The 72,089-nt window shown below is 34.6% G+C and overlaps 3 protein-coding genes across 3 annotated transcripts; 1 reads left to right on the top strand and 2 right to left on the bottom strand.

Moving 5' to 3' along the window:
- Window positions 1–27,429: 27,429 nt before the first annotated feature.
- Window positions 27,430–28,347, bottom strand: LOC127101787 (B3 domain-containing protein At2g24670). Its single transcript, XM_051039230.1, has one exon. It carries the CDS (start codon window positions 28,345–28,347, stop codon window positions 27,430–27,432), a length of 918 nt encoding a protein of 305 aa, XP_050895187.1.
- A 2,120-nt stretch (window positions 28,348–30,467) lies between these two features.
- LOC127105814 (DENN domain and WD repeat-containing protein SCD1) lies at window positions 30,468–31,808 on the top strand. Its single transcript, XM_051043018.1, has 3 exons — window positions 30,468–30,649; window positions 30,780–30,821; window positions 31,175–31,808. The coding sequence occupies exons 1-3, from the start codon at window positions 30,499–30,501 to the stop codon at window positions 31,408–31,410; spliced, it is 429 nt and encodes a 142-aa protein (XP_050898975.1). The 5' UTR covers window positions 30,468–30,498; the 3' UTR covers window positions 31,411–31,808.
- An 8,766-nt stretch (window positions 31,809–40,574) lies between these two features.
- Window positions 40,575–51,119, bottom strand: LOC127105815 (protein CASP). The gene is made up of 19 exons (XM_051043019.1): window positions 50,821–51,119; window positions 49,691–49,801; window positions 49,265–49,443; window positions 48,408–48,557; window positions 48,215–48,303; window positions 47,958–48,067; window positions 47,684–47,778; window positions 46,211–46,266; window positions 45,019–45,184; window positions 43,861–43,953; window positions 43,635–43,763; window positions 43,244–43,363; window positions 43,028–43,114; window positions 42,562–42,672; window positions 42,292–42,435; window positions 42,075–42,176; window positions 41,232–41,311; window positions 40,872–40,964; window positions 40,575–40,788 (listed from the first exon to the last, which is right to left on the bottom strand). Exons 1-19 carry the CDS (start codon window positions 50,894–50,896, stop codon window positions 40,722–40,724), a joined length of 2,058 nt encoding a protein of 685 aa, XP_050898976.1. The 5' UTR covers window positions 50,897–51,119; the 3' UTR covers window positions 40,575–40,721.
- Window positions 51,120–72,089: the final 20,970 nt, after the last annotated feature.

The raw sequence follows: 72,089 nt of genomic DNA on the forward strand, positions 1-72,089 counted from the left end.
ATCTCAAAAAAAATCTGAAATGAGACTCTTCATATTGATGAAGCAGTATCTCAAACAGTAAAGATGAGATTCTCTGTATCGAGTCGAAGCAGCATCTTATATGATAGAATTAAGATGTTCCCACAAGGGAAAGATACCTTAATTGAATCTAAGACTCTCCGAGGATACTTAGAGCAGTATCTCTAAAAAAATCTGAAATGAGACTCTTCATATTTGAAGCAGTATCTCAAACAGAGAGATGAGATTCTTCAGATAAATGAAGCAGTATCTCGAATATTCGTCTGTTGGAGGAATTTTAAGAAAAAGACCCCTTTTGAGGGAGATTTACTGGAAATGCTCTGCAGGGGAAAAAGTTCATAAGAGACTTTTAGGGTAACCTCTGCTTGGGGAGCAATGATAGCAAAGAAAATGCTGGGAATGTCATTATTAATCATAAAGTTGAAAGAAAATGGCTTACTGGAAAATGATTCCACGAGCACATGCAGGGTAATAACTTCATTTGGAAATGAGAAATGTCCAAGATACACATGAATGACCTTGGATCCTGATATTTTATATTTGATTTTTGTATGACGTTCCACTTTAGGTGGGAATTCCATGCATGGGATGGTGCATGAGATGTATGCAAGTATGCAATTTGCTGGGGATATTGGATGTGCATGTAGGAATGCGAATGATTTTTTTTTGTTGAAATTCCCATTTTGTGGGAGTGTTGTGCTGAGTATGCTGATGATTGATATGACTGTGTTTTTTTTTTAATTTTCTGTTTGGTAAGAAAACCATGTATGGATGATTCGTGTGTGCATGTGGGAATACAACTAGGTAATTGGATGTTTTTGTAGGGTTTTATTCTTGACTGCCAATGAGGTTGGAATTTAAATGGGAACTGCCAGATGGGAACTGGGTTTTGAAATAAATTTCCAGACGGGAACTGGGCTTTTGAAAAAGGTTGCCAGGCGGGAACTGGGTTTAAGATAAATTGTCAGACAGGAACTGGACTCTGAAATAAATTTCCAGGTGAGAACTGGACTTTGTAATAAATTTCCAGACGGAAACTGGGCTTTGAAATAAATTGCCAGACAGGACTGGGCTTTGAAATAAATTGCCAGACGGGAACTGGGCTTTTGAAAAGGGTTGCCAGACGGGAACTGGGCTTTAAAAAATTGCCAGATGGGAACTGGACTCTGAAATAAATTTCCAGGTGGGAACTGGGCTTTTGAAAAAGGTTGCCAGGCGGGAACTGGGCTTTAAAATAAATTGTCAGACAGGAACTGGACTCTGAAATAAATTTCCAGGCGAGAACTAGACTTTGTAATAAATTGTCAGACGGGAACTGGGCTTTGAAATAAATTGCCAGACAGGAACTGGTCTTTGAAATAATTGTCAAACGAGAATTGGACTTTGAAAAGGTTTGCCAGACGGGAACTGGGCTTTGAAATAAATTGCCAAACAAGAATTGGACTTTGAATTGCCAAGCGATGTTAGGCTTTGGTGTCAGATATTGTGTTTCAAGGCTTTTTATGTCAGGTTCATGTTATGAGGGTTATGCCTGATAAATGATATGATATGCACGACTTTATGCTAGAGCAAAGCGACATGACTGATGCATGATAATGATTTATGTAATGATTGAAAGGTTTCTAAAATGCACCTGCGTGGGTATTGGAAGAGAAGGTTTTTTTTTTGCATAAAGGCTTTTGTCTGTCAAAGGGTTATTTTATGGGTTGATAGCATAATTCCCCGACACTCATCTTGAACTCTGCAGTTGATGACGCACAAAAAAGGTTTTGCTTGAACTGCTTGAAAACATGGAGAGGACTCGCTCCCGTATGGCTCATCTTGCCCCAATTTGTTGGGTCTTTGCGGATGTTTACCTCAAAAGGATTTTGAAAGCAATTGTACCATAATTTGGAGATGGATTGCCCCAGAATTTGATCCATGAAAGATTTATCCTTGGTTAACTGACTCTTGGAGTGGTTGACTTTTCTGTGCTCTTGAGGTAGCTTGCCCCGGTATGAGCGTTGAAGCGACTTAACTCACCCTAACTGAACATTGAAGGGGTCTGCCCCTGGCCAACAGAACCTCTAGGTGATTTGCCCTTAGTTAATAGAGTCCTGAGATGATTTACTCTGGATCAAATGATTCTTGAAATGACTTGCACATTTATTAACAGATGTTGGAGACTGTTTAAGATTGACTAATTCTTGGAGTAATTTTCCTATGATCAACTTGATGTTTTGGGTGGCACGCACCTGATTCATGGGTTATGAGGTACTCTTGATTCTGATAAATGGTCAAGCTTCTCTGATTGCTCTTTGTTGAAATTTCCCTGACGTCAAGTACTGACTTGCAGTTAAAATTGTTTGTTCGGAAATGGTAATTTTAATGCGATACTCATGCAAGTTTTTGAAAAAGAATTATTTATTGGAATGATGTGATAGTGTGTGACGAGTGGACCATGAGTCCAAATGTAATGTTGATTTAGCAATTTAAAGTGTGAAAGACACAGCGAGAATAATGACATTGATGTTGAATATTAGTAAATCTTCAGGAGTCGGTTTACACAACTTTGCTGTAATATGCTTTCGGAAATAACCCTACCTCAATTAGGTCTTTTGAGGGTTGTAACGTGGCTTGGTTCATGGTTATTGAAACAAAAGGATATAAGGCTTGAAGATTTCTTTTAACCCACCCATTCTTCACGATGATCTCCAATCCTACGTTCAATTAATTTGACACACACTTTACTCTTACGAGATTTCCACAGTGTAAGATCTTTTTGAAATGACAGACACTTTATTTTGCTCTTCATGGATATTGGTGACCCTTTGATTCTTGATATGGTGGTCACTAAATCTTGTTTTTATTTTGTTGAGGGTTTTCGTGACCTCCTTTGATTTTTGATTTTGATCCCTAACTTTTGCATGGACCGCTTTTTGAAGCTTTAGTCCATCGGGATTGCCCTGGTTTTTGCCTAAGTCTCCTTTTGGGGTATCGACTTAGCGGGCTTTTCTTTGATTTTATTTTTTAGAATTGTGACTGCCAAGTCATTGGTCATTTGAAGAATAATCCAACATAACCTTTAGATTTTGCAAGGTTCCTTCGACACTTCAGGATGTGTGCGAAGAATATCATGTGGTTGATCCTCAGACAAGATATTTCGTCTTGTAATCCAAATATGTAGTTAGATTAACTGAACACTACCCTGCCCCAGGTTTAATGTAAGGTTTTTTAGATCCGAAAAAAATTCCTACTTCTAGGCTCGAAGTGGTTGACTAGGGATTAACTCCTTATCTCTCCAATGTTTGGGGATTTGAAACAATGCTTATACGTCATCAGTAGGATTTTATCCGAAAGCATACAGTCAGCAATTATGGGTATTTTGTTTTCGTCATCCTCCCTCAAATCTTTGCTAAAACAAAATTTATGATAAAGAAAAGTGAATGGGAGAAACACTGATCTATTTTTTTTGTTTTTGATATAAGAGAAGAAAAAAGAATGAGAGAATGCGAGATAATTAATTCAAAACATGCATAATTACTTCATCAATATTACCATTAAAACCAACAATGTTTAAACACAAGCAGCTTTTAACAACAAAGAAACTACAAATGCAAAAATAGAAACAAATCAGTCCATTGATTGCCAGTGTTGAGGATGTCTTCCTGCCTGAACAGTAGAGTACAGTAGAATTATCAACTGGGGTTTGCACAAGCTGAGGTTGGGTAAGACCATTTACTGTAGCTAGCATAACATTCTCAACAACTGCAGTCTGCTGAATGTTGTCTTCCTTCTTTGCTAAAACTATCATAGCTTCCACAAGTTGGTCTAGTTGGTTTTTCATCGAGTCAACATCTCCTCTTACTGCAATGTGACTTTGCTCCAATGGATCCATAATCTTTCAAGAGCTACTTCAAGTCTGATATGAGTATCGGGAAATCAACTGCAGGTTATGGACGAAGGACGAATGAGTTTTTTTTGTATTTATTTTTTTGGTGAAAATGATATGAAATGTATGATGATGAATGCAAATGCAATGATATGTGTATGAGTGTAGTGACATGTTCAGGATCACAGGTTCAAAGTGTTTTCAGATAGATCAGAATAACGGATAAATGACAGGTATCTCTGATTAATGGAACCCCATGGGTAGGCTCTACAGTTGGTAGGTTCCTAGAGTCATAGATATTTCTTGAGAACGTCACTGCCGTGACGAAGACTCGTCGGACAAAAATATCCTTAAGAAGATCTCGTCTAGGTGAGGTCTTCGTATTGTCCCAACAAGGAAGGCTCCATGGGGATTCTATTACACGACTCTCGAGTCCAGGGTTCTAACAAGGTTCTCAGAGTCATAGATCGAGGTTGGAAACATTACTGTAAGATAATAATACGTCCAAGGGATCTCATCTGATTGGGGCTTTCGTACTAACCCAATAAGTCTGGGACTTTTCAGGTCGATACTACATAACCGCCGGATATAGTGGGTTAAAAGGTCCCTAGAGTCATTGATCCAACTTAAGAATACTATCGTCGTGACGAAAACTCGTCGGGCAATAATATCTCAAGAGAATCTCCTCTAGGCGGGGTCTTCGTATCTTCCCACAAGGAAGACTCCTTGCGGGAGCCCACTACGCAACCACCAACTTAATCTAATGGTTTTTCTCAGACTCGGGTGGAGAGCCTATCTCACAAAGTATCACCGACCAGAGAACCCCAAATAAAACATATTCAATAAATCACAATACAGTAATCATGATAGCATAATAATAACAGAATAAATAACAAACAGATAAAATTAACACACAATACAACAACTGAACTAAGTTAGGCTTCACTCTCTTTTGCTTGGAGCTAGTCCCCAGTGGAGTCGCCATCTGTCGCATCTCGAAAAATACGATTCCTCGCGATAGTCGCGGAAAAAATTACGTTCGAACAGAGTCGCCACCGAACTTTATTTGTCCCAATGAAGGGATAGGAAAATATCGATAAAACCTTTAGGAAATGGAATAATGGTTGTCACAACCATATTCGGGTTCGGGAGTGGATTACGTAAGGGAAGGTATTAGCACCCCTTACGTCCGTTGTACTCAACGGGAACCTTTTAGTTCTAATTTGTGTTTCGGGTGTTAATTTATGTTTGTTTGTTTTCTTTAAGTTGTAAAATTATTAAAAGAATAGAAATGGATGAGAACCTCGGAAGAGAGAAAGGGGAGGTTTTTTATTAGTGTGCTCGCGAAGATACAACAATCTCCTGCCTACGTATCCTTAAATAAGGAAATCAGAGCATTCGTAGTTCGGGGAACTACGGTTGGTTGGTGTTTTTTAATGAACAACTATTTAGATCGCATCCTAAAGGCTAAACGTTGGCTTGTCTACTCTCTCGGCGGAGGCTTAAGCATTAGTTTCTTGTGCGCATCAGAAAAGATTAAATAGTGTTCTTTCTGAAAAGGGTTTTTGGTCACACGGGGGCGACAAGTTGGATTAATATGTTGGATATTTTGTTTGACTGGTTTCGATCGCACGAGGGCGAGAAAGGATAAACTTGGTAGGTTAAGATATTTTTGGTTGGATGACGATTACTCGGATAGTCGAGTAAGACAACTCGTATCCTAATAGTCGGGAAAGGGAATAGAAGACTCTAGACCACTTTCTTTTTCATCCTTAATTATAGGAAAGATTTGATAATAGTTAAGGTGCTTTGGACGGATGACGAATACTCGGATAATCGAGTAAGACAACTCGTATCCTAATAATCGGGAAAGAGAATAGAAGACTCTAGACCGCTTTCTATTTCATTTGAATATTTATGAAAATAAGGTTGTATATGGTTGATGTTTTTAGAATAAACGACAAATGCTCAAACGGCTAAGTAAGACAACTCATATCCAAGCATTTGAGAAGAGGAATTGAAAACTCAAGACCATCTCCCTTTTCGTATAGTTTATTATGAAATGATTTGATTAATTTATTAATTGTAAAAAATGACAATTGTTCGACTGACCGAGTAAGAGAACTCGTATTCGTCCAATTGAGGAGTGAAGTTGAAAACTCAAAGTCGACTCCCTTTTCATTTAGCTTATTTTGAAAGTGTTTTGATTTAATCGGGGTTTGGAAGTTTGTAGAGGAACGACAATTATTTGACTAACCAAGTAAGAGAACTTGTATTCAAATAGTCGAGGAGAAAAATTGAAGACTCAAAGTTATCTCCCTTTTGGTTTCTTGTTATAAAAGGTTTTGATTTGTTTGTGCTTAAATGGATTAGAAATGACGACCATTTGACTAACCGAGTGAAAGAATTCGTAAACAATCGAGGAGAGGAGTTGAAAACTCAAAACCATCTCCTTTTTCGTATGGTTTGAAAATGATTAGGAATTTGCTATAGTGATTAATCCTTAATTAACAAAAATAATTAATTAAAATTTAACTAAACCACTTAATCAATTATAATTATAATTAACTAACAAAATTATTCTATCAAATTGAATACCCAAAATAGTTAAAATTGATTATTAAAATTATTTTATCAAATTGAATATCCAAAATAGTTAAAATTAATTGTAAAAAATTAAATAACTTATTAACCTATATACACAGTTAGAAAGCTTAAATATAATTGAAATCAATTAGCATAATAAAAACTAGAGGAATTCAGTACTCCTCTTTAGTCACTCCGTAGGCATACCTTCCACAATTTTATAACAAGAGCCAGTTTATAAAGGCGGCACATGGCATGAAAATAGAGAAAGGCAAAAGAAATGGCAATTTAATATATACATGAGAATCACAATATACCTACACATTTAAGAACATTACCAAACTTGGTGCAGGTAAAATGTTTTTTTTTTAGCAGCAAATCTACATGTATATACATTTTTTAAGAGGTAAAATAAAATATGTTCCTAAATTTAATCTATGCACTTGCGAATAGCTGAGACCGATCATGCAAAAGGGTTACGGCATGTGAGCAGATTGACATTGTCCTGGTGTAATTCAATGAAATCACTAGATAAAAACTACCTCAATTGAATTCTAAAGACAATCTACTGAAAAATAAAAATTAGAGAACCAACTAAATAAGATTCCAAATACAGGCAATGTTGAAATAGTAAGACCAGAAAACTAATTATGTGAAATTCCTCCATAATCCTACATTGTCTTTATGATATTCACGCATCAGTACCAATTATTCGGATCGGAAAAATGAAAACTAAACTGAAACGGAAACGGTGAGGCACAAACAGAAAGGATCGGTTCATAACATAGATACATATTTCCAATGTTAGAAAAACTTGAATGTTACAAACGCAGTAACTCATCATACTGCAAGCTAATGACAAACCAAAGCAAACCAAAACATAACTGCAACTGAATCATGATATTCGGGTTTAAACTAATTCGCACGCCGGATAACCGAAATGAATACCTAGTAATTACCACAATATTTCCAGTGTTATCAATCTCAATTACCAAGCAATATTGAAAATTGAAGACACAATTGAGAGGATGGACAGTAAAATATTTATGCAAACTTAAATCAAAATGTTAATGAGATTACGGGGTTGACCCAAAACCGAAACGCAAAGGCATAGTGTGAGAATCTGTTAAAATTATTTACGGTATTTACACCCAAGAAGGATGCTACCGCACAAGATAAATCGAGATAAACACCGAAATTCACTCCTCAAGATCTAAAGCACAAGACAACATAAAACAAACTGACAAATGCAGTAAAACACACGAGTTGCCGGTATATGCTCAAGACCAACACTATATTAAGCATAACTCCATAGTCCTAAACGAATCAAAATGACATAGTTCTTTCAACCTTTCATTGTTACTGTCAACTACCAAGCAGTGTAATCAAAATAGAAATTCAAACATAATCTACAACCAAAACGTTATCGATTATTGCCTCCTCGATGATGTTGTTTGGGTTATTGTTGTTGCTAGCTCTTACTGCTGTGCTACGAGTTACCGCTTTCGATTCTTTGAAGCTTCTTCGCGTTTGACTCAACAAACTTCATCTTAGTCCAATAGCAAATCCGGCGTGCTCCTGTTATCACAGCGTAGGGTCGAATGAAGGCATTTGGGTAGATCTTGGGGAAAAGGATGAAACGGCGTTTTCGTTTGGGGTTGTTGAAGGTGGAACAACGAGGGTTTGGAGAGTTGTGAGCTGCTTGACGGAGGCGACGCGGAAGGGGTTCCAGCGGTTGAAGGGGTTTTGTGGCGGCGGATTTAGGGTTTGGTGGTGGTTTAAGGTGATTGAAGGTGGTCGTGTTGACGAGGGTTTTGAGCGGTGGGAGCGAAGGTTGATGAGAGACGATTTACAGTGGTTTTTTTTTATGAGGATTTCTTGAGAGAGGGAGAGTGGAGAGTTCTGAATGAGAAATGTGAGTGGGTCCTCCTTTTTTAGAGGGAGTGGCGTGAGATTTTTTTAGATTTGAGAGAGAAGGTAACTGAGTGATTGAGAGAGACATGTAGGTAGCTGAGTGATTGAGAGAGACGTGTTGGTAGCTGAGTGATTGAGAAAGACGTGTGGGGTGGGTTATGCAAGCTGTCAATTTGAAAAAGAAGAGAATCCTATGCTATCTTATTTTAACATTATTATTCTAAAAACCATCATTGTTATTCATTTTTAACTAATAAATAGGATTATTACAAATAAAAACTTTAATTATTTAATTTGATATTTTGAATAAAGAAATAAAATGATCTGATTAAAAATAGAAATTGGATATAAATTTACTCGAAAAGTTAAATTGGAAACACTAAAATGATCAACACACAATATACTTATTGAAAAAATACAACGTTTCTTCGAATTCTGAAATAAATTTGCACCGGTTAAAAGGCTCAGGCGGGTTAAAACGCACCTGAAACAACTGCTGAAAAATACAACGAACATACCAGGTTAAACTACACGAACTGTAGATTAATAATACTGGTGTCTTGTAATTTTAATTTTGAAACTTTTTATCCACTGACTTTGTCCGTACTTGAGAAATGATTTAACCAATTTGTCGGTATTTTCAATAAATTTATCCTGACTGATATTTTAGGTATTATTTATGATGAAATGCTGTTATGTTGTACAACTGATGCAAATTGAAATAAAAATCGAATTTATGAAATTTTTAAAATGCCCGGACAAAATTGGGGTATGACAGGGCATTGACATGATTGGAAAGATTGAGCCGACTGCTTCCAATGGGCATCGCTTCATCCTTGTTGCCATCGACTATTTCACCAAGTGGGTCGAGGCAGCGTCGTTCGCGAATGTCACCAGACATGTGGTTGCCCGTTTCATCAAGAAAGAAATCATTTGTCGCTATGGGATTCCCGAAAGAATCATTACTGATAATGGTTCTAATCTCAACAACAAAATGATGAAGGAGTTGTGTCAGAACTTCAACATTCAGCATCACAATTCTTCCCCTTACCGCCCTAAGATGAACGGCGTTGTTGAGGCGGTAAATAAGAACATAAAGAAGATTGTGCAGAAGATGTTCGTCACGTACAGAGATTGGCATGAGATGCTACCTTTCGCCTTGCATGGGTACCGCACTTCAGTACGTACATCGACCGGGGCAACCCCTTACTCCCTTGTGTATGGTATGGAAGCAGTCCTACCTGTTGAAGTGGAGATTCCTTCCCTAAGAGTCTTGTTGGATGTCAAGCTAGACGAAGCTGAATGGATTAGGACAAGGTTCAATGAGTTGAGTCTTATCGAAGAGAAGCGAATGACAGCCATTTGTCATGGGCAGTTGTATCAGAGTCGGATGAAGAGAGCCTTTGATCAGAAAGTGCGTCCTCGTTGTTTCCAAGTCGGAGATTTAGTGTTGAAAAGGATCCTTCCTCCTCAGACAGATCACAGGGGCAAGTGGACTCCTAACTATGATGGACCGTATATTGTCACCAAGGTTTTTGATGGTGGGGCCTTAATGCTTGCAACTATGGATGGTGAAAACTTCACTTCCCCTGTGAACTCAGACGCAGTTAAAAAATACTTCGCATAAAATAGACCCGCTGGACAGTAAAAAGAATAGTCCAGGCAAAAAAAATGGGCATCCCGACGAACCAAGAAAATGAAAAGGTTCGGGAAAAAATTAGGGATTAAAGATGAAAAGATCGTACACCCGGTAAGTTGAAAACCTGAAAAGGCAACTTAGGCAAAAATGGGTATCCCGGTGGATTGAAAACCCGAAAAGGGCGATCCAGGCAAAAGTTAGGGATTAAGCGAATGACTGCGTTCTGAGTAGTTCTGAATCTCATCTCGTGCCAATGACTGGAAATTTTTGAAGGATAGGAAACAATCCAATCACTCTTTCAGAAAGCTGATCATCTGGAGGATCTTGAAGACGGGCAAGTCATAGCAGAATTGGAACCCAATAGAAATCCATTTCACATTGCCATTAGATTAATTTCTGTTTTTATCTATTGTGCGATTACCTCTTTCCAGGGATTGCTTCTTAATGTAAATGCCTATTCAGAGGCCATTCAATCAATAAAATCATGTCATTCAGTATATCTCTGTTTTCATTTTCATTTTACTGTTTTGTTTGCAAAAATGACGTCCGAATTTTTGATAAACATTGCATCATGACACATAAGGGCTTTACAGGTACATGCTTAATAAACATTTAAGATTGCTGTAAATTTTAAGTGCTTTGGATCGTCTATTCAGAACAGATACCCTCGGGGCATTTCCTTAAAATTCCCTGCAGATGATCGTGAATATCTTCCTCAGTGAAGTCACCAACAGACAAATTCGGTGTCTTATCCCTGCAGAGCTGATCAGAGCGTTGGATTCCTCAATCCCCAATAGGTTCTCACCACTGTACTTCCCCAAGCGTTTGTTTCAGGACATACACTCCCCAGTAGAGTTGATAGTACCAGACTACATATCCCCAGCGGAGTTGACAGTGCCAGACTGTATCTTCCCAGCAGAAGTGGCTGCTCCTTAGAGTTCGATGTCAGATCGATAATCCCAATGCCAGATCCATGGTTTCTTTCCTTGAAGCAGAACCTCGGTACCGTATCAGTGTTTGCTCCCCCTGCTGAGTCATCTCTCGCAAATCGTGGTTGCCAGAACCATTGTAGCTTTCCTCAGCAGCAGGCTTCCAATGTCATTCTTTCCCCGATCAGAGTCTCGGTATGGCCAGAACACCGCATGGCTAGTCATCTCCCCACAGAGTTCTTTGCGGTGTGTATCTCCAGCAGCCTGGCCAGAGCCCAGAGGATGGTAATCATTTCCCCAGCAGATCCCCTTGCCTCGGCTTGGCATTCTACCCAGCATTTCGCATCCCTGCATGTAGAATCATATTGCATTGCATCCTTCCAAATCGCGTAGCATTTCCATTTTCATGGAGCATTACGCCATTGAAAAATTCAAACATACGCATGTAAGCATAAAACATTCTCGGTATCCCAAGTGATAAGCTAGAAGTTGTTTCCAGTACTCAGACTGAAGATTGTTCATGACTTACCTTTGTTATCCCCAGCAAGTGTCATTGGCCCATGCGCCGCCTCTATTATCATTCCCTATTTCTGCCAATGTTGACAGGCATGAAGTTTTCCGATGTTCAGATCGAAGAAGTTTCCGACGTTTAGGTCGATGCAACTTGTGGCATTCAGGCCAGTTTTCCGGTATCCAGACCGAAGTGGCATTCAGGCCAGTTTTCCGGTATCCAGACCGAAGTGGCATTCAGGCCAGTTTTCCGGTATCCAGACCGAAGTGGCATTCAGGCCAATTTTCCGATATTCAGATCGAAGTGGCATTTAGGCCAATTTTCCGATATTCAGATCGAAGTGGCATTCAGGCCAAGTCTTTCCGATGTTCAGATCGAAGAAGTTTCCGACGTTCAGGTCGATGCGACTTGTGGCATTCAGGCCAATTTTCCGATGTTCAGATCGAAGAAGTTTCCGACGTTCAGGTCGATGCGACTTGTGGCATTCAGGCCAATTTTCCGATGTTCAGATCGAAGAAGTTTCCGACGTTCAGGTCGATGCGACTTGTGGCATTCAGGTCAAGTTTCCGATGTTCAGATCGAAATCCTTTCCAGTATTCAGACTGATGAGCGACATTCAGGCCATGGTTATTTCTGTGTTACCATTTATTTTGGTATCCAGTTTAACATTCTTTTTCGATATTCAAACTAACTTCCACCGTACCAGACGGATTCTTCTTTCAAGACCACCTCTTTGCCGATTCTGACAGACATTGTTACTTCACTTCACTTCAGTGCAAATTTTTGGGCTTTTATTGTATTCAATCCCTTGATACCTCGAAAGCACGAAAGTAGCTGCCATCTTCTTTCCGGGTCTCCAGTTGATTGAATAGGGGCAGCTGTAATACCCCAAAATCTACCCTTCATTTTTCCTGGAAAAAAAAAACGAAAAAAAAAAAAAATTAATTAATTAATTAAATAAATAAATAAAATAAATAAAAAATATAACAAATTATTTTGACTTGGGTCTCCCTCATTTGAGCCCACTACCCACGAAAATCAGTCTATAAATACTGAAGTTTCAGTAGAGGAAAAGACACTTGGAGTTACACTGGGAGATTCACTGGAAAAAGATAGTGAGAGAAAGAAGACAGAACAAAGGGGGATTTTGAGGAGAAACAAAACACTCTGAGGTTTCCTTGGAACAAAACCCTGAGGAAAAAGATAGTGAGAGAAGACCTGACAGAGAACTCAGAGCAGCCTCCAAACCCTGAAGGGAACTCAACTTGTAAACCTCACGGGTGCAACTCAATTTCAATCAAGCTCTCCAATCAGGTTTGCCCTATATCCATCATCTTTATGCCTTTAATTTGAATGCTCTAAATGTATGAGGTATTATGGGTGAATTTGATACCTTTTTTGTGAGCCTTTTGTGAATTTTGATGGAATTATTCATGTGGTTACATTTTGATTTAGGGGCAACTCTGGGTTACCCTATTTTGTTTCTCTAACCTGTCTTTGCGTTGCCATGACATTGTTTTCTCTTGATTTCATCCTGTTGCTCTAACCCTTTGTCGAGTTTTGTGAGGGCTCACATGGCTTTTGCAGAGACACTCGCGTGGTTTCCCACTTTATTTGTGGGATACCCCCCTGGAGTTTTATTCTGATTATTTCGTGTTGACTGATTTCCTTTGACGGTCCAGCTGGAGAGATTTCAGGGTTTCTTGCTCCTTTAACTGTTATACCTTCGGATCTTTATCCGTGTGGTAATTTTTTCCTTTTCTCGCATTTTACTGCTTTCCTAGCTGGAAGACCTCGATAGGAGGCGACGTTTGAGCCCCTTTGTGGCATTTTACTTTGAGATACATGTTTTGTGTTTTGTATTCATATCCCTGCAGGTAGCGCGGTTCCTTCGTCAAGGACTGCCCTTTTTCCCTCGAGCATCCCAAACCCTAAAACCCAAAGCAACACGCTAACTCCTTCTACTACAGGCGAGTAAGTCTCCAAAGGTCGAGCACCCGGTAGATTGCGTAGTGACGTCGTTCGTCCAAAACCCAATCCATAACCCCGTAGTTAGCCGAACTACGGCTTGCTCTGATTCTCATTCCAGATGAGATACGTAGGCATAAGACGCGATGTCTTAGCGAGCACACATCCCCCCAACCCATAGGTCAGCCGAGCTACGAAGACTCTGATTCTCATATTCAGATGAGATACGTATGCAGTGGATGCAACATCCGCGCGAGTCATTTTCATTTAACCATTTTTTGTTTTTTTTTTGGCAAACAGCACAAGATAAACCCACACCCTTTAGACAAGAACTACAAAAGTGGATCCCGTAGAGTACTACGGATGCGTAGGGGTGCTAATACCTTCCCTTCGCATAACCGACTCCCGAACCCAAGATTTGGTTACGAGACCCCGTCTTGTCCTTTCCTTTTTCAGGTTTACTTCGAGCGTTTCCTTTCCCTCCTTTGGGATAAATAACGCACGGTGGCGACTCTTCTGTCATTTTCTTTCGCCGGTTGTTTTTTTTTCGCACACTGTATTTTTCAGGTTGCGACAACATGCCGAGGTGAAAGAACGATTGATCAGTCCTATCAAGATATGTCAGGTTTCAAGAAATGCCTGCACCTAAAACAAAAAGAGAGGTTCGTGGCCTCCTGGGCAGATTGAACTGCATTTCAAGGTTCATATCTAATCTTACAGCCACATACGAGCCATTGTTCAAAATGCTGAGAAAAGAGCAAGAGGTCAGTTGGAATGATGATTGTCAGAAAGCCTTTGAAAGAATAAAAGAGTATTTGCAGGAGCCCCGATTCTAATGCCTCCAGTAGAGGGAAGACCGTTGATCATGTGCTTAACAGTGTTAGAAAGGTCAATGGGTTGTGTGCTCGGTCAGTATGACGAGTCAGGTCGAAAAGAGCATGCAATATACTACCTTAGCAAAAAGTTTACCGACTGTGAACAAAGATACTCACTGCTCGAGAAAACTTGCTGCGCTTGGGCATGGGCTGCTCGCCGACTAAGACAGTATATGTTGACTCACACGACTCTATTGATATCAAAGATGGATCAAGTCAAGTATATTTTTGAAAAGCCAGCACTTACCAGAAGGGTTGCTAGGTGGCAAATGATGCTGACAGAGTATGACATCTAATACACTTCACAAAAAGCCATCAAAGGAAGTGTCTTGTCAGACTATCTTGTCGAGCAACCGATTGATGATTACCAACCTATGAGGTTCGACTTTCCTGATGAGGACATCATGCTTCTCAAATCGAAAGATTGCGAGGAACCACTCCCGGAGGAAGGGCCTGACCCTGAATCCAAATGGATTATGATGTTTGATGGGGCGGTCAACGTCAATGGTCGCGGAGTTGGTGCAGTATTGATCACGCCGGTGGGGGTTCATATGCCATTTTGTGCCAGAATAACTTTTTCCTGCACCAACAATGAAGCCGGACGAAGCAGAATGGGTCCGTTCTCGATACAATCAGCTGAGCCTAGTTGAGGAAAAGAGACTAGCAGCTATATGCCATGACCAACTATATCGGAGACAGATGAAGAGAGCATTTGATCAGAAAGTGCGCCCTCGGGAGTATCAAGTCGGTGAATTGGTACTCAAAAGAATTCTTCCTCCCAACACAGATCACAGGGGCAAATGGACACCGAACTACGAGGGTCCGTACGTGGTTAAAAGAGTTTTCTCTGGCAGAGCTCTGATGCTAACAACCATGGAATGGCGAAGACTTCCCGTCCCATGTTAACTCAGACGCAGTTAAAAAATACTTCGCATAAATTGACCCGCTGGACAAGTAAAAGAATGGTCCAGGAAAAAAAAGGGCATCCCGACGAACCAAAAAAAAGGAATGAAGAGGTTCAGGCAAAAATTAGGGATATAAAAATAAAAATGTACACCCGGCGAGTCGAAAACCCGAAAGGGCGACTCAGGCAAAAAAGGGTATCCCGGTGGATTGAAAACCCAAAAGGGCGGTCCACGCAAAAGTTAGGGAATAAGCGAATGTCGATTCCCAGCTCGAGGACGATTAGCAAGTTCATATCCCCAGCAAAGATCGATTCCTACGACATTTTCCCAGGAAGTGCTTTCCTCACAGACTCTCCTCGCAGAGCCTCGCCAAGCAAAGTTTCCATAGTTGATACTCCCCCAGCAAGGTCAACTTTTCAAAAGGCCGATTTATTTTCGGTGGCTCCCCGGTCCCGGCAGACGGATCGTTCCCCACAGAGCATTCAAGGATTGATACAGTGATCCGCTCCCTACCAGAGTTGCTTCCCCAAGCAGATTTCTTTTTTTCTTTTGCACCATGAATAACATTTGCATTTGCATTTTGCATGCATATCATATCAAACATACACATAAGCTGATAAACAGGTTCTTCAAAGCAGACCGAAGAATTGTTGTAAAACCAAAGTCATGAGATCCAGCCAGAGGATCAAGTGTGTGTGATCCAGCCTGAGGGTCATTTCGAAGATTCAGCCTGAGAATCGTGTTCCAGTGATCCAGCCTGAGGGTCATTTTTGAAAATTCAGCCTGAGAATCGTGTTCCAGTGATCCAGCCTAAGGGTCTTTTTTGAAGATTCAGCCTGAGAATCGTTTTCCCAAGAGTCAGTCCAAGGTTCGTTTTGAAGATTCAGCCAGAGAATCGACTACGAGCATTATTTCCCCAGTAAGCCGGCTAGAGGAATAGATTGACAGCTCAACAGAAAATCAGCTTACAAGAGGATCCAGCCCGCGGATCGCAATTTAAAAACAAAGTCTAATCGAAGATTCGTTACAACATGTTCTAGCCTGAAGAATATGTACGAAGCCCAAAAGTGGGATATTCTCGAAGCTGCATATCTAACATGAAGATTGTAGATTCCGAAAGAGGGTTAACCAGCGCATGCCTCAGATGCAAGATCCTGATGATGGGAATTTATCATCAAATCAATCCAAATCTAGCCAGAAGATCGAAGTCAGATCTAGCCCGAAGACCGGAAATAGATTCAGCCAGAGAATCCAAACAATTCAGATCTAGCCAGAAGATCGAAGTAGATTCAGCCAGAGAATCAAAGAAAATAGATTCAGCCAGAGAATCGGAACAAAGGAGATCTAGCTAGAAGATCGAAGAAGATCTAGCTAGAAGATCGAAGTCAGGTCTAGCCCGAAGACCGGAAATAGATTCAGCCAGAGAATCGAAACAATTCAGATCTAGCCAGAAGATCGAAGTAGATTCAGCCAGAGAATCATAGAAAATAGATTCAGCCAGAGAATCGAAACAAAGGAGATCTAGCCAGAAGATCGAAGAAGATCTAGCCAGAAGATCGAAGAAGATCTAGCCAGAAGATTGAAACAGTATCCAGCCCGAGGATCAAAATTAACATCCAACCAGAGGACTAAATTGAGTATAGATTCAGCCAGAGGATCGAAACTCCAGATTAAGTCAGAAGACTGATTCAAATTCAGCCAGAGGATCGGAAGAGAAATAAACAGCGCGGTGTATTTCAGCATTTTTGTGGTGTTCTCGGAGCGCAAATTTTTGGTCTGTCTTTGGTATTCAATCACAGCTCACCCTGTTTGTCTGATAAGCTGTTCGCTTTCATCCTGCTCGGGTTAGCTGATGACTGAATAGGGGCAGCTGTAACACCCCAAAATTTGTCCTCCTTATTCACGCATTCATTTTTAGGTCATTTAACGTTAGATGCATTGCATTTCATCATGTCAATCGGGATTAGCTCCAAGAAGCTTGAACATCATCCAGGACACTTTTTTTTTAATTTATTAAAAAAAACGAAAAAAAAAACGAAAAAACGAAAAAGAAAAAGAAAAAGAAAAAACGAAATAATAATAATAATAATAATAATAATAATAATAATAATAAATTAATTAAATAAATAAATAAATAAAAATCTTGGACTTGGACCTCTCTCATTTGATCCCACAAAGCCATGAAAATCAGGTTATAAAAGAGGGAGAACAAACAGAAAAAGGAAGAGAAGCAAAACACTCTGAGGTTTCCTTGGAACAAAACCTGAAGGGAAACCTACGAACTAATCTGCAGCAACCTCCAGGAAACTCTGAAAGGTTCATTCTTACTCACACACTTTCAACTCAAGCAAACCCTAACATTGATTTGCAAATCCAGTCGTGCCATTTGATTTCAACCGATCTCTCCAATCAGGTTTGCCCTATATCCATCATATCTATGCTTTCAATTTGAATTTTCTGAATGTATGAGGTATTATGGGTAAATTTGATACCCTTTCGACGCATGTGTTTGACAAGAGGTTTAGGCCTCCTACCCTTGGTTGCTTTTTGTGAGCTTTTTTGTGAATTTTAATGGAATTATTCATGTGGTTACATTTTGATTTGGGGGCAACTCTTGGTTACCCTATTTTGTTTCTCTAACCTGTTTGTTGAGTTTTGTTTTGTGAGGGCTCATATGACTCTTGCAGAGAGGGTTTTGTGGTTTTTCCACTTTATTTGTGGGACACCACCTGGAGGTTTATTCCGATTGCCTGTACTGACTCACTTTCTCTGATGGTGTTAGCTTGGAAGGATCTCTGGTTTCCTTATTCCTCTATTTTTTCCTGCATTTTGTTGCTTTCTTAGCTGGAAGACCTCGATAGGAGGCAATGTTTTGTGTGTTTACTTTATGCAGGTTCCTTCGTCAAAGACTGCCCTTTTGCCCTTGAGCATCCCTAAAACCCAAAGCAACACGTTAACTCCTTCTACTACAGGCGAGTAAGTCTCCAAAGGTCGAGCATCCGGTAGATTGCGCAGTAACGTCGTTCGTCCAAAACCCAATCCATAACCCCGTAGTTAGCCGAACTACGGCTTGCTCTGATTCTCATTCCAAATGAGATACGTAGGCATAAGACACGATGTCTTAGCGAACACAATTACCCTTAACCCCTAGGTAACCGAGCTACGAAGACTCTGATTCTCATATTCAGATGAGATACGTATGCAGTGGATGCGACATCCGTGCGAGTCATTTTCTTTTGACCCCCTTTTTTTAGTAAATAACACATTAGATAAACCCACACCCTTTAGACAAGAACTACAAAAGTGGATCCCGTAGAGTACTACGGATGCGTAGGGGTGCTAATACCTTCCCCTCGCATAATCGACTCCCGAACCCAAGATTTGGTTGCGAGACCCTGTCTTGTCCTTTCCCTTTTCCAGGTTTACTTCGAGCGTTTCCTTTCCCTCCTTTGGGATAAATAACACACGGTGGCGACTCTCCTGTCTTTCTTCGCCGGTTGTTTTTTTTTGCATTCCATTTTTCAGGTTGCGACACATATGCACACAAAAAGGGCTCCCTATGAGTGCCTAGGACACTTTGGGCGCTAACACCTTCCCTCTGTGTAACCAACCCCCTTACCTGTGATCTCTGATTTTTATTAGTTTTTATTTGAAAACTTCTTACCTTGTGGGTTTTGTTCGTACTTTTTCCCTTTTCCCTTGGAAACAATAAAAGCGCGATGGCGACTCTTATTAATTGATCTCTAGCTTGTCAATAGCTTGATGATCATGAATTTCCCGCTACACTGACCATGACACATGGCAGTCAAACTCTTCTCTTCAATCAAATTCAATTGATCATATCTTCTCTGACACCATTCAGCTTCAATCAACTTGGCTTCCATTAACACACGCATTTATGGGATCTCAACCTCAACGGGGAGCATAACTTCCATGTCATAAACAAGAGAGAAAGGGGTTTCCCCTGTCGAAGTATGAACGAATGTATGGTACCCATGCAAGGAAAATGGGAGCATCGCATACCAATCTTTGTACGCCACAACCATCTTCTGGATAATATTCTTATTTGCAGCTTCAACATCCCCATTCATCTTGGGTCTGTAGGGAGAAGAATTATATTTTTCTATTTTGAAGTCTTTGTAGAGCTCTTCCATCATATTGTTATTCCAGTTCAATCCATTATCAGTAATGATCTTACTTGGCACATCATACCGGTATATGATCTGATTCTTGATAAACCTCATAGCAACTTGCCTGCAGTCATTCGCTTATTCCCTAACTTTTGCGTGGACCTCCCTTTTGGGTTTTCAATCCATCGGGATACCCTTTTTTGCCTGAGCCGCCCTTTCGGGTTTTCGACTCGCCGGGTGTACATTTTTATTTTTATATCCCTAATTTTTGCCCGAACCTCTTCATTCCTTTTTTTTTGGTTCGTAGGGATGCCCTTTTTTTGCCTTGACCATTATTTTACTTGTCCAACGGGTCAATTTATGCGAAGTATTTTTTAACTGCGTCTGAGTTGACAGGGGACGGGAAGTCTTCGCCATTCCATGGTTGTTAGCATCAGAGCTCTGCCAGAGAAAACTCTTTTAACCACGTACGGACCCTCGTAGTTCGATGTCCATTTGCCCCTGTGATCTGTGTTGGGAGGAAGAATTCTTTTGAGTACCAATTCACCGACTTGATACTCCCGAGGGTGCACTTTCTGATCAAATGCTCTCTTCATCTGTCTCCGATATAGTTGGCCATGGCATATAGCTGCTAGTCTCTTTTCCTCAACTAGGCTCAGCTGATTGTATCGAGAATGGACCCATTCTGCTTCGTCCGGCTTCATTGTTGGTGCAGGGAAAAGTTATTCTGGCACAAAATGGCATATGAACCCCCTCCGACGTGATCAATACTGCACCAACTCCGCGACCATTGACGTTGACCGCCCCATCAAACATCATAATCCATTTGGATTCAGGGTCAGGCCCCTCCTCCGGGAGTGGTTCCTCGCAATCTTTCGATTTGAGAAACATGATGTCCTCATCAGAAAAGTCGAACCTCATAGGTTGGTAATCATCAATCGGTTGCTCGGCAAGATAGTCTGACAAGACACTTCCTTTGATGGCTTTTTGTGAAGTGTATTAGATGTCATACTCTGTCAGCATCATTTGCCACCTAGCAACCCTTCCGGTAAGTGCTGGCTTTTCAAAAATATACTTGACTTGATCCATCTTTGATATCAATAGAGTCGTGTGAGTCAACATATACTGTCTTAGTCGGCGAGCAGCCCATGCCCAAGCGCAGCAAGTTTTCTTGAGCAGTGAGTATCTTTGTTCACAGTCGGTAAACGTTTTGCTAAGGTAGTATATTGCATGCTCTTTTCGACCTGACTCGTCATGCTGACCGAGCACACAACCCATTGACCTTTCTAACACAGTTAAGTACATGATCAACGGTCTTCCCTCTACTAGAGGCATTAGAATCGGGGCTCCTGCAAATACTCTTTTATTCTTTCAAAGGCTTTCTGACAATCATCATTCCAACTGACCTCTTGCTCTTTTCTCAGCATTTTGAACAATGGCTCGCATGTGGCTGTAAGATTAGATATGAACCTTGAAATGTAGTTCAATCTGCCCAGGAGGCCACGAACCTCTCTTTCTGTTTTAGGTGCAGGCATTTCTTGAAACCTGGCATATCTTGATAGGACTGATCAATCGTTCTTTCACCTCGGCCTGTTAGATGAATTGTTCCTTCTATCTTTTCTAATGACATAGGGGTTTTTATGAAAAATTCTTCCCTTTATAATTTGAAATAATAGAAACAATATTAAGTGATGTAATGACATGTGTTAATTTTCCTTTTAAGTTTTCAATTTCAATTTTCAAAATTAGACAAGTATCAGAGTTTGCTATATCTACCTTTTCTTCTAAAGTATTAGAAACACACAATTTCTCATTTAGTAGAGATGCATGTTCCGATTTCAAGGACTCTAGTAAGTTTTAATATTTAAAAAGTATCTCTTAAGTTTTGAAATTATTTATTTTGAAGATAGATTTGTTAAATGAGCCTATAGAATCAACACATATTTCTCTAAATACTTTAGACAATTAATCATATGAAGGTTTAAAATGTGAGCCCAAATCACTTTTCTCTAAGACCATTTCCTTTTGTGCATTATTAAGCACATATGAGCTATTTCATTATCATATGAACTTGATTTAAAAGTAAAAGAGTCTTTGTATTATTATTCCTAAGAGATATAAGATCTACGACCTTTGGCACTATTTCTCTTTGTCTTGTAGAACTCTAAATTATTTTTGAACTTGTTTAGGCCTGGACAATCAATAAGATAATAACTAGATTTACCACACTCATAATAGTCACATGTCTCTACTCCTTCTATTTTTTTCTCCATATTATTAGGTAGGTGAGACTTTCCAAAGTTTATAAAATTTCTATCTAAATTCTTGAGATGGTTTTTCTTTATGTACCTATTGTAGCATTTGGCGAACAAACCTGTTTCTTCTTCTTTAGAAGAATATTCAACGGTTCTATCATCATATTCCTCTAATGCCTTGAAAGATATACTTATTTTATCTTCTCTAACTTTATCTTTCTATTACACATTAACTTCGCTTTCTTTGTGTCTCTTTATCTCATGCTCGTGCTCAGTATGTTTTCCAAGCAATGCTGATACATCTAATGCCTTCAAATTATGTGACTCTTTTATGGTTGTTACTTTTGATTATCATTTCCTGCACATTGATATTAATACTTTTTTTAGCACAATCTTGATTATATATAGTCTAACTTAAATTCTCTAACTTGTTGATTAAATTAATAAAGCACATCTACATGGATTCTATGGTTTCACCGGGTTCCATTTGAAATGACTTGTATTCTTTTATCAACACATTAATCTTATATTACTTCACATCTTCAATTCCCTCATAAATTATATGAAGTGAATATCTACATTGATTGAGTTGTCCTACAATGCAAAATCGAGTAATACACATTAACTTTTAAAATGGAAATGAGTATGTTCCTCGATTTCAAATATTAGGAGGCTTTTTTAGTCTCTTCATCATTTGAATCCTTTGGGGGTTTTATATTAGAAACATCATAAACATCCATTTTAGGGATAAAATGGTCGTCTTCAACGTCTACACAAACATCTTATCAACCGACATCAAGTATACATACATGTTATCTTTCCAATATGCATCATTTCCGCCTATAAAGATAGGAGCTATAATGTACTCTCCTTTCACATTGTCCTTACCCATATTCTAAACTTTTGATGTTGCAAGACCTTATCAAAATACCAACTCTAAGCCAATTGATGGGAATAATATGGGTGTATAATAGTCTAGAAGGGGGTTTGAATAGATCTTTCCTCCAAAAACTAGTTAAAAAGTTTTCTTTCAAAACTCAGAGTTTTATGAAAAAATATGCAGCATAATTTGTACGCTAGTTGCGATTTATGATTGAAACGATTACACGATTGACATTATAATTAGAAAATAAAATGTAGATGAATAATAATGAATAGACTAAACAACCAATGTGTAAATTGTGCTAATTTAAATCCACACGAAATGTGTAACTTAAATTTATCTAATTTACGAAGAAATTTACTATTAAAGTTTTAAAATTATAATCAACTAGAAGATTGTTTAGAGAGTTATTCTAACACATACCTTAATTTACACATGAATCGCTATAAAACATTAAAACCTAGAAACATGCCATTTCTAGAAAAATGATAAATACTACACATACAAATTTATGTAAAAAATTAGAAGAGATGGGAAAAAAAGGAGATTGTGCACCAAGTTTATACTAGGTCATCGCATTCGTCCTCGTTAGTGCCAAATATAGTCTCCAATGGTAAATCATTGAATTTTTTAAATTTTCCACTATTTTGAAAATTGTTTACAACATCTTTTTAATAGAATTATATGATTCAAGATAATACTAAAAACTAAAATAAACTTTAATCTAAATCCTCTTTCTTTCGATGTATACAACAATGAGACTGATTTTCTCAAGATTTTCACTCAACCTTTACATTCACCTTTTAGATTCAAGAATCTTTCTCTAAGCCTCAAATTTGCAATGACCTTTACTTAACCATGTCGAAAGTCTCTTGTCTAAGCCTTGATATGTTTAATGGAACTAGAAACTCCAACTTCTTGTGTAAAAACCTTCACTCAGTTCTATCGAAGCTTTCTTGGAGAAAAGAAAACCTTTATTTTTTCTAGGCTGGATTGTAAATGCTTGCTACACAACAACAACAAATTGATTTTCCAATGTGAAATATAAAAAATCCATAAAATATTAGATCCTAACGACCATCCTCTCAACAGATCTCACACTCATAGTGTTGAGAAATTAAACACACAAACATGGTGAGTGCTAGAGGTTGAATATGAAACGAAATTCAGATGAGGTGTAAGAGTTGTGTTATATAAGATATTGAAATTTTTGTTTTTTTATGTGTTGGAGATGAGACACTAAAATAAGTGTAAATACCTTTATGATTCGAGTCACGAGCAAAGAGTATGATTTGAGTTAAATTAAAGAATGATTTGAGTCAAGAACTTAAAAAACCAGATTTTGCACATTTGATTGGAGTCAAGAAATTATATGATTCAAATCACAGAATCAAAAGCACAATCCAAAAATTGAATTTTATCATGATTTGAATCAAGCCTATCTTATATTTTAATCAAAACCTTCATGATCCGAGTCAAGAAAATTTGTGATTCAAATCACTCTAATAGAGGCAAAACTTGTTTTTATAATTCATTTATTGATTCGAGTTATGACATTCCTTGATTCAAATCATTCTTACAAAATAGAAATTTTTAGAAATTTCAAATGTTCACGTTTTTTAATTATGCAGTCATGAGTTTTTTATTCAAGTTTTTTTCTAATCAACTTGAACCATATTGCATCGCCTTTAGGCGAAGGGTTTGATTTATGCATGATAAGACACTTTAATAAAAAAAACTCTCAAACCTATAATGCACAAATATCTATTTGAGAGAAGACTCAATTACTAAGAATATAAAATACCAAATGACAAACTACAAACCATAATCATATCAAACTCTAGGAGATCATATCAATTTCAATAACATTCTTCCTTGTGACTCTATAAAGTAGCATACATATGATCTCTCTTAAAAGAATCTTCTTCAATGTCAAATATCACACCACAAAAAAGCATAAATTATAGCGGTTATAAATAACTGCCGTTATTTACATATATTTTGGAATTTTTTAGGTGTGAGGTAATCCTACTAACATTATCGTTCCACTTTTGACTCTTCCTTTTTTTATTTATTTATTTTTCATAATATTTTAACTTTCCCTAATTTTCGACCTATCACTAACCATGTCCTCATCGTATTCAACTCTCCCTTTTTCCTTTCTCCTAATCTTACTGGCTGATTTATGGCAGAATTTGTTAAGTTTTTAAATGGAATGATTCCTCGATGCTTATCTTCCTTTTCAGCTCATGTGTGTCAATGGAAGGATACTTGGATGCTTATAATCCAAATTGCTTTGTCTCGCCTACTGGAATATTCATCAATTGAGTTGAGGTGAGGATCTATTTGTACTATATTCTTGGATAGTCATATTAAAGTTAACATCACACCTGCCATTGAAAACTTGTGTGTACTGGATTGTTTAACTTGATTTTTTGAAATTTGTCTTTTATAATCAGTACCTAACATAATGAAAATGGTACTTCATCTTTAAAGAGTAATTTATTTATTATCCATCTAATATCATCAACATATGAAAATGGTGTATGCAGAAGGACTCTCAATATTTTTGAAAATTCTTGATGGAAAATAAATTCTCAACCTTGAGTGTAAGCTGAGTTTTCGAATAATTTTGTCACTTCACCAAGCCACATCTATATCGTATAATTTTGACAAATTCCATCACAATATAGATGATTCAATATTTCTTCCTTTCCACGTTCTTTCGAATTAACACAATAAACACGGGGAAAATAAAAAAATCCATTACTGTTAGGAAAACTTCTTTCATCGAATTCTAGAAATTCAGCCACTACATTTATATACTCCACACTTAATCTATTATATTTTATCCAACTACGATCGATAACCACTTTTTGAAAATAAACACAAAATCCAATAAATATAATTTATTTTATGTTCATTGGTGAATATCCATAACTACGATCTATAAGTACATGTAATACAACCATAAAAAAATAGTCAAAACATACTAGCACAAACTATACCCTAATTAAGTTGCATTTAGCGATAATACTATAGTTAATTTTTAAGCTAACATTAGAAGTTATTGGACCAGTGACTTCAAACACAAGGGGGGGGGGGGGTTGAAAATGATGGTCAAACAAACAACCTTTGGTAATAGCTAATAGATTGGAGAACAACATTTGGTACTACCTGAAAATATGTTATCTTAAAGTGTCCTGATCTGAAGTGAGCACCCCATCAATTTTAAGAGAATAAATGAGCTTGGTTGTGTGATTTATTTTGGCCATGCTAAGGAAGAACTTGATGTTTCTATCACCCTTCTAATTTCAATTCAATTTAGCCTGATCATGCCAAAACATATTCTCAAGATGCAAAGTTTCTTTAAACTTTGTAAGGGAAGCTTTTTCATAAGCACTAAGCACATCAGAAAACCCTCATCCCGAATCTTTTGCTGAATTTGCTAAACTTCTATGATCATCAGTAACCTTTAGGTGCGCATTCCCAAAAGAGTTTCTGTTCCAAGTCCTAAGAATAACATAAGCTTCCTATGCTTTTCAACAAACACAAACATGGTACATAAAAAAATATTCACATTCTAGCAGTTCTTGATGACCTCAGTATAAAGAAGGTGTGTGTACTACATTTGTAAAAATTTGAATTGCAATGAGAAGGAGACAATTATAATTCTAAATTAAAGCGTCAGGGGATAATGATGAGAGATAACTTTAGCATAATCACTAAAGGTTAGGTAATGCATTTGTTCTATTATTCAGAGATACCAACTTCTGGACAAGTCTCACTAACCAGGTCTGAGGGAACAAGTCAAAACTCATCCAAGATTCTGATATCAAAAGAAAGCAGACTAATTACTAAGGATAATGCTTTTAAGGACCAATTTTATTAGGATGTTGGCAAGATCCCTTGAGTTCAAAAAAAAAGACAAATCATTTCAAATGTTAATGTGTTAGGACTACATGTGCATAATACATAATATATGATTAATAATTTTTTGAAAAAATAAAATTAATTGAAAAAAAATGTTAAAATTAAATTAAGCAATAATTAGTTATACTAAAAGTAATTAATAATTAAATGAAATGTTTTCTAACAATAATAAAGTAAAATATTTAGCATATATAATTAAAAGAAGATATGTTGTTAATTGAGGTATTTTATTAAATAAACAGAACCAATTTTAAAATTACAAAAAAATAATTTATAAATTTCATAATGATTTTCAAATTTAATTAAAACTATAATAAATTAAAAAAATTAAAAATATTAAAAATATTTTATTGAATATAAAAACCCACGTGTGGTTGTTTAAGATGTTTTTATGCTACATATAAAAATTGGTTTGTTAATTTTAAACGGTCAATGTTCAAGTAGCACGTCTGCACAATAATAAAAATTTAATATTTGACAAAAAATTAAATTATTAAAACAAAGCATGTTAAAATAAATTAGACAATATTTAAGTATTAAAAAATTACATTTTAATATAAAATTAAATTAAATATTTATTGGATAAGATAAAAGTAATATGTAATTCTTGTTGAGATTTTAATGCATAATAAAACCGGATGAAATTTGTAATATTTATTGTATAAAAATAAGATTAAAGTTATATATGTATATTTAGGGAATGTTTAATATTATTTTTCATTATACAATTATGACTGTTTTTTAAACCCCTACTTTTCTTCTTTTGACAGAAAAGTTTGAAGTGTTGTTCCAAAATTAAAAAGAAATAAATTAATTTATATTTAAATTATAAACAAAAATATAGACCTATCATAACAGAATTATTATTAATGATCTTAAAAGAATAAAATTTTCAAAAGAAATTTAATCTAACTATAATGGTTTAAAGTTCCTATATCATATTTCAAGAATTTGATATTACAAAAAATAAAAAATAATAGAAACAAGTATCAAAAGTCCTAAACAAAGATCTTCACTCAAACTCTTTCTGGTTGGAGTTCACAATTCTCGTCCTTTGATTTCTTCGATCTTTCATTTTGAGATCAATTGAATTCTTCGACTTTTCTCCACTTTTTTCAATTTCTTGCATCTTAGTGTCGAGTAAAAAGTACAACTTATCGTTGACCCTAAATGACCAAATATCAAGTTTTTGATTCTCTTTAAAATTATTCTCCAATAATATAGGTGACCAATCCTGAACAAGATTGTAAACACTAGTAGTGCTCATATTCCACTTCTTCAAAGATAATGGGAATTCGTTAAAATAAGGATCTAACACAATCACTTTTAAACCGACCGGCTTTCCTTCTTGATCCCTTGTTTCTAAGATTGTCTTTTCTATTTCTGTGAGAAAATCAGATCTAATTTGTGTAATTGGCATTGAAAGACGATTGTTGTTATAGCTGAGATCAGACATAAACAATGTTTTACACATCATATATTTAATATCATTACCATTCAACACTGTGATCATGTTATTAACATGATTAGGCAATTCTGGTGGTGGTGATAGGGGAGTTTTTTCCTTACGAATGATTGGTTTCCTCCTAATTGCGGACTTTGATTTCACTATTCTTTCTCCATCAGAGATATCTTCATTGTCTGGACGATACCTTTGTTTGCTATTAACTTGTACTTTTTTCACTTTCCTTTGTTGACATGAGGTTTGATTGATTTTCTCTATTTGTGTTAACTCATCTTTGGTATAAAATTGTGGAGAAATTTGAGATAACACACAATGCAAAGTAAAATGAGGCAATGGATCGAATTTCTTTTCTAAAGAATTCAGTTTTTGCATATATGCATTGATCTTCTCAATAGCCAAAGCTTTCTTTTCCATCATGCATTGAGCTTCCGTATTTTGCAATGCTTTGTTCTTCTCCATAGACATTGATTTCTTTTCTTTTCTTTCTCAAATAACGTGTTGCTGTATCGGTGAAGTCTTGTGGTTTCAAGTGTTTATCAAGTGTGTATTTATAGTGTTCATGGAGATTTAAAATTTAAAATTAAATAATGGTAGAATCTTATCATATATTTAAATTTCCTTCTATATAGGCTAAAGATATAGATTTGATACTATATCTCGGGTAGTTAGTTACAATGAATATATTTTATTTGTTATCATATATTTTGTTATATTTTGTTTGTTACCATATTTTGTTTGTTACCATATATTTTGTTTGTTACCACAAATTCAATTAAGCTGACTTTCAATTTTAAAAACACAAGTAGAGATAACAAAAAATACGGATTGTTTATTTACTTCAATTTTATTTACATAATTTCCATATATATCTCAGTTCTCCTTTATTATAGGTTAGCTTTTCAACAACAACAAAAAGTTAAAAATTAAAATCTAGATCAATCAATGACATTAAATTTATTTTGCATATATTAAAAAATTTGATACAAAAGAATCCATTCAATATCAATTTAAATTTTTTGGGGAATATTAATCTATATCATTTTATATACAAATTATATTAAGTTAATAATTTTTTATTATGATAAAAAATAATTAATCATTCTTATATTTACATTATAATATGAAGAGAGAGAGAGAGAGAGAGAGAGAGAGAGAGAGAGAGAGAGAGAGAGAGAGAGAGAGAGAGAGAGAGAGAGAGAGAGAGAGAGAGAGAGAGAGAGAGAGAGAGAGATAGAGAGAGAGAGAGAGAGAGAGAGAGAGAGAGAGAGAGAGAGAGAGCGAGAGAGAGAGAGAGAGAGAGAGAGAGAGAGAGAGAGAGAGAGAGAGACTAAAAATAAAAACAATAATTATTACTCGTAATTAAAACAATAAATACTAATAATAAAACAATACTCCCTCCGTTTCTTTTTAAGTGTCGTTTTAGCATAAAGCTCTCCAACCAAGATAAATGAATTGTTATAATTTTTTTCCCATTGTACCCTCATTTTAATCCACCATATACTTTCTTTTTCTAAATAAAATTCATTAATATAAGTACTCATTAAATTATTTACTTCAAATAACTAATTCCATAATTTTCTCCACATAACTCTCTCTCTTCCGTTGCATTTTTCAACTACTCCTAAATTTTTGGAATTAATATAAAGTTGAGTTATTTAAATAGTAAGGGTATAATTGACAAATTGTAACATTAAAACATCAAAACGACACTTAAATAGGAACAAAAAAAATCTTCTAAAACGACACTTAAAAAGAAACGGAGGGAGTATATCTCAACATTTCTGATACACTACTGCTAGCTTCGTCCATTCAAATTGGCAGATGTCTTATTGAAGTCATAGAAAAGTCCTCGAAGAGGGAGTTTCAGAAATAATGTATGTCGACATCCAATTAGGTTACAACTTACAACAATGCAAGTAGGTTACTTATGGGCTGACCTTGTGTTGTATTCTATTGTGTGAGATCCTTGTATTTATGCCTTTTGGCGTGTGTATCAGGATTAAAGATTCCCCCCACTTATAAACACACGTTCAAGTCATATATTGTACGATGTGATACTCTTAACACACCACCTCACGCCCAAGACTGGAGATTTGGAACGTGGAAATAAATGGTGGGTGGCCCGATGATGGAAACCCGACAAGTGGTGGTCCAACAAATCTTAAACCAAACTCTAATGTCATGTTAAGGATTGTGGTTGAGCCTAACTCAATCCTACAAAATCGGCTTGTAGGATGATGAATGTCCCCATTCATAAATACATGTTCAGGCCATGTTATGTCTGATATGAGACTCTTAACAAATAATAAGGGCAGCTTAATCAAAACATCAAGCTTTTGACATTAGTAAACCCAAAATACTATACCCAAAAGAATTACGGTATCGGTGTCGGTGTGTCTCTGTCGTGCTGTGTCCCGGTGTCCGTGCTTCATAGATTATGAATGTAGATATTCTAGAGTGGTTGTTAGTATTCCTAGACGTAACAACTTCCTAGGTTAGTGCTTAGTTCAGTGTATTATAAATAAATACAAGTAGTGTGATCTAATAATTTACAAAATTCTATATTTACAAATGTAAACAAATATCTAATTCTATATAAAATGCAGGTCATTAAGAATGGTTGGTGACACTGTTATTACTGGTAGTGATGACTGGACAGCAAGAATATGGTCTGTTTCACGAGGAACATGTGATGCTGTCCTAGCATGCCATGCAGGGCCAGTATTATGTGTTGAATATTCTTCGTTAGATAGAGGAATAATAACGGGTTAGTATAACCAATTTTTGGCTGTGGTGTCATTTGATCATCCTTATTTTGTCAGCTTTTGAAGAGAGTTGTTCAAAGAGAATTTCTTTGTTGTGTTTTAACTTGCTGAAGGGTTAAATTTCCATTGCAGGGTCAACCGATGGCCTGATGCGGTTTTGGGAAAATGATGATGGTATGGCAGCCTCATTAATGTTACAAGTTATTTTGATTCCTGGCATTTAACTTGTTTTCCTTTTTGTTGACCAAGAAACACCAATATGTTCAAGAGTATCATTTATTGTAGCTTAACCTGCGGTTATTCATATGACTACACCTATCATTGTAAAATACTATCACAGTACTTCTAGTCCACTTGTACAGTGGCTTTTGATCTTGCAAATTCAAAGAAGCATTTTTATAAGAAATACATAGGCTGTGTGTCACATGCAATAATGTTCCAGAGATCATGTTATGTCCACAGTTCTGCTGTGCAATGTCAAAAGGAATTTAGATCACTTAGTAACATTGTACTCTTTGAATTTGCAGGAGGTATACGGTGTGCAAAAAATGTAACAATTCACAACGCTGCCATATTATCTATCAATGCTGGGGAGCACTGGTTAGGTATTGGAGCGGCTGATAATTCTCTTTCTCTCTTTCATCGGCCCCAAGAGAGACTTGGTAGTTTTTCTGGCCCCGGGTCAAAGATGGCTGGTTGGCAGCTGTACAGAACACCACAAAAAACAGTTGCTATGGTATGCCATTTTTTGGTTGTCATATAGTTTCAAATTTCTAAGACTATGGGATGCAACCATCAATATTTGAGTCTGAATGATAAATATATGAATGTTCATGTTTGTAATTGTAGCATTGTTGTTTTAGTGAAAAGCAAGGCACGCATTGAAGGGTGTTATCTTCACTGTTTTTGTTTATTTACCGGTCAAGTACAGACAAATCTAAAGCTTGGAACCCAAGTTTGGCTGTGATAATCTCTGCAGCATATACGTCTTTATACTGTGGTTAGAGGTTCCTGTATCCTGAATGTACATAACTGTGATGAAGAACAATTTTTGTTAGTGTGGATAAGTTTAGTTAATTGTGCAGAACTAATCCCAATTGATTTTGCAATAAACCTTATGGTTACTTTGTTCAAATCAAGATTCTTGTTATGCTTGTTAAATTTGGAAATTATTAAACAAACCACTAATTAAACACGGCAAAGGTTTTTGACAAAATTGATTAATATCCGCCACTCTGCTTTTGTTAATATTGTTTGTTTTGCGTGCCCGTGGATTCAATTTTTATTCTTAGTACTAATCAGTTCGAATTAGTGGGTGATAATGAGGAATCGCTAACCCTAGATGAGAGTATGTGATAGAAAAATAAACATGTGCTAATTTTCGACATTGTTCATGTTACGCAAAATTGTTCAAGTTAGCAAGTTTTTTTAATTCTTTTAAAATAAAAAAAGCAAAACAAACTTGATTCAGTAAGACTGAAGTAGGCTACTCTCCTTCAAAATGTCAAATCTTGTGTTCTCTATCAAAGTCAATGGCTGCAGACGTGCGATTCTTCGAAAATCACCTGATATGGGTGATGATCATAATCATCCGAGCATTCAATAATACATTTTTTTTTTGAAATTCTAGAATTTTTGGAATTTAACTGATATTTTTATTTTTTCCGTTTTTGCAGTGAAATACAAGAGAAATGATGCCTCTATTACAAACATAGCCACAGATAGAGCGACAATCCAAGCTAGGGCTGCTGAGGTTGAGTCTTTCTAATTACGGGTTGGACGAGTAGTTCACACCATAAATAATTGGTTGAGCAAGGACAGTTTCGCGCACTCCGTACCATCCGACGTCGAGCGGTGAGATTAGACGAGCTCACCTTTGTATGTCTTGGCTTTGGGATAGGTATGACGAGCTTCTTGAGACACAAATGTATGAGGCTGCCACTAGGGTGTACATGTTATATCCAGTAGCATGCACTCTCTTTGCGAATAAGTCTCATGTTTATATTCATGTTATGTACATGTGACTGTTCAGTAGCCTTGACGATATCAGTTGGACTTGGGGTTGCGTTGTGTTGACCATCCTATATACATCACTTGGAGTTGCGACTGTCTTTGAGACCAGACAACTTGCTGGTTATTTAACAAGTATACTTGAAATTATTATTTGTAGTTTAGTTCTTATTTAATTGTTACGAATAACATTTCTTAATTATTATTTGTTGTGTTTGTGTTCTTTTATCAGTGCTGGATATACGAGTATTTTTCCATCATCTGTGATAGGAGGGTGCAACATTCCCCTGCCCCACATGCGAGGAAATGGAAGACCATGCATGCATATCCCAATGGTCTTGTGGAGTATATGAGAAGGCTTGATGTGCTGACTGTAGATGATGCCATATGGACACCATACACAGGTCACATAGTCCACCGTGAGTTTGATGACTCTTCTTTATATTCTGGTTTTATGCGATGGGAGACCTTAGTCGCTAGACACTTGTCTGAGAGGTGTTTACGATAATATGTTATGTCTAAGACATCCCACGACCAGTTCTGGATATTCCATCTACGAGCATTGACAAGTGATTTCAGAGTAACATCATTAGCTCTGGTCGTGCCATTAGAGATCGCGCAGTGAGAGCTCAGCACGACTTGCAATGTGAGGATGGTTACTTGCAGTGGTACCCCACTGTATCACACCCTCACATCATCCCACATGTCGAGCATACAGATAATATTGGGCCTTCCGATGTCGGGGTACTTGTCGATGACGTGTTGTCACCGCCACCACCTCTAGCTGATGCCGATGATCAGCATTGCAGATGATTGCAATTATTATGGATAGCCTCATGGGTTTAATAAACCAGATGGTGAGGTTTTTACTAGATTATCTCGGACAACACACATAGGTCGTGGGGGCCTATTTAGATATTATTATTATTATTATGCATTATTTGTATATTATGTGTAACATTACTCAGGCATCTGCACAACACTTTATTAGATAATATTTTGGATCTTCCATTGATGCATGATGAACATAATTTAACATTTGGCAAAGGATTATATAACTTAGACAAACGAATACATCACTTAAGAAAACAATAATAATTAAGAAAACCTAAACACTACCGGAAGATTTTGGACGTTTTAACATTTTAATTATGTCAGATCTTGAAATCTTCGCATCTAAACGTTAAATATATAAATAGATCATTCATAAAAAATTATTCTGCTATCCCATTATTTCATTTTTTAGATCGGCCGTTCTGCTCCAGTATCTGAGATTAATCTAATATATCTTATAATAAAATCTTTTTAGTTTAAAAAAAAATAAGTTAGTCTTTTTCTCTATTTAATTTGTGATATTTTTTAGATAATAAATTAACCTCAAATATTTTATTATTATTAATAATATTTGTTTTTGAACATTTAACTTCGACTTGACCAGTTTTAAAGAAAAATAAGAAAATTAATAAGTATTAGTCATTTGTATTTTTTTTAGTAGTGAGAAATTATATATAAATGTTCAGCATTGATCAATTTTCTATCTATATAATATAAAGAAATTACGAGATTTTTGAAAACCCAAATTTACAATTATTTTTTATAACTTGTCATACCAACTATTAATGGAGTTATTATGTTAGCTGAACTACTAATGTAAAATTGTCAATGAACTAATTAAAATTTGAAGAATATATTTTATCAATTAATTAAAAATATTTTTTACAGAAATTTGTGAATAAGTTTTTGTTGTTGTTAGTTTTAGTGAATATAAAAAAAGTCATATAAATTTCAATTGATTGGCAGAAATTGATTTTTTTAGTTTTGTATCTGAGGCATAACCCCTTTTATTCATCAAACTTGTTTTCATAATTGTTCTTATGAATAAATTTTAGGAAATTTTTAATGTCCGTATATTACTTAAGTATCACGTAAAAATATTAAAATAATCTCAAATTTTGGAGATGCATATTTGGACGTACTTAACTCTGAGTGAACGTTAAAATATTTTAGAAATACATCTTTAAACGTATTTCAGAGATGCATTTTCAAAAGATATTAGAGCTTAAATCACGTCAGAACCATTCTCCTTCATCATTTCTACAAAAACTCAAAACCTTCTCAAACTCTCAAAAATTTCATCACTAAGTCCAAAATCAAACAACCAAACTCAAAGATTCTCAATCAACATCAGAAACATCATCCAACACTGAAGCAAAGTGAAAAATGACAAGTTTTTGATGTTTTGATTAGTTTTTTTGAATTTTTGTGTAAACGAGTAGAAAATGATGATTTAGGTATTAAATGAGTAGGAACTGGAGGAGTGCTGGTTTATACATGCTCTAAAACACATTTGTTTGTTGAGAATCACGATTAAACCGTTTATTTTGAGGTTTACATTTCTACATTGCTACAATTGATGAACTGAAGAGTTGTAGAAAATTTCGGAGATGTATCTCCAAAATTTTCCAACGTTAAAGTTTCTCAATAACCGGAGATGCATCTCAGTAAATTAGCAGTCTATTTTATTTTTTACTTTTCTTGTTTGTAGTGTTGCTTGATTGCATTAATTGTCTAATTTACTTAACTTACATGCATTATGGTTGATAGACACGATAGACTGAGGCACAGGAGAATTGCACATCATGCATTAGTGCGGCAGGAGAAGAGTCAGGTTTCATAGGCTCCTGTTCACTCTGGTCATGCATAGACATTTATTTATGGGGCTCATGCTTCTCCATCTTCTTCTTCCCGTAGGAGACGGGTTTCACATACTGACGCATCACTCCCTCCATCCTCCTGCAGACGCCATGTTTCACCTATTTCGTGCGTCAAAGATACCCGAGTCATTGGTGGTACTGGAGGCACCAATGCCACCTCCGACAGATGATGCTTCTGAACCAGTGCCATATCCTCCTGCTGAGATTGTTGAGCCAGATCCATTTGGAGGAGGACTTATAGAGTTGTCACTACTATCCTATGTACCTAGACCATACTGCCAGACATATTTAGGATGGAAAGGTAGCATTAGTTGGATTCATTCTTTTTAATATACGTTTATTAATATATTACAAGTTTCTGTCATTGATTTTTATTTTCTGCAGGACCGTGATCCACTGAAGTTTATTAAGCACAGACAAAAGATTATTGCCTTGCCTCAGGTGAATGAGGAGTGATTTCAAGAAGTTTTGTCCTTATCTAGGATGAAGTACTTGTGCATGATTGGTTATATTACGGTCAACCATGGGATGCTTTATGCATTCTTGGAGAGACGACACTCCGATACCTCTTCATTTCATCTCCCGCTGGGTGAGATATCCATCACACTCGACAATGTGTCATGTTTGCTGCATCTTCTGATTAGGTGGAAACTTCTAGATCATGAAATTATTAACAAAGACGAGGCACTCGAGATAACGGTAGACTATTTGGGAGTTGACCTAGCGGATGTTGTGGCGGGGATGGATAGAACCATAGGGACTCATGCTAGGTTTGAATCCTGAAAAAGGTATATACAAATGAGCTTGAGAGAGTAGAGCAGGCTAGAGGTGCTGACGAGCAGGTGGGGCTCCACAAAGCGTATGTTGTGAGAGTATACCTGTTATATTTAGTTGGCACTGCGATTTTTATGGACAAGAGTGTCACTTATATAGATTTCATCTACCTATGGTACTTCGAGCATTTCGAGTGGTCCATTAGTACACATGGGGGGCCACTTGTTTGGTTCACTTGTACTCGAAGTTATCAGAGGGTTGTAGGTGGAAGACGAAGCAGGTCACAAGCAGCATCACGCTACTAACGGTAATATTTATTGGTCTTTTAATGTATTTATGTCCTTTTCATTTCATCTTTACAAAACCATTACTGATGATTCGTGTGTTTCAAACTTTTCAGGCTTGGATCCTCCATCACTTCTCACGCATCTCCTGTTGGGCGAGTGTACCCACTTACACTGAGGATATGTTGCGTGCTATTGCATTTTCTCCGCTCAGAGGGAACCAGACGATAGAGTCGTTCAAAGTGTATCTTGACCGCTTGGCCGAGGACATGCATTTCAATAGCTATATCAATCACCGTGAGACGCAACCATTTGACAAGATAGTACTATACTCTGAATGGTTGGCTTGTGGATCACATTTCTCTCCTCCTCATCTGCCCGAGCGCGTGATGTGGCAGTTAGGCTACACTCAGACCATTTCCAGACACCTTGTTGCCTCTTCTTCTCATGCTTTGACACGTAGACAGATGGATGCCATGTTTGATGATTATGAGAATCATCTGGTATCAAAGGAGGCATGAAGTACCATAGCTGAGAGCGACTGGAGCTACGTTGACGGGTACATCAAGTGGTTCTTCAGGGTGTCACATCCGTATATGGTGCAGGCTGCTCCAGAAGATCCATCGAGGTCATCTCATCAGGAGATACTAGAGGAGGAGCAAACACAATTAGATCATGTTGAGGATGTCTTGCCTAGATATCGTCACATTATGGAGATTGTGCATGCATGTATTGACAGAGGTATCTTTCCTGATGGATCTGATGTGAGGTATGTCCTAAATGCCATCATGATAGAGGCACATAAGGTATTGATTTATCGAAGATAGCGCTAGAGGACGGGGGGATTGATGGTCGAGGAGGCCGAGGAGCCAAAGGAGACAAAGATGTAGTCTGACATACGCAGTAGTGGAGTATGTCGACTTTATCGTGTATTTCGACTTTATTTATATGACATTTTTGGACCATCTAAATTTATATACGTCATTTTTTGCATATCGACTTTATGTGTTATACCCCGAAAAATGAGAACACGGCGTTTGTGAAGCGCAATCGCACGCTCGTGGAATGGACTGAACAGAGTCGCCTGCTAACTTTATTTATTTCTAAAGAGGGAAACAGAAAATATAGATAAAATCCTTAAAAGAACGACAATGATTATGGTCGTCGCAACCGAATTAGGGTTCGGAAGTCGATCATGCAAAGGGAAGATATTAGAACCTCTCACGTCCGTTGTACTCAACGGGAAATGTTTGCTTAGAAATGTTAGGCTTCTAGAGTTATTGTGAAAGGAAAAATAATACGATAAAAAAGTTTATTTTTTATTAGGGTGTCTAACGAGACTTTGAATCTCGATTCTACGTATCTCCGGGTGCGATGAAGAACTCAAGACTATGTAGTTCTTAGTAGAAAATGTTTTTTTGTTGGTCAATTTTAACGAAAACTATTGTGTCAATCGAGGAAAAAATTCCTACCCAAAATAAGTGGAGAGGAAACGTTTGCATCACAGTCGAATGCATTTTGAATGATGGCGAGAACTTGGATGTGTGACATATCCATCTCGAATCCTAACCTCTGGAGCTCGTAGTATCCATCATGTTCCTTTTCCATCTTATTGTAAAAGGGTTTGATATTTTTAAATATTTTGAGATTTGATTAAAAAAAGGTTCGAAGAAGTTGTCTTGAAAATTTTTGAAAGATGATGAGAACTTAGATGGATGGGATATTCATCTCGAATCCTAGCCTCTCAAACTCGTGGTAGCCACCATATTCATTTTTCAATTTTATTGAAAAGTATTTAATAAGAATGAAATGATTTTGAATTTTGAAACAAAACAATGCATTCTTTTCATTCTTCAGAGAAAGTTATAATAGATTACAATGAACTGAAAAGGGAATGATAAAAACTGAAACTACAAACATAACATCCAGCAATCCAAAAACATATCGCATTAACAAGATGCAAAAACTAAACCGAGAATATTACCAATCGGGTCTTGCTACTGCCACAAAATCAGTGAGTGAAACATGCTATTGTTGAAAACGAAGTTCACCGCGGAGGAGGTAGAGCTCAGTTTGTGTGACTGTTGCCTAGTCACAATCAATCCACCAATTTTCTGCGTGTAATATGTCCCAACCCTCTAAGTCGGAATGTCCAAATTATAACTCAAAAGTTTGATAAATCCAGTATCAATGCTTCATCAAAAGGAGCAGAGAAGTCAACGAACCGGTTAATACCCTTCCTATCACCAAGGTCCTGCAACAAAGTCGTTCCAATAGCAAGAGCAACGTCTTCGTCGTGTGGTGGTCATCGACGTGTACCTCGCCGGTAGCCCATTAACCTCCTTAGTGACCCTTTTTACCTCTCCAACTCGGAGTGAAAATGCAAAGTTAAAGTTGAAATGTTGTTGTGGAAGCAATGTGTTTCGTTTATGGTTGTGCTTGGGCTGAAAGATGTTGTGGAGATGGAAGAGGTAAACGGTGATGGGTGGAGACCTCGGCAGAGAGTGTTGTGGTTTGAAGTTTTGTTTCAAAAGTGGAAGAAATCACGCTGAAAGAAAACAAAAGAATGTTACTGAGTTCTTCGTGCGTGAGGGAGTGGTTTGGATTGGTGGTGATGTTAACGTTGTGGCGGAGGTGGAATAAGGAAAATGGGCGGAGGCGAGTGGGTGAGGAAAGGACGAAGAGGGCGGCGTGGCTTGAAGATGATGGTGGTGGCAGGAAAGAAAAGTGGAGAGAAGAAAATGAACGGAAGACAAATGAAAAAAAAAAGAATCCAATGAGAAAAAAAATGAAAAAAGGCACGTCTCAATCACTCAACGTTCGTATGTGTGCTTCTTAATCGGTTTCCCCCTCTCTTCTTATCAACAAATATATATATATATATATATATATATATATATATATATATATATATATATATATTATATATATATATATATATATATATATATATATATATATATATATATATATATATATATATATATATATATATATATATATATATATTATCATTTAAGGTCACATTACTTTTTTAAGTTCTACACTGCCCTTAATGAATGTCATTAATGTAAAATGATTAAAAATAATTGAAACTAAATAAAATCAAATTATCCTAAATAAATAAAAAATAAATCAAAACTAAAACGTAGAAAAATCTAATTAAATATTACAAATATTTTGATGAAGAAATGAAAATAAAAGGATTTAAAATGAATAAAATTACGTGTGCATAAATGTTTGAAAAAATAAACTGAATGCTTCAAAATGTTCGTCGTGAAATAAATTTTTGAAAAACAAATAAGTTTTGATCAAACTTTGAGATAAAAAATACTCGGTTGAAAAGGTTCTGTCTGATCAAAATGCGACTGCAAAAGAAGTCGAAAAATAAAACGAACACACCACATTAAACTACACGAACGGTAGGTTAATAAAATTGACGTCCTGAAGCTCAATTTCGAAATTTTTTGCCCGCTAATTTTACATATATTTGAGAAATAATTCAACCAAACTGTCTGTAGATCCAAAAATTTATTCTGATTGACATTTTAGACATTATACAATATAAAATGAATGTATGATAGGCAGAGATACCAAAGTTATGATGAATGTGCCGATTCGATGATTCAGGATCAAAATTAAGGTGTAACAATATGGTTTAAATCTTATCAAATGACATTTATAAACAAAACATAACATAACATGCATTGTTCTACTATGTTACGGAAATACATCTCCGTAACCGACGATACATCTCTGGTACAATATATGTGTCAAATACCTTTTAGAATTTATGCATGATATGACTTTTAAAATATTGCGGATATACATCTTCGAATCTTCGAATCATTTAACCAGACAGAGCTTTGTGAATTTGAACTATGCTTTTAACTGCAATATTAAGAGGGACTTGGAAACGGAAGCCCATGGATCTTAAATTCTAGTTTCCTAATATTGAAATGCTATTACCATAACCTAGCACCTACTTTATATATTTTCAAATTCTATTTGCATAACCGAGCATCTAATTCTATTTTCAAATTCTATTTCCAAAACACCACACATAACGGTTATCAAATTGAAAGAGAGGTTCTTTGTGAAATCATGGTTAAATTATGCATGAACACATCCATGGATTGAAAGCATTTACACTAGAAATCGCCTCTATATTTCATTGAACCAATATATAAAAGATAAAACTCTATTTCGTTGTACGTACAACAACATATTAGAATATTGACAACTTGTTTTCATTACATTAAAATGACCACTGGAAGTAAGTCGCATAGCCACTACAGTCCTCGTGGAAGTGGAAGATCAATGGTTCTTTCTCCAATCCGAGATTCATCTGAGCCATGACTGGATAGAATAAAAAGTACAAATCAGTGAAATTCATGTATTTACCTAAGATATGACATCGAAATTAAACATCAGATATTTACCTAAGATAACTCAAAGCTGACATTCGATAGAGACAGGTAAAGACCAAGATATGCAACCCGATTGTGTAAAAGAATGCAAAAGTTCGGGCATACCTGCAAAACATAATATTATACCCTCTTAATTTATTTATTTTTAAAAATACATGAAAGAGTAATACACTCGAGCAGTTACAGACGCAGATAAAAGTTAAAACAATATTGAGACCCATAAACAATATCATTTGGAAGAATGTACCAATGTATTGCAAAAAATAAATAAAAAATTGCCCCATAATTAAATAAAATACCAAACAGATTAACACATCATGTAAGGAGGAAGCAGAAACACAAGAGTATATCTAAAATAAGACAATAGCGTACTTGTTACCGAGAAGAAATCGTCCACTGCTGAGTGTGATTCTGTCCCTGAATCCCAACTCCTTATATCTTTGATCTCTTTCCTAATTACATGTATGACAAATAAATAAGTGCAAAAACAAGGATTGCATGATATTAAAGAATGTGTTACAAATCAGTTTCTTCTTATTTGGCTTTCTCTCACTCCCTGATCTGCTCCACTCTCTACCTGTCAGGTAAAGTGGGTAAAAAGAGGGGGAGATTTAAACAGAAGAACTCCTCATCGAGATAGTCCCTAGTACCAGTGTTCTATTGCTTTGACGTGAACTACTAACAGGTATATTGACGTCTGACAAATGTAAGTTCAGTCTTTCTCTATAGAAATAGTTTCCTTGTTGTGTGAGAGTGTGTGTAATATTTTTACTACCCTGACATGAATATAAATACAATACTGGAGTCTGGAGGAAGAGGTATACATTCTCATTCACTTTGTTGGGTTTCCTTTTGATCCTTTTCTCTCCACACTTTCCATCAAAGACGTGACAGTCTTTGTTTCCAGAGCTGATTACTGGATATATTAGTGTTTTCTAATCTCATTAGTAAAACACTGAAGAGCTTATACTTTGGATAGAAGTTATTTTCCAGAGTTGTGAAGACAAGCTATCAGTAACATCCTCAACCTTAAAGTAGATAGAAGATTCTCATGAAGATTGTAATGTATGACCTAAGTTATCTTGGGAATATATATATAGACTTTGAATCTGTCACTAAGTATTTAAAGAAAAAATAATAATGTGGCACAAACTACAACCTTAAAAAGATAAAAAATGCTACTTAGGATGTAATTGTGGGAAGAAAATGGCCCACCTTTTTTGAGAATGCAGCAAAAGGATTTATATCTTCCTCGTATATCTTCTTGTATTTAGATTCAACATCTGATGCAAAACCACTTTCAAGATCTTCTGCATACTGAGCATAAAATCACAAACAATATCTCAACTTCAAGATGAAAACTAGGTTATAATGTATAAAATAATTGAAGAAATAAATAGCATGACGTTGCAATAAAGATAATGTACAACACCTTTTTAGAACCCCTAGAAACCACTTTCTCAACATTATAGTCTTGGACATAACGAATTTTTCCGTATAATTTAACATTATCTCCTTTGGTTTTTTCCAGCTCTGCTGTTAATACCCCAATCTTCTCCTTCAACTGCCTTATTTCCTATTAAATGCAAAACATTCACCCATGTCCACCATCATATTAAATATAAAGTTTGATGGAAATAATGTAAAATAGAAAGGAAAAACAAATGAATGTCCTAAACCAGTATTATAAAGATAAACACACCTCTTCTGTCTCTCTCAAGCGTGTCCTAAATCGATCTCTCTGACTACATATTACTTTAAGCATAGAGCTCTGATCTTGATCTAAGGCATGCCTTTGATCCATATTCTGATGCTGCAGAAGCAATATAATCTTAAAAATCAAATTATTTAGGTAAATGTTTCACCACAGGATAATAATTGTATCAGTTAACACTTAAAAGAAAGGCAACACAATGCAGAATAAAAATTTTAATGTGTAAACACTCACTACAAAACTATATGGTACAAGAATAAAATTATCAATGCTTCCCAAGATCATTAAAGACAACTAAATGGGTTTTATAAAGGGGAAAACAGTAATAAATCACCTCCGGGATACCACATCTCTTCAGTTGTTGAAATTATGGTATTTAACTTCTGCTGAAGATTATGTGCTTCACAAATAAGTAAAGTATGGTAAGAAAAGCATATTGGAAAATGGAATTCACCTCAGACACCTCACTCCGATTAGCCTCTGATAGATCCCAGTCATCCAGGAAAGTTCCTTTATGATCCTTGGAACTGGAACTATATCCCTGTGTCAAAAGAGCAGCTAGGTGATAAATAAATAAATAAATAAAATGCTTAAGGAGAAAAATAAAGAGGTTCATCTTCTATTTGTGATTGATATAGTAACAGAGGTTTCAATAACAACTATTCCAAACCTTGGATATATCATCTTCCAACCTTTGTATCAGTTTTTGTTGTTCATTAACCTTAGCTGAAAGTTCTGCTACCTTCAGCTCGGCTGTTTCAAGTGAAGATTTTTTTTCAGAAAGTTTGACCTGAAAACGGTAAAACTACATCTGAAAAACAATAGATATAATATTTACAGATCATATCAGGGAATAGTCATAGAAAGCAAGTAACATGGGTTTTTTATCCCATAACATGATCAAATACAGAAAGTACAGGCGCACTAGCAGTCCATGGCTTCTAGGGAAGCTACACTAAATATAGTCAGAATTATGTGAGTTGATTAATTCTACTCATCAGTTCCTTAAAAATATTGCGGATGGCATCAGATGCCTCGTTGCTATAAACTCATGCTCATACCTTCAACTGTGTCAGTTCGTGTTCCATTTTTCGGTTCTTATCAAGAAGAAGAGATTCCATCTGGCTCATCTCCTCCCCACTGGTGGCCACTTCCCAGTCTTCAGCCTCAATTGAATTATAACCCACTGCCTGAATGTATGACCAAGAGTTAGATGGATTGTGCAGAGCTTGGTACCCAAAAGGAGAGGTTACATAAAAGGCCATTTGAAATGAACAGTTTAATCACCTGCAAAATTTTTACTTTCTTACGCAAATCATCAACTATTTTTTCTGTTGGCCTTGTGTGAAGCTCTTTCTTCATTGCCACAATAGAAGCTTCCTACACCAAGAGAAAGCATAACAGAAAAAAGTTAGAGCATAACAGGTCTTAAACACAGCAGACACAAGTATTGAGACTAGAAGTCATAAGCAGACTACATTAAAACTGTTTTTTTTATTTTTTTAGTTAGGAAAGACTTTATTTCCAATAAGGATTTAGGACACCAGACACCGAACACACAAGAAAAAGCACTGTCATGATTTTTGCATCTCAAGTAAGGGCAGCGAACAAACTCTCATCAGTCCAGAAGTAAAAATTCACAAAGACCCTCCTTGCTAAAAGCCCAATAAAATAAAGATAATATTAAGGGGATGATTAAAAAAAAGCTTTAATAATCTCAGGAACAGGAGAAATCATGTGCACATGTAAATGGATTTATATCCTTTCTACATACTTGGTTATATGCTCTGGGGAGACCAGCTATAGAAACTTTATACTTGCTATGCAGACAGACGGAGTGTTATTGGGAACTCAAAAGACCTAAACATGATTTTTATTCATTTGAAAAAGATGTATCACAAAGTATCCTCATAAGTGTTTTAAGGTTCTACAATAGAAAAGAGTTCCAGCTGCTTATGTTCAAGTAATCAAATATATGTGTAAGTGGGCCATGACAAGTTTGAGAGCATAAGGTGAAAAAATCAGTGCCCCATAATCATAGGTGTGCACCAAGGGTCAATCGAGGCATACAAAGTTAGCAAGAGACATATATTACAGATTAGAGGTGAAAATTCAATATTACACAATATTACAACTCTCTTTGGTTCATACATCAGCAGAAACTGGATTGCTACTAGCATTACATCTGATTTGGTACTGTGCAACAATCCAAACAAAACCCAAAATATATGGGATCAAAATTTTCAGGTATTCACAATCTTTGGTTCATACATCAGCAGAAATGTTAATTTGAATATTTTTCTAATAAGAAATTATAACATTCATTTTCAAAGAATGATCAGATCGAAATAGATAAAGGAAAATAAAGAGACATGACTTAATATAATGTATTGAAATATTTGAGGAATTTAGTCTCCAAAAATACTTCGGAAACACAAACGTCACCTTTTCATTGAGCATTGCAGTAAATTTCTTCACATCATTAATGTGTTCTTCCCGTTCATTTGATAAGGTTGTTTCAATATTGTGTAGCTCCATGTTCAATTCAGAGATTAACTTCTCTTTGGCAATTAAAGAGTTCTCAAGTGCATTATTTGAGTCTAAATTATCACTGCAAAAACATAAACAGTAATGTAAGACTATTGCCCAAATACAGAAGAAGAAAAAAAATATCTGTGCGGTATTAATGAGAGGTATGCATATATAGATAATATATAGATTGGAAGGCAGATGGACAGAAACAAGTTGACTGCCCTTATACCACTAAAAATTTATGTATGTTCATCATATAAAGAATAATTATAAGAAGTCTTTCTAACAAGTATCCTAGGGGCTTTAAGAACTCTAATAAAGAAGTTATTCATTAAAAAAGTTAACTATTTCAATTTTCAAGGTATTGAATACACACACTTCCATAAAAACTTATTCTTTACATTTCCCTTATATGAAAGCTAAGATCAAGAAGGCGGTGAGTGAAGCAAGAACTCAAGTTTTTGACGGATTATACCGATCTTAAGGAACCAAGAAAAAAGAATAAGTTTTAGGATTTAAGAAAATATGACAGGGTCAAAGTAGGATGATTCCTCTTTGTGTTGGAGTGCTCTAAGAGTAGTTAGAAAAACCCTCTACTACTATTATCGTTTACTATCAATAAAACACCCTATTTTCCTTAATTTCATCTACTCATTCTCCTTTTTCTTGTGTTGGTTTATCATTTCAGTTTACAGTTTGCAGGACTCATTAGTTTCTACCATTATACAAGTTATATAGCTCAATGCAATATAAACGATGCTAGCTATATTGCTCGCCATTCCCTTAACTTGAACTCAGATTCTTTCCAAGAATAATTATCTTTGGTAGGAAAACGAGAAAGAAACTTTAGAGGAAATACATATTGGAATATATAGTAAAAGGATGCTAGAGATGGATAGTATGGCCATATTTAATTCTTAAACTAAAAAAACACTGTTTCTTTTTATAGCATTTGGAAGATAAGACGAATCATTTTCATTTTAGAAATCACAATGTGCTATGCAGCTATAGCCTATAGCTGCAAATTATTTGTGCTGTGTTAACTTTGGGTAACATTATAATTTATCCGAAAATCAAAAATGGTAAAAGACAAGGACTAACATACCTCTTTTTATTTTCAGAATCTTCATTTGCTGTTACTAACTGAGATCGAAGTACTCCCTGCATGTACAACAAAGCATCAATGAAAGCCATCAGCAACTTGGGAAGGGGGGCAAAAACATGTAATATTGTTTCTTACAGCAATTGATAATAACTTTTCTATATATTACTATTACTACTTTCTTTGCCTCTTCATATAAGAACCCTTTTAACTAATTCATAAAAATTAAGAAACATGGTTAATTTAGATAGCGACATCAAATTTGTTTAAAGAAATGTATTATTTTTCAAAATTAACCTTGAAATTGTTGGTACTCGTCACCACATTCTTTTTAACCTAATCAGTTTGTATTGGTATTTCCCTTTGGCTTGTAGGAATGGAATATTCATCGATGCATTTCTTATGTGTTGGGATCAGAGTTATCAATCCCAGATGGAAGAGCGGAGTGGGCGACCCCAAAAATGAGATAGCGGGATAACCGCTATTTGACTATTTTTTAGACTAATTCTATGAATAATCTATAAAACATAGATTTAATGTAAAACCAAACAAATAAAAGAGGAAGAAGAGGAATAGAGTTATTAAATGACTATTACTTAAAAAACAGAGAACATTATGAATAAAGAAGAGAAAATAAAGAAGAAGAAGAAGAAGAAGAAGAAGAAGAAGAAGAAGAAGAAGAAGAAGAAGAAGAAGAGAAGAAAGAAAAGAAAGAAAGAAGAAAAGAAGTCTTTAAAAAAACAGTAACAAAGAAAAACAAGAAGAAGGAAGAGAAAATAAAGAAAGAAGAAAAGAAAGAAGAGAAAAGAAAGAAGAAGAAAGAAGAAAGGAGAAGTAAAAACCAACTTGAGAAGAGGGGATTGCAGGCGGCGACGCTGAGAAACGAAGCAGACAGAAGGTGGCGCTGAGAAACGAAGCAGACGGAGACGGCACTGGGAAGAAGATCATGAGAAGAAAACTCTAAAAACTGAAGCGAAGCATGTGAGAAGAAGATTGAATCCTCTCTGTGTTCTGAGTTGGGGCAAATTGGAAAATTTCCACAAAACTCCTCAACGTTTATTTATTTTAAGGGTAAATCTGGGTTTTCGAGTTCAAACCTCCTCGGGCCGGGAAGCGCACCACTCCTGCTAGCTACCCGCTAAACATCAAATAGCAACCACTATCTCAAACTGAGACGCGAACCGCTCCTCCATAGCGGAGGGTCGCCGCTATCGATAACTCTGGTTGGGATTGATCATAGTAGCAGGAACAAATATTGTGTTTTTTCTCACTTTTCAGGATAAAAGTAACAAATTGTTGTAACTCAAATAGTAGCTGATATGGAGCAAAAACGGTAGGGCAATAATATTCCATCAAGGCTGAAAAGTATGAAGAGCAAGCAAAAAAACTTCAAGAGATAAAGCATCAAACAATAAAACCTCTCACACATGAAGATAACAACACATTTGAAATCATATAGAAGTTTGTGAATCACACCTTCTCTCTCTCCAAACCAAGAAGCATTGTTTGTGCTCGTTCTACTTCATCCATCAGCAGATTGGCCTCTGCTTGCTTAGCTGCTCTCTCTTCCTCTGAAATTATCATTACCATGAGATCATTTTCAATATAGAAAATACTTTGCGATTCACAATTTCAAAATGAAGAAAGAAAAGCCATAGTGATGAAATCATACTGCATTTGTAATATATATAATTGATGTTACAGATTCAAGCAATATGTGCATGCCCAGATTTGAAAAATATTTGATTACCAGACTGAGCACGGAGTTCAAACAACTGGTTTTGTGCAAGTTCATGTAATTTCTTCATATTTGAAACACTTTCTTTAGCACTCTGCAGTTGGTCCTGTAGTAGTTGTTCCCTGCAAACAATAAAGGAATCAATAGTCTTGGTAAGCAATAAAAAGGTAGAGAAGGATGGTTCCAATACTGTAGTCAATGTATAAAGCTAGATCAGCAAACAAATAATATATAAATTCAATATTCTTGTGCAGTAACCATGAAAATACCGTTCTTTTAAAATTTCTAATGTTTTTTGGTTCTCCTCTGCTAGATTGCGATGCTTAATCTCCACAATTTCTTTTACTTTCTCTTCCATCTGATGAGTTTAAATTCCAAGAGAAATCAGTAGCTTAATCTTCAGAAATGAATCAGAGACTGATATTATGCAATAGTGTATACCATAATTTAAGTATTAACAACCTGTTGTTCTAATTGCCTGCTTCGCTCTTCAAGTCTCCGTATTGTGGCCTGCTGATTCTTCAAATGAGTTGCCTCTGTTCTAAATTCCTCAAGCTCAACTTTCATTTTCCGGTTCTCAGAGTCAAGCTCGGACAGCGTGATATCTTGCTCCTACACAAAGAAAGATATGAAAAATGAACAAGCAACTAACTTTCCCTAAGCATGCAAGTAGAGGTCTATAATCCGGTAAAGCCACTTACATATAGCCATTAACTGGATTAAGTAGATAACCATAAACAAATAGAGGACAGTTAATATTTAGGAGAAAGACATCATAAGTTTTGAGAAACATAAATTTCCTATATCACTTTTAGGAATATCACAAGTTTCACACAAGGTATATCTGATAGTTTTTTTGGACCTGTATAGTTGTGGCTGGCAAGGTGTTGGTGCAAGAATAGAAATCGCTAATCATTAGGGTGGCAAGAAGCTGAGGTAAGACATATGGCACTGTACAGGCTTCTTAAGCAGTGATTCTTGCAATGGTTATATGGAACTTGATGGTCACATTCGTGATACATCTAAATGGCACATGAATTATATCAATGAATGTTGGTATTCATTAATATGACCATCAATAAATTTCCCTTGATTTAAAAAAATGCATCAATAATTTACATATGAGAAATGTACATTCATACGCATCTCGTGTCAACCACATATATGCAATACACTAATACAAACATTAAGTTTTAAAATGTACTACTATAATGAATACGAACATACACAAAATTCAAAACAAAAATGGATTAAAATTGACAGGTATATTTTTAATGCAACTTGGTTCATGGAGAATTTTATGTAGCGCTGGAACTCACAGCAACTGAGGCAAGAGCTGGATAAGGATCAGGGGCTTCATACAGCTTTTGATAGATGTTAAGAAAAGCATTTTCCCCAAACTTTGCTCTTTTAGTAAGATTATCAACCTCTTCCTGGTACCCCTTAAGCAAGGCATTAAACAAACTTGACTTATCCTCGGATGAAGCTTTCTTGAAATCTGTTTGCAGCATAGTTTGTGATCTTTCAGGCATATTAAGTAGCTCAAACAATAAAATAGTTAAAATATTATAACAAATGTAACAGAAATGGAGAGCACGGAAAAGAACAGCACAGCTATGATGATAACCATAAGGTTCCAAATTTTTAAACTCGGATGTTTATAATTGGGATTGAGTGAATGACAAAGTATCCCTCATGTGTATATTTTAACCATGATTTGAAAATAGTAGGGAAGGTATGCATACTTCTAGTGCTCTCTGCAAGCTTCCGCCTATTTTTCTGACTGTTTTCCTGGTTTTCTGCAATCCGAAGCCCTTGTTCATCTAACACGGATTTCTCCTTCTCTAAGTCAAAATCTGAAAAGGTGAAAATAAAATTATTACACTTATAAGATTTCCCTTCTGATTTTGTTAGTACGGAAAACTTATTCAAATATTTAGACCATTTACCAAATTAGGCACAAAAATAATATGATAAACAAAAATTTGGCATAGCATTTTTGCATTTACTATGCTTTTAAATTCTAAAAAAGAACAGCATTCGTTTTAGATAATAAAGTGACATCAAAGAAAACTATTAGTTTAAATTTTGTAGCCTATTAATCGGTACCTACTGCTGCCCTTCTAATACTATCCCTGAATTAAAAAACATGAAAGGGAAATTACTCAAGCATTCAACAAAGGAAGTTATTCTTGTATGAACTGTGTTTCTATCAGAATCTATGAACACGGACACCGGAAACACGACACCGACACTAACATGTCGACACCAGTAATAACTTTAAAAAATCAATAAATTAAACGTAATCACATTTACCGGTGTCAGTTTCGGACACCGGCGCACCTTTTATCAGAGCTTCAATATTTCAATTAATTCAAAAGTCAAATCATGTATACCATATTTCATTAAAAAAACAAATCCTATCATTTAGTATTTTTTTTTACAATATAATTAATTTTATTCAATTCAATCCAATCGAGCTCTCCTTGATTCTAAGTTGAAGTGTTCCAAACACGTCGTAGAAGTGATTCAGCCATTTTCCCTCTATTTCTTCAAAAATCCACCAAGATCTACGTAATGTGGATTTCTCCGAAATAAGAAGAACAGTTTCTATTTTCTACTGCATTTGGTGCATTTAAGCTCGATCATGATGCTTAGAGATCTAATTTTTTAACTTAACCTTCCGTTTGCGATAAAGTAAAAAATGAAAATCTAAAAACTAGAAACTCAATATCTCGAATTACAGTGCAATTGAGTATTGGAAACTTGGATTCTTCGTTGTCCAAGCTAAACCGAAGCAAAACAACACTAGAAAATAAATTACATTATGCTATTGAAATTGGTAGATTTTACAGAAAGATGAAATGAATCGGACCTTTCCAGAAGGCGGAGACGACGGAGATCGGAGAATTTGTGTTGTCCCTCTCCGATCCACTTGGCGAAGACTCCATTTTTGTCACCGATGAATATCGAAATCAACTTCGTTCGAAAAATTGAAGTGTTGATGCTGCGAGCTTTTCTTTCACCGAACGAAATGAAAACAACCGTGTGTTGTGGAGGCAACGCTGCCTGTGTTGTGTGTAACTCGGTTAAGAAATGGATCGACGGGAGAATTTCCGGGATTTACTATATGCATCCTTCATTTTACTTATACGCCCTTGTTTTCCTTGGTTTTTTTTTTCTTCAATTCTTTTTTAAATACTTCTTTATTTGTCTCACATAAATAAGTATAAAGAATGTTATCCCAAAAAAAATTGAAAATATTTTTTAAAATAATAAATATTTTCAAATTAAATTCTAAAATAATTAATATTTTAAATAATTTATCAAATTAATCATGTTTTAAATGAAAAAAAATTGCTAAAAATTTGATGGCAAGAGGAATAGTCATTGAAAGTGGCGTCATCCCTTATGGCGACCGCATGCACATGATGCTATTGTAAGTGGCGCATACATGCATCATATAGGAGCATGTGCCACAGACACTGGTTATTGTTTTAGGAACTCTATAAATATTGCATCCCTTCCCATTATTTCTCACACATCTTCTAAGTATCTGTTTCAATTTTTTTTCAAAATGTTTTTATATATGTGTTTTTATATTCACAAGAGAAATATCGATTTAATTTATTCGACAGTAAAGTCTCTAATGAAGATCCGACTCTAGAATACAGAGATGTTTGAGCATTTTAAAATAGAGTTTGATCTGTTGGTTAGGTGGAGACATTATAGAGGGTGAAAAGATCATAAGAATTCAAAGGCTAGTTACTGTGTACAGCGATGGTGGAGAAAGTCCTTTCTGGAACTCAGTTAAAACTGACAGAGATGTTCGCATTATGATGTACAATTCTGAGGAAATTGCCCTGATGGTTGTAATTGCATAGTTATGTTGTTTAGTCCTTGTATTTGTTTGTGTTGTTGTTTAATTGTTGTTTAAATTATTGTTTAGTTGTTGTTTAAATTGTTATAACCAAATGTTATGATATTTACGAAATGAACGTTGTTTTCAATATAAGTTACAATAGTTACATATAAAATTATGTTGTTGTGTTTGGTCTAACATTGAGACAGTTTGTACGATTGTCTCTAGGCTGACGACATGAACTATATAATCTCACCAATTTGTTCGTCGTATCCATTTCGGTTCGAATATGCGTGTTGTGTTAGGGCGACCCTTTTTCTTTCTTCATATTTTTTCACTGTGTCAGACTATCTCTCTTTGATATGCAGGCCAACAATCCTCTTTTGTTACCACTAGAAAGTTATTATTGTAAACATTACGTGGATTTATGACTTTGTAAACGGCGTATAGTAAGTTTGAAGGTTTTGCCGAGCCTTTTAACATGGTGTTATGACATGGGAGTAAGGCATGCGAAAGGCTTGGAACTTTTCGTAGTCGCACCAACATCTATCTAACTTCACTCGATAATAACCCTTGGTATTCCTTCATTGTGATTCATTGTCTCATCTACACTAAACCTACCTTTATGAAGATCAAACATTATGACCACATGCGTGTTAGCTTTTCCAGTTTCCTCCTTAATTTTATTCACTAAAGTATCACTGAACAATTGCCCTAATTGTAGCATTGAAATCCATTTTGAACGTCTGATCTAAAATAGTGACTCTAATCAAAAATAGGTTGCTCTCACCAAAACGATTATCGGTAGATTTCTGATGCCTTTTAAGACATAGCTCATTGATTCCACGAGATTTATTGTCATGTGGTTTCGTCGTTGACCATTGTCGTATGCCCTGGTCCACTTCTCCAATGGAATATTGTCGATCCACCTTACTGCATCTGCATTTGTCAATTTGATGTCTTTTCGGTAGTGTTTGAATGAAGGTTATGTTAATGTGTACCTTGCATTCACAACCTTCTTCCGCAACGTCTTGTCTTTGATCTCCCGCATGAAATTTTGAGCGATGTGCCTAATGCGGTAAACATGCGTTGAAGGAGGATCCTGTCAGTCGTTATCAAAGTTTTTATAGGCACTCTCAATTGATGGATGTCTGTCTGAAATCAAGCATAAGTTAGGTTGATGAGCAACATGTATTCAAATATTTTTTCGGAAAAAACTACATCCACTAGAAGTCTCCCTTTCAGTCGGAGCGAAGATGGTTGGAAAAATATTGTTGTTGCTATCTTGTGTCACTGTCATGAGTAGCGTTCATTTATATTTTCCGTACAATCATATTCCGTCAATTTGTATAATACGTTTACATAAAACAAAATATTTTATGCATGGTTCATACACCTAGAAGAGTCGGTAGAATATGTCATTTCCACTAACACAAGTCCCGTCTAGGATATATGTCGACAAGGTCTCCAAAACGGAAACAGTCCCCGAAGCATATGTGCCACCAAGTAATGTGGAAGTTCTTTGTACGAATTCTCTCAATTTCTGAATACTCGTTCAATTGCATTTGTCCTAACTATCCATGTCTTCCTGTATATTGTACAAAGCAGTAACCACTGCCTATGACGCATACTCATATATGATGCATGCATGCGCCACTTGCAGTGACATCGTGTACATGCAGTCACCACAGAAGATGGTGCATATATACAAAATTTCAATGCATGCGCCACTTTGAGTGGTTACTCCTCTTATCAGCAAATTATTTTTATTTGAAATATGATTAGTTTGATAAATTATTTGAAATATTAGTTATTTCAGAATTTAACTTTAAAATGTTGATTATTTTTATAAAAAAAATCTAAAAATTAATAATATATATCCTATTAAGGATTGTTTTCATAACAAAAAGTTTAAAAGAGAGTGTCTATTTGAAAAATAACATTAAGACGTATCATATATTACTATTATGTAATTTGAGAATATCCGATTTACAAATAAATAAAAAATTATATGTCAACAATATTTATTTATAAATTAATTGTTGATGTCCTAAAATCGGTTAATAGGTATTTAGTCTCTGTCATATAAGTGAATTTTAAAAAATATTCAATAAAAGAAAAGTTTGAATTTACCTCCGTCATATATACGAAGATTCTCTTATTTTGCTCCCTCAAGAAATTTTTTCATCAATAATCTATTAAATGATATATAATTTTTAAAGATTTATATTTATTTTTCCCTTGTCAAACAGGTGATTTTTTAAAAACCCTCGGACATGTCATTATTTTTTATGATTAAGTTTTTTAAGGGGGCAAAATAGGGAAATCTTTCTATGACATATGGTGAATTCAAAAAAAAATTACACACAAAATTTTCAAAACTCGTAGATATGGCAAGGACAAAATACATATTAACTTTTAACTATCAACCTATTAAAGATTAATTGCATGAACTCCCTAAGTTGTTCTTTCACTACACCTTATTTCCACTAAGAAAATAGCATTTAAGTAATCAAGTAATATTTATATTTTTCATTCTCATTTCCATCACACGTGTCTAATTTCAACAATCTACTATATATCTAACTCTTCCCAAGATTGACATGTGACATTCATAGATTCATTCTCTCTCTTTTGATTAAAATTGTAAATATGTCTAACATTTCTTTTTTTCCACGTTTTCTCATTTCCATTTTCATTTTTGTCTCTCTATTTATTTATTCACTAAAAATATTAAAAATCTATTTTTAAATTTTAATAAAATTAATAATTTATTTTATCTCACATGTCACTATCAACACGATGTCAATTTTTTTTAATCAATAATTATCTTAATTTGAGAGGCAAAATCTTTATTTCCAAATATTATTTTTTTTTCTTTCTCCGTGTCATGGTTTTTTTTGTATGATTATTTAATACGATTAAATTTATATGAATTATTCATTTTACAATTAAGTAATCCATTTTAAATTTTACATGTGTACCTAAATATATTTTATATCATATCAAATAATTTTTTTATCTCACAAGTCATTATCAACCCAATATCTATTTTATTTGAATCAACAATTTATCTTTATTTGAAAGACAAAACCCTTATTTTAAAATATCAAAATTTGCTTTTTCTTTTCTTTCTTCATCTCTTGAGTTTTTTTTTACGTGATTATTTAATACAATTGAGTTTATATAATTATTTTTCATCTTATAATTAATATATATATATATATATATATATATATATATATATATATATATATATATATATATATATATATATATATATATATATATATATAATGACGGAGCCAGAAAATTTAGAGTATGGGGGCATATAAATCAATCATACAAGCATTAAATTATTTTTTATCTTCATATCATTTTCATATCTTATTAAAAATATATATATTCACAAATATTTATATTTGTGATATATATATATATATATATATATATATATATATATATATATATATATGTGTGTGTGTGTATATATATATATATATATATGAATTATTTTATATTGTTTAACAATAGACATACCAATTAAAATATATTTAAAATATAATATATTACATTTATATGTAAAGCATGTAGTATTTATTTAAAAAATATGATAATTAATATAATAGTTTTTAGTCCGTACATAAAATGATATTACATCCGTTTTCCTATATAAGAGACAATTCACTTTTTGAATTTATTGATCAATCAATATATCTAGTCTATAAATTGACCAAATACATTAGTTATTTAATGAATCTAAAAAATAAATTGTCTCTTATATAAATATTGATATAACACAATAGTTTCTTAAACTCATAATTACGATTGTCTTGCTTAAAAATATAATTAACTATGTGTAATATCAAATAAATGATCCATATTATTTAATAAATTTTAATTTTGAAGAATTCAACATAAATAATTAACACAAAAGTTGACATTAATTCAATGACAGTTAATTCTACTCTATCATTGAAGTCAATTGTATAAGAGTATAATATATATTTTGAAGTAGCAATTAAATATTAAAATATTAAATCAAATATAATTTATAGATGTAGAGCTAACTTATATATTAAAGTAATAATGTTTATTCAACATATAATATATATTATATTATAGGGTAGAAGAAACATGTACATGTAAATATTTTATATTAATAAGTGTAAGGAAAATGTGGATAGGCCCACATAAGTGGGTGAGTGGCTCCGTCCATATATATATATATATATATATATATATATATATATATATATATATATATATATATATATATATATATATATATATATATATATATATATATATATATATATATATATATATATATATATATATATATATCAAATAAACTTTCTATTTTATGGGTCACTGTTAGCACAATACATATTCTATTTTAATAAACAATTATCTTAATTTAAAAGATGAAATTCTAATTTTTAAATATTAAATATTCTCTTTTTTTTCTCTCACGAGTCCTTTTTTTCTCTTTGTACTTTAATACAGTCGTATTTATATAATTATTATTTATTTTAAAATTAATAGTTAATTTCAATTATATATATATATATATATATCTAAATATATTTTATATCGTATCAAATAAATTTACTTATACAGTCGCACATGTATCTGACTAGTTTATAAATTAACAACTTAAATAAATGGCATGAAAGAAGGGAAAGAAAAGGGAAAGAAAGACATGTTTTTATCTTGGTTTTCAATTTATTTACTTGATTTACATTGCTTCAACTTTAATATGTAAAATTATCCCTAATGTAAATTAAATTTCAAACATGTAATTCTAGTTCCTCCTAGTGCTCGGTCTTATAGACAAAAGAAAAAAATAGTTGGAAAAATAAATTGGGTGATTTAGTAGAATTTAAAAATAGCGTAAATTATGGTGGTTTATTAATAAACCGACAATTTTTACGGTAAATTATGGATGTTTTCTAAATCGACGTTACTCTAATCCTATTAGGGCGGTTATACCCTCTATTATTCACCTTTTTTACCACACCGATTATCTTTATGATTTAATTTTTTTTCTTAATTTTTATAATATTGAAATGATAAAAAAAGAAAATTGTATTAATTAAAAAGTTATCAATCTTAAAAATCCTTATTCTCCTCACTCGTCCTTTCCTTTTTCTCTATTCCCTCAACACAGTTTTTTATATTTTTCTCATCCGCTTTATCGTATGTCTTCTCCATCATTCGTGAGTCTACCTCTATAACTTTTCTCCATCTGCACCATTGTCATCTTAAGAAAGACAATATTTTCACCATACTATATAAATTTGAACACAAGAGGAGGGGAGCCAATTTTTTAAGGTAAAATTAGGGTTTCCTTTTAATCTTTTGTATTTCATTTTGTGTTTATTAAACTGAGTCAATGTCCATCTTATTTTAGGGGTTGTTTATTATTTTGTGTTTGTGAACAATGGTAGGTTTTTTATAATCTCATTATTTTCAGTAGTGAAGCCAAAATTTGAACAATAATTAATCATTGATTGAGTATTTTTGTGATATCAAATAACAAGAGGTAAGTTGTTGATTTGTTAATCAAAGTATCATGATACTTGGAGTTTTGTGTTAGCCAAATTCTCCCTCAAAAATACCATTTGAGACGAGGCATGTCACACAAATTTTATGTTTGAAATTACAAGAATTGAACACCCTATTAAAGAATTAACACAATATGGTGGCATAGAATAGAAATACTATTTGCATCACATTTAACATGAGATATTTATAGCTTCACCATACATCCAAAATATGGTTTCAAAAATCTCATTTCTCAATGTTACCGTGGATGAAATTATTCAAAAATGATCAATAAACTTTGGATATAGACAGACTTTAAGAATAATTATTAAAATATGTTCTTATTCAAATGTAAATTTTTGAATTGAAGGATTAGATATATAGTATTTGGTCAACATTCTAAAAATAGTTTTTTTGGATTGAAGGATTATATTTTGTTATGTATGTTAATAGTGTCGGTTGAGTACAAAAATTAAAATAATATTTTTATTTAATATGTTTTATTATTGATAAAATATGAATATGCATGTTACTTGAATTGACATAATTTAGATCTTTTATTTGTAAAACAATAGAAATTACGACGGTTGAAACTGCCATAATATCCGGTAATTGTTTGAATATTATGGCGCGGTTAGAATTCCCGTAATTTACATCCAAGAACTGGCATTTTAAACACAGTAAATTACGGCATTGTATGTGGCGGTCTCTAATAAACCGCCATTTTTTACCAGCGCATCAAAATATATACTCCATTTATGGAAACCGCTGTTTTCGTCAATTCTGACAGTTAAAACCGCCACAAGTTTACATTTTAACCGCCACAAGTTTACAATTTAACCGCCACAATATCCCTACTTTTTTTTGTAGTGTTAATGATGAAATCTTGATCAATAAAACTCATATTTGTTGAGCCAATATGATTGAGAAATGGGTTGTTTACTTTTGGTGTTGTGTATATCTGATGGATATACCTCACTCGAAGTCTTAGAAATTTAACATCCGGATATAGTGTATATGAATGTTGTTTTTCAGACACTCCTGTAAGTTTTCCTACATGAACCCAATTGAACAAAAGTGTAATGTGTGGATTCAAAAGATAATTTTTGGGCAACGGTCTTTTTGAACTTTCATAGGGTTTGTAAGAAATATATAAGGTGTAATGAGTAACCCTTTACCATTATAATTCTCAAATTGTTAAAAATATATGACTTTGTTTATAAATGTAAATAATGTGAGTGCAACTTTCCTTTAGATGTATTTTGTATGATGTAAAATATATGATACTTTAGCGTTGATCTATATTGGATGGTATCCTCTAAGTCTAAATGTGCATTTTAGCATTATGAAGCATAACAATATGTTGGAAAAGGTTTAGAAAAGATTCATGCATCAAAGAAATGTTTTATGCATCAAAAGATGATTTTTATGTGAAAAATAACTATGTGTCGACACATATGCATTATAGGTCGATACATAGAAGGAATTTTTCTCTACAGGTCGACACATATGTTTTTCAGGTCGGCTCATGTACTGTATTTTTAAATCTTGTAGGCTCGGCTTGATGTGCCGCCTCTACAGGTCGACACATAACCTATACAGGTCAACGCATGGCCTCTACAGGTCGACACATACTTCGTATGTGCTGACACATGACTTACATAGATCGACAAATACATTAAAAATCTTGAAAGTTTGCATTGTTTTTTATTACTTCTGCATTATTTTTGCTTCATACTTTCTTACATATAAATACTTCATGAAAGCATCATTTCTAGCAAGGTTCTAGAGTAAACATACATAAAACCAGGATTTTAAAGTATTATCATCATCTTCAACCTTATTTTATGCATACACACAAACAAACTATATATAATTATTATTTGTTTGGGTGTCATCTAGAATTAGGGTTGATAACATATAATTAGGTTGATTGAATTGTAAATTTGGTTGAGATCTTTGAGGATTTCAAATAAGAAAACTGAGCTGGGATTTTCCTTCAAGATCAATTTGGGATTTGAAGGTTCTTGACAGGATTATGTAATTTGGATCGGATCAGTGAAGGCTTTGAAAAACGGGATGTTCTTGCAAAAGAGTAGTGTGATTCTTCGAGTGATAAAAGCTCAAGTTCAAGTGTCGAATCGGCCAAGATTTGCTACATGGCAAACAAAAAGAAGAAGAAGATTGTAAGTCATTTTAAGTTTGAATATACTCATGAGTTATCTTATTCTCAATTACAAAAGCTTTTGAAAATCTACATAGACAAGTCGTAGACGCTTTTAAAAAGTTAGCTTCAAACAAAAGAATCTTTTCACACTTGGAAGCTAAAGTTTTGGAAAACGAAAAGAATATGGAAGCTCTTAAGCAATCTATGGTAGATATTCTAAAAGATAAGGATGAGGATAAGAAACCTTCATGGTTTGGTTATGAAACTTGTAACATTTGGCAGAAAGAGGTAAATACTTTTCAAGCTAAATCAAATAAGGCATTATAACCAAATGTCACTTTTGCTATTGATACTTCAAAATACGAGATGTCTTCTCGTAATCCTTATAGAAGATATAACATTGTTGAAAAAGGTTCAAATAGCAAAAACACATCTTCTCACAACTTATATTGTCACTATTGTTGCAAGAAAGGTTACACAATTGAAAAATACAAGTTTATGAGACTATTTGTTCCTAAAGGTGCTTATCAATGGCTGCCCAAATGTAACCAAAGTTTCACTAATCCTCAATGACCCAATGAAGATGGAGTACCTATCATTTTTCGTTCATCTTGCAAGATAAATATCTTGGCTCTATGAAGAGATTATGGGATCTAATTTGTCTATGCACATGACATAATATGAGTGACATTTCCTTATTTCTTTGACTTTGTTGCAAGGAAGAATGGTTGTGTTACCAAGGAGGCCAACATCTAGTGTTTCTTGTATTTGGTAAAAATGTGTTGATTACTATTAATGTTTCCTATCAGAGAAATGTCGGAAAAGGTATTTTATTTCGTGATGTAGGTTTATCTTCAATAAGACATACTCAAGTACATCGAATAAGGTATTGATCAACCTAAGTCGATGAAACTTGAGGAGAAGCAGGATAACTATCATGATATGAACGAGGATGACAGTCTAATCATAAAGGATGATCATCAAGATAATAACCCTCTTGGATACATTATTAATCATACTTTCGAGTACTTTTGCAAAGAGAAAAGTGGTAAGAATGTTTGTTGTAAAAATAGTTTGTGGTACATTTTGCATTTATTCCAACTTTCGTTCGATAGTTCTTTGTGGAATGCAAATGCATCTGTCATTTGCACGGCGATGTAATATCGGTTCAACCTTCACTTTGTAAGTAAGTTATTTATTTTACCTATTTTTTCTTCAAATATATGTGATATATTGTTTGTATGATACATGTTATGAGTGTTCATTTTCAAAAATTTCAAGTGATAATCATTATGTGTTTCATTTAACATGTTTATAGTGACCTCATTCTAAATATTTTCACATGCATTCTATATCTTTTAATAATTCATGCTTACATTTGTGTGTTTGCATGTTATTTGCTAGAAAGTCGTGAAAACAATCATTTGCATGAGTCTCTCATAAACTAGTTATGCATGTGTCAAGTTGAGTCCTCTAAAGTCGACCCAAAATCATATGTGTCAAAATTTTCAATTTTTGGACCTCATGTGTTGACACATGTTTCGTATAGGTCGGCACATGAAAACAATTTTTTGAATATTTTGAAATCCTTTTAGTATGTTTCGACTCATTACCTTTTTAGGTCGACACATGCTTCAAAGAGGTCGACACATAAGTCATTTTTGGGACATGTCACTTTATTTCTCATTCTCTCTCATACACGCACTCAAATCTCCAAATCTCTTTATTTCATCTTGAGTCTTGTAACAAATCAATTGATATTAAATCTTGTTAGATTCATTCACCATCTATTATTCATATTCAAATCTCCAACAAATAATTAGTTCTTCTCACTCATTATCATAATTTCATCTTCTAAAACCCTAATTCACCCCAATTCTCCAAAACTCCATATTTGCACACGTTTTTTGGTTTTTCTTCACATATTTGTGTGTTTTTGTGTTTGTTTATCTGATTTGAGTTTGTGGGTAATCATTTATCTCTCAAACATCTTCACTTCTTGTTCACACATTTCATCAAAGAGTTGGTGTGCGAACTTTGTTAGAACATTTCTCCATGGCACCTAAGGTTTCAAAAACCAAGGGTGATTCTAAAGGTAAGGGTAACGCAACTACATCTTCTACAGTTCCAGAAACTCAATTTTCATTGGTTTTAACTAGGTGCATTGAAGAATTTGAGCAAAAACATCAACACCGACTTGTTGTGAAGCAATATGTTTGGAAGCATATTTTGGTTGACTGTTTGGATATTCCAGATGTTGTTAGTCTTGTTATGCATTAACAAAACGATTATTGTTTGAAGCTTAGACATAACTATTATGAAGACCTCATTTGTATGTTATACTATGGATTAAGTGATAGGATAGGTTCATCCTTCAAGTTTACCATAGGTAATATTGTTTATGAGTTTACTAATGATCTTTGGAAGTCTTTATTTGGTATTACTATTATTGATGTTGATGATGATGTTGATGTTGAACCGTTGGTGACGGATACCAACATTCATTATAATTTTAAGTGGAACATACATCTGAATCAGTTACTTAAGGCTCCCCATTCTAATGATTGTTATGATCCTATTACAACTGTCTATTGAAGATGGTTCCTAGGACTTTGTTATGGTTAGTTTCTCATGTCTTGTGACCAAAGAATGACAGGTTCTCAAGAATAAATGGTGCTAAAATTCATATGGTATATATTCTTTTAAACAATATCAAATTTAATTGGGCAAATTACTTTTGAGTCTCGCATGTTCTCCATCAACGAATGCAACAAAGGATCGTCATTCTGATATTTCTCCATGATTGTCAGGATCTTGAAGTATTTCAACATTGGGATGCCAAATCTTCAGTATAGGTCTCCTGGTCAGGCTTAAGAGTTCTCTCAACATGCCATAACCAACATGGGTGACTTTTGGGATGTATATCGTCGGGTGTACTACTTTCGTATGGGTAAGAATGGTAGAAGATATATAATTTCAATGATCTTACAGAGTTTGGTGATGTTGTTGTTAAACATATGGCTGATGATCAACTAATTGGTACTTCTCATGTTGTTCATAAGGGTGGTGATTTTATGCAAGATGTTACTCATGAGGATGTTCATGGTAATAGCTTTAGTTATGGATTTGGTGATTCATATTCCATCATGATTATGCTTCAGAACATGCAGGTAAGGCAAGATGAGCGTTAGGAGGAATATTGTAGGATACGAGATGCCTTTGAGGCTGCTCAAGTGGAGATATTTCGTCTAATGCAAGAGCACATGACTGCACAAGATGCCAATTTTGAAGCATTTTCTTCTTATGTGACAAAAATTCTTGTGTTTGTGCGTAATGAGATGGATGCAAATCACGCAGCTATGATTGTTAGAATTAACCATATGATCTCAGCCAAAAATGAGAATCATTATCATTATGCTCGATTTTACCAAGAAATGTGTGATTTCTTTGATCATAACTATGGTAATGACGGACAAGGATGACATAGGGGAGTGAGACCAATGCCTAGGAGCCATGGAGGACGATGAAGTGTTGTGTTGTTGAATGTTTAAGTTTAATGTCATGTGGGGCATTTCTTTGAGTTATACTTTGAGTCGTCATGCATTATTTTGTTTTGTTGGTTTGTTTTGCTTTTAGATATGTCTTGACAATGTTACTATTTGTTTTAATATGAGACAATGGTTTTACTCTGTGTATTATATTGGATGACCATTGTGTAATGTTATTATTTGCCATTATGTTTATGTTGTGTTAATTTCTATTGTGTACCTTCATGATGTTGTATATCTGAGTGTATGTTCTTATCTTTGCAAACGCATCTATATGGTATATTGTATATGTGATTTGTTGTATCTATCTGATACTGCTAATATACTACTTTGTCTCTTTTTGATGTTGTCAATAGGGGAGAAGCACATGCAACTATGAAGTTGTGATGCATACATTCAAGGGGAGCCTTCATGGACACGAAACACATCGTCTCAGATTTTGCCATCATAAGAAAGGGGGAGTATGTGAGTGAAACTTTATGTTAGATGTATTTTGTATGATGTCAAAACTAGGATACTTTAGCGGTTATGTATATTGGATGATATCATCTTAGCATAAATGTGCATCTTAGCATTAGGAAGCATAACAACATGTTGGAAAAGGTTTAGAAAAAATTCATGCATCAAAGAAAAGGTTTTATGCATCAAAAACTAATTTTTATGTGAAAAACAGCTATGTGTCAACACATACGCATTATAGGTCAACACATATAATGAATTTTTCTCTACAGGTCGACACATAAGTTTTTCAGATCGACTCGTGTACTGCATTTTTAAAGCCTACATGCTCTATTTGATGTGTCGCCTCTACAGGTCGACGCATGTTCTCTAAAGGTCGATACATCCATCGTATGTGTCGACATATGACTTATATAGGTCGACAATACATTAAAAATCTTGAAATTTTGCATTGTTTTCTATTCATTTTGCTTCATACTTGCTTACATATAAATATTTCATGCAAGCATCATTTCTAGCAAGGTTCTAGAGTAAACATACATGAAACCAGGATTTCAAAGTATTCTCATCTATTTCAACCTCATCATATGCATACACAAAAAAAAAACTACACATAATCATTATTTGTTTGAGTGTCATCTAGAATTAGGGTTGATAATGTCCAATTTAGGTTGATTGAATTGTAAATTGGATTGAAATATTTGAGGGTTTCAAATAAGAAAACCAAGTCGGGATTTTCCTTCAAGATAAATTTGGGATTTGAAGGTTTTGTAAAAGATTATGCAATTTGGATCCGATTGAGTGAAGGCTTTGAAGAACGGGAGGTTCTTGCAAAGGAGTAGCATGATACGGTGGATCATATTGGTAAATATTGGGTTACAATAACTCACAATTCAGATTCAATCTAGTGAAAGCTTTGGAGAATAAGAGGTTTCTTGCAAAGAAGTAGGGTAAGACGGTGAATCAAATTGGCATTGTTGGGTTACTCTATCAAATTTTTATCAAGGTAAAAAAAGGTGTCAGAATCAACATCAAACTTAGGGTTTGTACGGTTGGATTGCCACATCTCTTTTGTATACATACTTTTGCAAAGTAAGGTTAATTTTCATTATCTCAATTTGAGTTCGAATTGAGGGCATACGTACCCATAGCGAGGTCGATTGGAGAACTGCATAAACAAACCTTTGTGTACTCTATCTTTCTATCTCTCTTATTTTTTATTTACAAATTATTGAATTCATTGATCGTGCGATCAATACGTTTGGATATATTTTCTTATAAAACTTTTGAAATAGGTTTTATTGAGTTGATCACAATCTTTTAGATTTTGATTGGATTTGAAGATCAACAAAACCATATAAATTTCCAAACTAAATTGATTGCACACAAGGTGTTCGATAATTTGTCTCAATACTTTTTTTTGTGATTGATAGTTAGAAATAGATTATCCTTGTAACACAACATTCAATTAGTAGTGATTAAAAGTATTTCATCAATTTGTGTTCATTATCAAACATTGATAGCATTAACGCATATCCGAGCTTTTCGATAGAGGTTTGGTTAGACGATTCGATTCGGGTTACTTCTGCTTGTCATAAACTTTAGGAAACAATTTTTGTTAAATTTTTTAACTAGTGATCTATTCACCCCTCTCTAGATAGAAGGTTATCATCTAACAAATAAATAAGTTGCTATTTAATATGGCAATTGGATGATTTCACATAACCGTGTTCTATATGTTGTTATGAAGATAAACGAGTGCAAATATATTTGAATGTATGACGGTCAAATCTTTCTTAAATTTACTGAGATATATGCGGATCGTACGAATGTTATCCCACTATTTACAACATCACCAAGTGAATAAAGCTAAAAGTAAGGAACCACGTTATAAGAGAAATGCATATTATGGATAAGGGAAAATATAAAATGTTTAATATGATAATCAAGTCAAATGTGGGGATCCACAAAAAATAACGCATCAAAATAAAAGTAAAAAATTCACAAAATCTCTAAGTTGGTCCTTACAACTAATATAATAGTATAAGAGTTGGTGGATATTAGGGACCCATTAGTGATACCAGACCCAAAGACATCAAACCACCATGTCAATATATGACTCATTTATGTTTCTATCGTCATCTCAATATCTATGTAACTATTTTCTCTAAACATGAGATATGTAGCCCAATCCGCAAACAACATTAAAGATCACTAGCTAAAATAAACATACACGGAGAAAACACACATCCTACATCACACGATATGTAGTGTAAAATATATTTCACATAAATCACTCTCATGGAATTTGTCATAATACTTTATACACACAATGACAATGCATTCACCCATAATGCAGTGCTCACATGCCGAAACATATGATTCTTAAATACGTTACTTACTTCATTGATATCAATCCTCTAGGATATCCTCTAGGATATCACTTAAATATTTTCCATAGAAGTGTGTGTTCATTTTGCCCTACATTATACTTAAGACATTTTTATATATGCATGAACCCACACTAACCTATTCGAAATTCTCTAATTTATAAAATATCAATCCACTCTTTGAATAAAACTCCTTATGATCATCAATCATACATATTATCATTATACATATAATGACAAGATGATTAAAAAATATTGAATAAAATATTTAACACACATAAATCATTATCAAACATACTTACATTATGCATAATGCAAAAACACCATGATACATAACCATATAACTAACTCCACCTTAACAAATAAAATTAAGCATATATTCACATATGTACACAATCACCAAAATACAATAATTACACGCACAAATGTATATAAATAATTCAATACCATAACCATAACAGAAATAACACATCATTGTAGGGTAGAGTTTGATAACAAATTTACTTGTCGATATGTATTCTCATACAACTCCTGATACAAACTTAACTTTATCTACTTCTTTTAACTCTTTAATCAAAATAATGACACTTAGTCAAAACTAAATCTTTGATTTCCAATAATTATGGCTCAATGTAGCCATATACACCAAAACATTCATAAGGATTATTTTTCCACAAATTAACTGAACATATTTCCTCTAAATAAATTAAAATATCATTGTTTGAAAAGTTGTATAAGTATATATAGTCAAATAAGTAGCAAATGATAAGAACTATATTGTTTCCTCAATGATTGTTTTAGGTATATTCTATTAACCATTCAAAATAATAAAATAATTCATGAACAAAAAGGTAACAAAATAATAAAATGTATCAAGATTGTGCAATAATTAAAGATCATAGAGGGTACACATTATATTTGGATGAAAGGCTGGAATAGGATTCATTCAATGACACATCCTTGAATATGTGTTTCAATAGAGTAATTTTGATGATCGAAAAAGAAAGATTTATTTATTTTATCATCATCAAAGAAAGCAACACATACAAAAGATGATCAAAGTTATCCAGAACTTCAAATGATGTTCTTAAAGAGATTATTCTTTTTATTTAGGATCATTTTTAAATAGTAGAAAAGCTATCAATAGTAAAATGTACATGCATGCACACACAAAATATTTTCTACAATTTTTTGAAAAAAAAACATTTTTAAGAGAAGTTTTTTCAGGGGGAAATATTTTTGTCTATTAATAACAAATTGTGACAGTATAAAACATACTCCATAACTAATTATGAATGTTTCATAATTGATTGTGATTGTAAACATGCCTTATAATTGATTATGGCATCGTAATAATCAATTGTTCTTCGTGTTTTAGTTAAATAATTTATTATTATTGTGAAACGATATTGTCAATAACAAAACAATATTGAGATAAAGATTGAGTTTCTTGAACAAACACAAGAAAATCTATTTAGATTTACAAAAGAGAGAAGAAGTAAGAAGAAGAATTGGTTAAAACTATTTTACTATTCATTTTCTCAATAAGGGTTAAAGATTATAATTGAATACCAACAACTAACCTCTCAAAACAACCCGAGAGAACTAGTCTATTTATAGACTATTATTATCATATGTGATATGGTTGATGTTAGAGGAAATTGCCATAACCATGTTTATATTATGAGATTCATTTAGTAGTTAAGATGTTTCAATAACTTTAATTTTATTGTGATGAGCTTATGTTAAGGCAAGCATGTGATGACAATTGTTTAAATTATTGCTTGTTTATATAACTCGTGTTACAAAGCAGATTTATGTTGTGTTTGAGTGATACCTTATGTGCGTATTTGTTTTAATTCTGTATTATTTTGCATTTCAGGGTTTAGGGTGTTACATAGTGGTTCAGAGCAGGTCGGTTCATCCGGCCAGATTTTTGACATGTTATTTGTTCTATTGTATGCGACGAGTGTGTGAACATTGTTTATGCCTTGTTTCTTCTAATGTCTATTTGATTGTATGCATAGTAATGGCTGGAATAAACGATCGTACAATTGTTGATGCTTTGAAGTCAGTGGCTCAGGTGCTGCATGGACAACAAAATCATCAAGGTGATAATGATGAGTTCCATGGACTAAACAAGTTTTAAAGAAACAAGCTGCCGACTTTCATGGGCATGTATGATCTGGAGGGTGCATAAGCATGGCTCCGAGAGATTGAGAAAAATTCATGAGTGATGGCTTCCACGAAACTTCAAAAGGTGCAGTTCATTACTCACATGTTATCTGAGGAGGCCAAAGACTAGTGGGATAATGAACGTTAGAGGCTAGAGGTTCTTGGTACTGAGATTACTTGGGCCATGTTCCGAGTTCACTTTCTAGAGAAATACTTTCTAGAGGATGTGCTTAGCAATAAATGAGATCGAGTTTCTCAAACTCAATCAAATAAATATGATTGTTGTTGAATACACTGCTAGGTTTGAAGAGCTTATGAAGTTTTGTCCTTACTACAATGGTGTTGCTGCTGAGGGTCTGAAGTGCATTAAGTTTGAAACTGGACTGCATCCTGATATCAAATAAGGAATTGGATACCAATAGATTCGTCGATTTCTTATGTTGGTGAACAAGTGCGAGATATGTTATGAGGATAACATTGCTCGCTCTACTCACTATAAGCGAGAAGAAAAGGAAGAATTAATACCACGGAAAACCGTATAGTACTCCATATGACATGGAAAAGAATAGAGTTTCAAATGAGAAAAATCCAAGTAGGGGAGAGACTCCCGCTTCTGTAAAGTGTTTCAAGTGTGATGAGTTGGTCCACCATGCTAATGAATGCATAAATAACGTTATGAGTTGTTTCAAATATGGAAAGATAGGTTACCGCGTTGTAGATTGCAAAAGTGTTGGGTCGACTTGTTATAACTGTGGCAAGCAAGGTCATATTAGTACCAATTCTTAGAAACCAAAGAAGGCATAATCTGTAGGAAATATCTTTGGTTTATCAGGGTCAGAAACTACTAGCTCAGACATGTTGAGTTGGGGTACGTGTTTTATTAATCGTATTCCGCTGATTGTTATTATTGACATAGGCACAACATATTCATTTGTTTTGCTTGATTGTGCTTAGAGGTTAGGTTTGAAATTGTCTTATATGACTGGGAGTATGATTGTTGATACCCCAACTTTATGCCTGGTAATCACTTCATGCGTTTGTTTAAATTGTCCACTTAGTATTTATGGTAAGAGTTTTTGGGTGGATTTAGTATGTCTACCTTTGAAAAATCTTGATGTTATCCTTAGAATGAAATTGTTGGAGTTCAACCATATTCATATCAATTGTTACGACAAGACTGTGTCATTTCCAGAGTTTAATGCAAGCGATTATTTGTTTGTGTCTGCTAAGCAAGTGGATGAGTTCGTGACGGATAAGGCGAAAGTGTTTATGATATTAGCTTCTATGAAGATTGAAAGCAAATTTGCGATTGATGAGTTACCAGTGGTGTGTTGATGCATGTGAATGTATGTTGATGCATGTGAGAGATGATTTATATGATAAATAAGCCGGTGAGATCAGAATAATTGCAAATTCCCTCACATTAAATATTAAGTTTATGCTTTCCAAGTTTTAGCACTCATCAAGACTAGTATCGGATAATGTAGGTTTCGCCTACGAGAGGTGCATGTTCTATATTAGTAAGGTGCGATGGGATAATTGTAATATCCAATTGTTAAAACAATGGGTCAAACTTAACTAAACAAATTATAATAAGATTATACATGTTTAGAAGCAAGAGTTGGAAATGATCCATGTGATGGATTGGAATAAGGAGTTATTCACCCAACTAAAATATTCGAGAGTTGTATTAGATACAATTGAAAGGAGTTCCTACCTAAATAACCTAGTTTTGTGTAATCCGTCTACGCGGACTTAAAACAAAGTGAAATATGGATCTCGAACCACTAGAGAATCTTCCAACTGGATTTTCCGAATCAAATGGTGAGGGTCATTTGTTTTGAGTAAAATAGTGGGAGCATATTTAATTAAAGGCCTAATTAAATATGTTATTGATACTTATATTTTCATTATTTTCATGTAGATTACCATGACAACAAACACCTCTAACAACATTTTGCGATCAATCCTTGACAAGGAAAAATTGTCTGGGACAAATTTTATGGATTGGCCCCGAAATTTGAGGATTGTCCTCAAACATGATAGAAAGCTGTATGTCTTGGAGAAACTTGTTCCTGAAGAGGAACCTCCTAGTTCTGCACCTAAGGCAGAAATAGATGCTTATAAGAAGCATGTCGATGATGCCAATGAAACTGCTTGTCTCATGCTAGCTACCATGAACTCGGAGTTGCAAAAGCAACATGAGAACATGGCAGCGTTCGATATGATCGAACACCTGAAGATGCTTTATCAAGAGCAAGCAAGGCATGAAAGGTTTGAAGTTTCAAAAGCCCTTTTTCAAGGCAAGTTAGCTGAGGGAGCCCTTGTAGGTCCCCATGTGCTCAACATGATTGGGTATGTGGAGAACCTTGAGAGGTTGGCTTTTCCCCTCGGAAAGGAACTTGCGACTGATTTAATCTTGCAATCGTTGCCAGATAGATTCAATCAATTTGTCCTAAATTTTAATATGAATGAAATGGACAAATCTCTTCCTGAACTGCTAGCCATGTTAAGAACTGCTGAGCAGAATCTGAAGTCAAAAGGGAAATCCATTATGATTATCGGAAATGGAAAGAGACAGAACAAAAGACCCACTAAGCAGGGTGATAAAGGGAAAGGCAAGGAAGTTGCCAAACCAAAACCCATTGTTGCTGCTTTGAAGCCTAGTGGAGGCATAGCAAAGGAAGGCACCTGCTTCCATTGCGGTAAGACCGGACACTGGAAGAGAAACTGCCCAAAGTACCTGGAAGATAAGAAGAATGGAGTAGAGACTTCAACTTCAGGTATTTTTGTTATTGAAATTAATTTATCTACTTCTGCATCATGGGTATTAGATACTGGATGCAGTTCTCACATTTGTACCAATGTGCAGTGACTAAAAAGGAGTAGAGATCTGGCAAAAGGTGAAGTTGACCTGCGAGTTGGCAATGGAGCAAAGATTGCTGCTTTAGCCGTGGGAACTTATGTATTGACTTTACCTAGTGGTTTAATAATTCATTTAGAGAACTGTTATTATGTACCTGCAATTAGCAGGAATATTATTTTCGTTTCTTGTTTGGACAAGTTTGGTTTTTCATTTATAATAAAGAACAATTGTTGCTCAATTTATTTGAATGATATATTCTATGCTACTGCACAAATGAACAATGGACTATATGTCCTTGATCTTTAAATGCCTATTTATAACATTAATACTAAAAGGATGAAACCTAATGAGTTAAATCCAACTTACCTTTGGCATTGTCTATTAGGCCACATAAATGAGAACCGCATTTCCAAACTCCATAAAGATGGACTCTTGGACTCTTTTGATTATGAATCATATGAGACATGCAGATCTTGTTTAATTAGAAAGATGACAAAGTCTCCATTCAAAGGAAAAGGTGAAAGAGCTAATGATCTTTTGGCCCTCATACATACTGATGTATGTGGACCACTAAATATACCAGCCAGAGGAGGTTTTCAGTACTTCATCACATTTACTGATGATTTCAGTAAATATGGTTATGTGTATTTAATGAAACACAAATCAGAGTCCTTTGAAAAGTTCAAGGAATTCAAGAATGAAGTACAAAACCAACTAGGTAAGAATATTAAAACTCTTCGATCAGATCGAGGTAGTGAGTATTTAAGCCTAGAGTTTGATGACCATTTGAAAGAGTGTGGGATCCTATCCCAACTTACTCCTCCTAGAACACCCCAATGGAATGGTGTATCTGAGAGAAGAAATCGAACCCTGTTAGACATGGTCCAATCCATGATGAGTCACGCCGATCTTCCAAACTCCTTTTGGGGACATGCACTATTGACAGCAGCTTACACACATAACCGTGTTCCATCCAAAAAGGTTGAGAAGACACCATATGAGATATGGAGTGGTAAAAAACTACATATGTCTTACATGAAGATTTGGGGTTGTGAAGTTTATGTGAAACGACAAATTTCAACTAAGCTTGAGCCCAAATCTGACAAATGCTTATTTGTGGGGTATCC

Source organism: Lathyrus oleraceus, chromosome 7, assembly GCF_024323335.1.
Source record: "Lathyrus oleraceus cultivar Zhongwan6 chromosome 7, CAAS_Psat_ZW6_1.0, whole genome shotgun sequence".
Classification (NCBI taxonomy): Eukaryota; Viridiplantae; Streptophyta; class Magnoliopsida; order Fabales; family Fabaceae; genus Lathyrus; species Lathyrus oleraceus.

Coding starts and splice junctions, on each gene's coding strand:
- LOC127101787 (XM_051039230.1), bottom strand. CDS start 28,347: ATGTCTATGGAGAAGAACAAAGCATTGCAAAATACGGAAGCTCAATGC.
- LOC127105814 (XM_051043018.1), top strand. CDS start 30,499: ATGGTTGGTGACACTGTTATTACTGGTAGTGATGACTGGACAGCAAGA. Junction 30,650..30,779: donor AGATAGAGGAATAATAACGG/GTTAGTATAACC, acceptor TTTCCATTGCAG/GGTCAACCGATGGCCTGATG. Junction 30,822..31,174: donor GTTTTGGGAAAATGATGATG/GTATGGCAGCCT, acceptor TTGAATTTGCAG/GAGGTATACGGTGTGCAAAA.
- LOC127105815 (XM_051043019.1), bottom strand. CDS start 50,896: ATGGAGTCTTCGCCAAGTGGATCGGAGAGGGACAACACAAATTCTCCG. Junction 49,802..50,820: donor CGTCTCCGCCTTCTGGAAAG/GTCCGATTCATT, acceptor TCACCTTTTCAG/ATTTTGACTTAGAGAAGGAG. Junction 42,673..43,027: donor ATCGGAGTGAGGTGTCTGAG/GTGAATTCCATT, acceptor TTGCTTCTGCAG/CATCAGAATATGGATCAAAG.